Source organism: Sus scrofa, chromosome 4 (genome assembly GCF_054392235.1).
Source record: "Sus scrofa isolate SSC_HxYL_T2T_F1_AM1 chromosome 4, Sscrofa_HxYL_maternal_Yorkshire_Landrace_v2.0, whole genome shotgun sequence".
Lineage (NCBI taxonomy): Eukaryota > Metazoa > Chordata > Mammalia > Artiodactyla > Suidae > Sus > Sus scrofa.
Genome location: NC_139386.1, coordinates 50,286,787 through 50,358,875, shown reverse-complemented (window position 1 = coordinate 50,358,875; position 72,089 = coordinate 50,286,787).

The window sequence follows — 72,089 nt, the reverse complement described above, 5'->3', positions numbered from 1 at the left end:
CATTTTTATTATGATGTGTCTTGGTGTGGGTCTATTTGGGTTCAGTTTGTTTGGGGCCCTCTGTGCTTCTTGTATCTTGAACACAGTATCCTTTAGATTTGGGAACTTTCCAGTGATAATTTCTTCAAATATATTTTCCATCCCCTTATCTTTTTCTTCTCCTTCTGGAATTCCTATTATGTGTAGATTGGCTCACTTTATATTATCCCATAGGTCTCTTATATTGCTTTCCTGTTTTTTGATTTGGTTTTCTGTCTGCTGACCTGATTGGGTGGTTTCCATTATTCTATCTTCCATATCACTGATTCATCCTTCTGCATTATTCATTCTGGGTTTTCCTGCCCTTAGTTCCGTTTGCATCTCTGCCAATGAATGTTCTAGTTTTTCTTGGCTCCTCCTTATATTTTCTAGTTCCTTTCTGAGGGTATCTGCATTACTGTTCATATCTTCTCTTAATTCCTTCAGTCTTTTCACTATTTCTCTTTTGAACTACAGGTCTGTCTGACTGCAGAGAGCTGTTTCATAGTTGACTGTTTTAGGTGAGTTCTCCTGTTGGTTTGACTGGGGGTGGTTTCTCAGCTTCTTCATCTTGCTTGTTGTCTTCTTTCTCCTGAGGGAGTTGTACTCTCCGTTATCGGGTAGTGTTTGCCTTGTCACTGCCGTGGAATATTTCCTGAGGGCTGGCATTGTTGGTCAATCTTTTTTGAGGCAGGGTGGCTTTTCTGGAGTGTTGATGGGACTAACAGGGTGTCTTTGAAACAAAGGAGGACTTCCTGAGGGCAGACAGGACTGGGAGGTCCACCCCACGATGGTAGCAGATTTCACTTGGTCATGCAGAGCTTGCTCTGGTGTTTTTAGGCTGTGGGGTTCTTTCAGGGAGTTGGCGGTGTTGGGCAGCTGCTCTTCAGGGGTGCATCAACCCCTGGGGCCTGGAGAAGCTATCCGGGTCACTGAGAACCTAAGAGGCTCTTCCCTAGGGCAGCCCAACTCAGAAGGACAGCCTGAGAATGTAGGCGGATCTTTTCACAGTCTGGCCGAGCTTGTTGCAGCTTTTCTGGACTGCAGGGGCTCTTCCAGGGGGTGGTGGTGCTGAGCAGTTATTTCACGGGAGTGGGGCACCCCCTGGGAGCTTGGGCGGGTAGCAGGGCCCTTGGAGACTCAAGAGGCTCCTCCCCAGGGCAGCCCGACTCAGAAAGACCGTCTGAGATCTTTTCCCAACTCGGCCAGGCTTGTTGCAGCTTTTCTGGGCTGCAGGGGGTCCTGCCTGGAGCTGGCAGTCCTATGCAGCTGGTCCACTAGGTCTTAGCACCCCCTGGGGTCTTGGGCGGGTAGCAGGGCCCTTGGAGACCCAAGAGGCTCCTCCCCAGGGCACCCCTCTCAGAAAAACCGTCGGAGAATTAGGCCGATCTATTCACGTCCTGGCTAGGCTTGTTCTAGCTTTTCTGGGCTGCAGGCCTTTTCTAGGGTGCTGTTGGTGTTTGGTGCTGCTCTGTGGAAGTGTAGCCCCTCCAAAGGGCAAGCAGGTCTGTGCAGGGACAGCCCCTGCGGTGGTAGGCTTCAGGCAATTGTTGAGGCCAGCCCTCCTGGATGGCAGGCAGCCCCAGGTCTGTGAGAGCGTAGGGTGTGGCGGGGGTTGGGGGAGGGAATGCACTGGGAAGCACAGCTTTCTGCTAGCTAGCGGGCCTGTAAGCTTGCTGTGGCATGGGGGATATTCTATGGTGACCCACCCCTTCTTCTCTCCCCTCCCAAGCACGGGCGCAGACCAGGCTCTTCTCCCAGGTTCCCTCTGAGGCGGCTTTCCACTTCCCCACCCGTAGACTCTTGCTCCCTTCCTCTGCGACAGCTTTGTTTTCTAGTCTCCCAGGCAGTCTCTGCCCTGTCAAATGGTTTAGAGACCTACCAAGCAGTTTCCGCTCTTCCCCGCCCCCCTAGCCCGGGGACTAATCTCTGGAGCCGAGGTCTTGGTGCCCAGCCCCCACCCAGGTGTCCCCCGGCCCTTTCTTGGGGACTAACCTTCGGAGGCGAGGTCTCGGTGCCCAGCCCCCACTCAGGCGTCTCAATTTTTGGTGACTGTGCCCGTAGTTCAGATGGTCCATTGGGTTCTTGATCGGTTTTCCCGTACTCCGACTTACTGCTACACTCTTCTCTGAATCTGGGGATTCCTCCGGTTCATTTGATCTTTCACCCGGTAGGTGACTTTCCAGGGTGCGGGATCTCTTTCTCCTCCGCAGTTCCCTTTCGGGAGCACCCGTCCCGCTGGGATTCACCTTCTCTCACTCTCGTCTTTTCTCCCATTCTGCCCAATAATGTACGAACTTCTTGCCGTTATTGGAGTTTAGGTTCCTCTGCCAGCAATTGGTTGCTGTTCTGTGTGAGTCATTTCTTCTGTAGATGTGCTTTTTTTGTTGTGTTTGTGGGAGAGGGCGACCGTGTCCCCCTACTCCTCCGCCATCTTGTCCTCTCTCCAAAACTCTACTTAAAAGAGACACATTCACCTGCATGTTCATTGCAGCACTATTCCCAATATCCAGGACATGGAAACAACCCAAATGTCCATCGACAGATGATTGGATTGGAAAGATGTGGTATATATACACAAGGGAATACTACTCAGCCATAAGAAAGAATGACATAATGCCATTTATAGCAACATGGATGTAACTAGAGACACTCATACTAAATGAAATGAGTCAGAAAGACAAAGACAAATACCATATGATATCACTTATAACTGGAATCTAAAAGCCAGCACAAATGAACATCTCCTCAGAAATGAAAATCATGGACTTAGAAAACAGACTTTTGGTTGCCCGATGGGAGTGGGAGGGAGTGGGAGTGATTGGGAGCTTGGGCTTATCAGACACAACTTAGAATAGATTTACAAGGAGATCCTGCTGAGTAGCATTGAGAACCTTGTCTAGATACTCATGTTGCAACAGAAGAAATGGTGGGGAAAAAATGTAATGTATACATGTAAGGATAACTTGATCCCCTTGCTGTACAGTGGGAGAATAAAATTAAAATATATATATATGTAAAATAAAATAGAATAAATTAAAATGCTACCAGAAATGACTAGTATTCCTCAATGAATTGATAAACTTGAATAACACTAAATTAGAACACAGAAATCCAATCCATTTCTATAAACTAAAAACAAATGTTCTGAAAGGGAATTGAAGCAACTGCATTTAGCATCAAAAAGAAGAAAATACCTAGGAATAAAGCTATCTAAGGAGGCAAAAAGACCTATAATCTTTGACTGACAAGGGATTAATTCACTAAATACACAGACAACTCATACAACTCAATGTCAAAAAAATAATAGTAATAACCCTATCAAAAATTGGATAGTAGACCTAGATAGACATTTCTCTATAGATAATATACAAGTGGCCAAGAGGCACATGAAAGCATGCTCAACACTGCTAATTATTAGAGAAATGTAAATCAAATCTATAACGATGTTTCACGTCACCTCTGGTCAGAATGGCCATCATCAAAAATCTATAAATAATAAATGCTGGAGCAACTGTGGAGAAATATGAATCCTCCTACACTTTCGCTGGAAATGTAAATTGTTATAGCCACTAACGAGAACAGTATGGATGTTCCTTAAAAACTAAAACTAGACTTACAACGTTATCCTACAATCTCAATTGTAGGTATATATCCAGAGAAAATTACATTTCAAAAATATACGTACACCTCAATGTTCATTTAAGTACTCATTACAATAGCCAAGATATGGAAGTAGCACCCAAAATATCTATCAACAGAGGAAGAGGTAAAGATGTGCAATAACATATAATTCAGCCATTAAATAGAACAAAATAATGAGCCACTGCTTTATACCTAAAACTAACATTACATTCTAAATCAACTCTAATTCAGTGAAATTTTAAAAACTATTTTGAATATTGTTCAATTTTAAGGAAACCAGGACATAAAGGAATGCTTTAAATATTATGTTGTGGTGGTTAACAAAAGCACCTTGCTGTGCTGAAATGGAAAGAAAAGAGGAAAATAGAAAACAAGAAAGAGATTTTTTTCTGCTTTCAGCTTTTCTGACAAATAGTTCTAAGAAGAAAACATTTTGGTTCTCCAGTGTTTTGATGTAAGAACGTCTAATTCTTAAACTTCAGTGCATATACTATTCAAAAGGCTGCCTTTATGCATTAGCAGAGCACCTGCCATCATACCCTCAGTGAAATATTCCTCATTCTATTGCTTGACACCTAACACTAACTCTTGGTCTATCTTTTAGAATGGAGATATGATATATTTAGTGTTTTCACTTACCAATGCCTTGGAGTCAAAAGGTTTATAGTCTCTTTGGAGGATAGTTCAAGAAAGGGCACTGACCAGAATGGAAGTTTGTTAGACAAAGCATATTGGGGCAGTAAATAATATGGTAATGGACACAAGGAAAAGCTGCACATTTAGATAACCTGGTGGTCCCATGAAACCTCTGTCTGTTACCTGAAGTGTGGACTGTAGAAGAAATGAAAGGGAAATGCAGAAAGGAGAGTGGAAGCCTGAATAAAAATTTCACACCACAGTGCAAGGATTGGGAAAAAAGGTCAATGTGGGATATTCAGAACATGGAGTTGGGAAACATAAAGATCAGCAACTGAGATGCTGGTGCTGAAGTTTCTGACCTGTATTGTGCCATTAGTGCATCATAGCTTCTGGAACATGCACTTAGGGCAATTATTATCAAATAGTTAAATTCCCCTTACATGCTGAAAGAAAAATTTACCTCAACTCTATACACAAAGTCCAGTCTTAGTACCAAGGATTTGAGTTTCATATCTTCTAAATGTACCAACTCAGAGGGGAAAAGTAAGCACATTGCATTTATTTACTGAGACTTAGGATTTAATATACAATGAGCAAGAATATCTATGAGGAAAAAATTAGTTGTCCACATATAACACTTTTAAAAACAAGCTTTGCAAATTGTTTTAAATTTATTCATGACAAAAAATTTCCGCCAAGCTTCTTTTGCCCAGATTGACAAGTGCAGCAGCATTTGCTATTCCCTCTCTTTTGGTAGAAACGTTTTGGAAATTAAAATAGCACTAAAGGAGTTCCTGATATGGCTCAGTGGTTAATGAATCTGACTAGGAACCATGAATTTGTGGGTTCAATCCCTGGCTTCACTCAGTGGGTTAAGGATCCAGCATTCCCATGAGCTGTGGTGTAGGTCACAGATGCGGCTTGGATCCTGCATTGCTGTGGCTCTGGCATAGTCCGGAAACTACAGCTCCAATTAGACTCCTAACCTGGAAACCTCCATATGCTGCAGGTTCAGCCCTAGAAAAGACAAAAAGACAATAAATAAATAAATAAATAACACTAAAGTTTAGGTTCAGTAGACGAGTTTATTGATTGCTTCTAACTTACCTGAGAAATGGAGGCATATTCTTTTGTAATCAGTTTACACAAACGATTCTCAATAAGCTTGTCTCTAAGATTTTAGGATATCAGTCTATTTGGTCCACAAATGCAAAAATCTTCTGTTAAAATAATAATTATTATTACAAAATAATAATAAATATAATTTTTATGATAATTTATACAATGTTTTACTTCAAATTAAATATTTGACATTACTCTTATCCACTAATCATATATGTAGAAGTAAAATTAATTATATTTTACTTTATATTGTAATATAATTGTATATTAAGTAAGTAATTATATAATAAAATTTTCACATAATTTATATAATTATATACTATAAATGATATAATCTATTATATAAGCTATTTTATATATGCCCATGTAAATATACATATATGTAGAGGGAGAGATAATGAGAACAAGAGAGAGAGCTAGTTTTTTAAACAATCCCCTACCCATTCTACCTTCCAATAAACATTATGAAGAGATCTTCCAAAAAAGATAAAGTAAGATTTAGTGATACACTAAGTCAAATGTGTTAGCATCCTGCCATCCTGAGGTTATAAGTAGTACTACAGCTTTATCTTATTTGGAATTTTCATACAAGTACCCCAAAGTATGAGAAATGCAATTAGGAACAAGGATAAAGTAACATAAGAAGGTCAATAAAAATAGCAGAATATGACAATATGGAATTTATTTCCTCCCATAAACACATTAAAAACACATCTACTTATGGAACAATTCTTACTGAAAATTAACTGGAAACAGGCAGAATACTCATGTACAACTTAGGTTAAAGAAAGATTTATATCCATCAAAAATCAATTGGTAGGAAGGATAGGAAGGGAAGAAAAATGATCAGGGTAGGACCTATGCCCCTGGAGGGGACTCAGAAGAAAAGGGAGATCACACAGGCAGAGACCTACCCTGGGGAGTGAGTGGCCAGAGCTCAGATTGGGCACCCCAGTCCTATGGTTCTACACAGGGGACATGAGCACCCTTGACAAGTTGAAAGATGGCTAGGACTAACAGAAGGGGCAATAAAAGCATGGATTCTACTCACATGAGTAGACACATGCAGGCTTTCCCCCTAGGCAGGGCAGAAAGGGAAGTAAGAGGACTGATTTAGGTTTCCAGAATTCCTTCAGCATTCATGCCAGCCTGAGCCAAGTGAATGTTTCAGATCAGCTTACTTCACTTTATAGTGTGGGATCTTAGGCTTCCACAACTGAAGAGAAAATTCAGTTATGCAATGCAGAGGTAAATTTGTCCCAGGACAGATTCTAGATGGGGTGCTTGTGGCAAGGGTTAGCACTTAGCCCTCAGAAGCAGCATAGAGTTCTGGTAGTGGCTACTGCACCACTGCTCTTGCCCTTATATACAGCAAGAGTCCATGCAGGACTCACATCTCCTGTGATATAGCTCTACTAAGTAGGGGGCAGAGTAGGCTAGGGACAGTTATTGGCTATGAAGGATAAATGGGACTTACACTTGAGGCTGCATCTGAGAAGAAGGAAATGATTGTGGGCAACTGCAGAGGGAGTGCATTAGAGACAGATGGGACCCCTGTTTGTGACCAACAGGAACTGAGAATCTGCATGATTGACACTTGCTTCAATAATAGTCCACTATGTGGCAAGGGTTAAGTGCTGGGAGTGGGGAAAGTATATACTTAATGGGAATAGAGGCAGCCTAAGCCCAATCCTCAGGGCTTCTGCTACAATAACTTGGCATCAGACTTTGTACAGATAGGGTGGTGAAGGCCTAGTAGAGGACACATTCCACTTCACACTTAGCTCCAACTCATGCTACTCCATCTTCAGCTTCACCACCCCTATGGGGCCTATACCATTTCAAACCCAGCTCTCTGCAAAAGATATTTAGCACATTCAGTATGTACAGGGATACTCCCACATAAGAAATCACCACTTAAAGAATGCAATAGGTAATTTTTTCAGCTAAATCCACAGAGGCAGAGGAATTTAAGCAAAATGGAAAGACAGAAAAACTATGCTCAACTGAAAAGGGAAAACTCTTGAAAAAGTAAATGATGAGACAAAATTTCAAAGAATTAGTAAGAAAGTTAGCTGAATTAAGCAAAAGCATAGATGAATACACTGAAGACTTTAACAGGAATCAGAAAATATATAAAAAAGGATCCAATCAGAAGTGAAGAGTTCAATAAACAAAATTTAAAAACACTAGAGGGGATTAACAACAGACTAAATGATAAGGAATACATACATGACTTGGGAGATAGAATAATAGAAATCACCCTATCAGAATAGCTAAAAGAAAACCTAAATAGCTAAAAGAAAGAAAATTTTAAAAATTAAAAAAATGAAAACTCTTTAAGAGATCTCTGAAATAACATTAGGTGCACCAACATTTTCATTACAGGGGTTCCAGAAGGAAAAGAAAGTAAAGGGGATTGAAATGTACATGAAGAATTTATAGTTGAAAAGTTCCCAAACCTAAAGAAACAAATATAAAGTAATAGGAAGCACAGACAATTCCAAACAAGATGAACTCAAATAGACACGAAGATATTTCATAATTTAATGCAAAATTAAAGTATTAAAGAGAGAATTTCAAAGGCAGCAAGAGAAAAACATATACATGGATATCTCCATTAGGCTATCAGTTAATTTCTCTGCAGAAATTTTGCAGCCCATAAGGGAGTGGCAAGATATGTTCCAAGTTCTGAAAGGAAAAAACCTGCAATTTAGGATACTATACCCAGCAAGACTACTATTTAGAATCAAAGGAAAGATAAAGAAATTATCAGAAAAGGAAAGACTAAAAGTGTTTATCAGTATGGAACTGACCCTAAAATAAATGTTAAAAGGTCTTCTCTAAGTGTGGAGAAAAGAAAAAAGGAATCTATAGTAAAGGGAAATCCCACTAGGAAAGGAAAATATATAGTAAAGACTGAAAATCAACCACAAACTTAGATAGTACAAAGATTGAAAGACAAAAAAATTGCAAACAAACTACAGCTATTATAAACAGTTAAAGGATAGTAAAATATAGCATTGAAAATACAAAATGTGGTAAAGATAAGTAAAAATGTAGCTCTTTTAGAATGTGTTTGAACTTAAAAATTTCCAGTTTAAAACAATTAGATATGGTTATATATCAATGCAAATGAATCCTATAGTAATAGCAAATAAAAATACAATAGATATGCAACAACTAGAGAGAAAGGCACACAAACATATCACTAAAGAAAGTTATTAAGTCACAAATAAAGAGATTATAAAATTAAAATAAAGTACAAAAACAAGCAGAAAACAAATAAGAAAATAACAATAAGTATGTAACTAACAATACTCATTTTAAATGCCAATGGAATAAATGCTCCAGTTGAAAGAGATAGGTTGGTGATTGGATTAAAAACAAGTACCATCTATATTGTTCCTGTAGTAGACTCACTTTAGAGCTAAAGATATAGGAAGAGCTAAAGATATAGGAAGACTGAAAGTGAGGGGATGGGAAGTGATATTAAAGCAAAAGGATACAAAAGGATAGTGGGAGTAGAAGTACTTCTATCAGACAAAATAAACTTTGAAATAAATGCCAGGAGTTCCCACTGTGGTTCAGCAGGTTAAGAACCTGACTAGTATTCATGAGAATGCAGGTTTTATCCCAGGAATTCCTCAATGAGTTAAGGATCTGGCATTGCCACAAGCTGGGCATAGGTCACTAATGTGGCTTGGATCCCACGTTACTGTTCCTGTGGCACTGGCCAGCAGCTGAAGCTGCAATTGAACCATTAGCCTGGGAACTTCCATATGCTGAGTGTGGCCCTAAAAAATAATAAAGAAAAAAATTCCACAATGAAAGACAAATAAGGCATCATATAATGATAAAGGAATCAATACAAAAGGAGTATACTACACTCATTAACATATGTGCACCCAATATGGGAACGCCTAAACATAGCAAATTAAGAGACATAAAGGAAGAATTGACAACAATACAAAAACATTAGGGGACTTTAATATCCTACTGACATCAATGTACAGATCATCCAGACAGAAAATCTATAAGGCAATAGTGATCTTAAATGACAAAATAATAGAACAACATCATACTCAATGTTGAAAAGCTGAAAGGGTTTTATATAAATTCAATAAAAAGACAATGATTCCTATATGTATCACTTATATTTAGCATACTATTAGATGTCCTAGCATGGAATACGTGGAAAAGAAATAAAAGTTATCCAATTTGTAAGGAGAGAATTAAAACTCAGTATTGGCAGATGGCATGATATTTCATATAGAAAAACCTGAAGTCTACATTAAAAAAATAAAATTAAAAAACAAATTGAGTCAAGTTAAAGGATAGAAGATTAATATACAAAAATTTATTACTTTTCTACACATTAACAATGAATTATGAGAAAGAGAAATTTAAAGATTAAAATTACATCAGTAAGAATAAAATATCTAGGAAAAAACTTATATAAGGAAGTGAAAGACCTATACTCTGAAAACTAAAACATTGATGAAGGGAACTGAAGGTGATAAAAATAAATGGAAAGATATCTTGCACTCTTGAATTGGAAGAATTAATATTGCTAAAATGATCATACTATGCAAAGCAATATAAGACTTAAAGCAATTCCTATGAAAATATTCATGACATTTTTCACGGAACTAGAACAAATAATCCTAAAATTTATATGGAGCCACAAAAAGCTTCAAATTGACAAAGCAATCTTGAGAAAAATGAAAAAAAATGGTGTAGGTGTCACACTCCCTCATTTCAGACTGCACCACATAGCTACAGTAATTGAATAGCATGGTACTGACACAAAAACGACACAAAGATCACTGAAACAACAGAGAGCTAAGAAATTAACTCACACATATGGTCAATTAATTGATTGCAAATGAGGCAAGACTATACAATGGGAGTTCTTGTTGTAGCTCAGTAGATCTCACACAGTGGGTTAAGGATATGGTGATGCCACAAGTTGCAGCATGAGTGACCTCACAGATGTGGCTTGGATTTGGTGTTGGCATGGCTGTGGTGTAGGCCTGCAACTGTGGCTCTGATATGACTCCTAGCTCAGGAAATTCCATATGCCACAGAGTGGCCATAAAAAGAAAAATAGGTATATATATATATATATATATATATATATATATATATATATATATATATATATATACATATACACAATGGAGAAAAGACAGTCACTTCAATAAGTGGTGCTTGAAAAACTGGACAGTTACACTTAAAAGAATGAGCTTAAAACATTTCCTCATGTCATATACAAAAGTCTTTCAGAATGGATTAAAAAATCTAAGACCTGAAACCATAAAAATCCTAGAAGAAAACATATGCTCTTTGACAAAATCATAGAAACATTTCCTTCCTTCCTTCCTTCCTTCCTTCCTTCCTTCCTTCCTTCCTTCCTTCCTTCCTTCCTTCTTTCCTTTCTTCCTTCCTTCCTTTCTTTCTTTCTTTCTTTCTTTCTTTCTTTCTTTCTTTCTTTCTTTCTTTCTTTCTTTCTTTCTTTCTTTCTTTTCAGGGCCACACCCATGGCAATATGGAGGTTCCCAGGCTAGGGGTCCAATAGGAGCTGCAGCTGCTGGCCTATACCACAGCTGCAGCCATGCAGGATCTGAGCTGCATCTGCAACCTACACCACAGCTCATGGCAATGCCAGATCCTTAACCCACTGAGCAAGGCCAGGGATCAAACCAACCACCTCAAGGTTCCTAGTCAGGTTCATTTCTTCTGTGCCATGAAGGGAACTCCAGAAACATTTTCTTTAATGTTTAAGAAAGTTCAGTCTTAAATGAACTTTAATGCAAGTTTGGTCTCTGTAATGTAAAAGAAATAAAAGAAAAAAGTCTTTCTAATGCAAAAGAAAAGCAAAAACAAACAAATGGGAAATAATTAAACTTTAAAGTGTTGCACAGCAAAGGGAATGATTAACAAAACAGAAAGACAACCTTCTGAAAGGGAGAAAATATTTTCAAATGATATGACCAAAAAGGGGTTAATCAATAGACAAAAGGATAAAGATTTGATACACACACACACACAATGGAATATTAGTCAAAAAAAGAATGAAATTCTGCCATTTGCAGCAAATTTAAAAGACCTAGAGAATATTATGCTTGATGAAACAAGTAAGAGAAAAACAAACACTGTGTGATATCACTTATATTTTGGAGAAGGAAGGGGGAGAGGAAGGATTGCAGTATGGGATCAAGAGCTAAAAACTACTATGTGTAAAATAGTTAAGCAACAAGGATATACAGTACACCATAGGGAATTATATCCATTATTTGTAATAAGTTTAACTGCAGTATCATTTATAAAAATAGGGAATCACTATGCTTATACCTTTAGCTAATATAATATTGAAAATCAATTATATTTCAATTTTAAATGAAGCATAAGCCAAGACTTTTAAGGCATCTGGTGCAAAATGGATCAGACAATATTTTAAAAAAGAATAGTATGCTCTTTAAAAATCTTTTATTTTAAGAATAGTTTATATTATCAACTGAATAAAATTATGTACAGAATATTTTCTCACATCACTCTTTAATTAATCAGTTATTCGTTTTGTAAGTTTATATTATGTGGCCCTAAACACTGCCAAAAGGAAGCCAAGTGAATAGCCATAGTAATGGGACTTTTTTTCACTGCTGGACTATTCAGTTCCCTCCGAGGTAGGAAGAACAATAATTTTAAAAAATCAGGGGGAGGCAGAGAAATATTAAGGAGGAGTAAGAGGGCATGATCACCTTCTCCCACAAACACATCAAAAAAACACATCTATTTTTTTCTACTGTATAGCATGGTGACCCACTTACATATAAATGTATACATTTTTTTTCTCACATTAAATATTCCATCATAAGTGACTAGATAGTTCTCAGGGCTACCTCACACCTGTCAAAAATGACAAGTATCAAAAAACAACAAATAACTAGTGTTGGCAAGAATTTGGATAAAAGGGAACACTTAAACTGTTGGGAGTGTAAATTGGTGCAGCCACTGTGGAAAACAGTATGGAGGTTCTTCAAAAAATTAAAAATAGAACTACCATAGGATCTAGAAATTCCACCTTTGAGTATTTTTCCAAAGAAAACAAAAGCACTAATTTTAAAAGATGCTTATGCCCTTGTGTTCACTGCACTGCAGCATTGTTGACAATAGCCAAGATTTGGAAACACACTGTCTATTGATAGATGAGTGGATAAAAAAAATATGGTATGAGCCATACCATTCTGAATGTGCCTGATCTCATCTGATCTTGGAAGAAATTATGGTGTGTATTTATATACAATGGAATATTATTCAGACATAAAAAGGAATAAACTCTTACCATTTTTTATAACACAGATGGACCTAGAGAGTATTAAGATAAGTGAAATAAGTTAGATAGAGGAAGACAAATACTGTATAATTTCACTTATATATGGAATCTAAAAAAAAGGACAAGTATAACAAAAGAGAAATAGATTCACAGATACAGAAAACAAACAGGTTTTTTTGGGGGGGAAAGATGGGCTTATGAGTAAAATAGATGAGGAATATTAAGAGGTACAAACTTCAAGGTTATAAAATAAATGAGTCATAGGGATGCCCTGTACAACATGGGAAATATAGTCAGCAACAATGCAATAACTGTATGATGACAATTAGTATCATGGTGACCATTTTGTAATGTATAGAAATATTGTCTCACTATGCTGTGCACCTGGGGCTAACCTAGTGTTGTAGGTTAGTTATACTTCAAATAAATAAATAAATAAATCTTGGATAAAAAAAAACCCCACATCTAAATGTAAAATGACTCAAACATAACATCAACTTAATGCTGGTAAAAGAACTTGAACCTCCCAAAATGGCAAGAAACTCTTGACATAATGGGTAGAACAAAAGAAAAAGAGAGAGAGAGAGGAAAGGAATCATGATGGGACTAGCATTCCTGAGAGGGAACTGTGAAAGAGAAAAGGAACTCATATCCTGGGAAGCCACCAAACTGATGGAAAGATCAGCCGAGTTGGAGGGACCTCAAAGTCGCTGAGAAAAGCAAAGCAGCTGAACTGAGAATGGCAAAGCAGAGTGAGAGCCACACAGATCATCTGAACCTCTGGCCTGGACACCACAGCCTTAGATGCTCAGGTGGGGGTTGGGTGCTAAGACTTAGGCTCCAGAGGTCTGTCCCCAGGATAGGACTGGGGTTGACTGTGTGGAGTCAGCCTAGGGGGCTAAGGGGCAATGTGCCATGGGTGGGGGAGCAGTACACCATGGGCTGGGGAAGGGAATGCCATGGCAGAAGGAACCCAAGAGAAGTTCTGGGCCCACAGGAGAGGCAAGGAGCCATTGTTGGGGAGGTGAGAGGAGGAGGGGCAGACTGCCGTAGGAAACTCCCTGTGCCCAAGCATGCACCCATGCTTGTGGGCTCCCAGAGAGCAGGGTGGCTCTGGAACAGGCCACTAGTGGCAAGAAGCCATATGCTATCTATGGGGGACTGGGTGTCTCTGTTGCTGGCTGCAGGCAGCAAGAAGCCTCTCACTAATTTACAGGAGATTGGGCACTTCTTGTGCAGGCTACCAATGGCCAAGCACCTCTTGTGTGGGCTAAGGGCATCAGGGGGCTAAGTGCAATGGGGTGCCTATAAAGCACATATGCTCTCACTGTCACTCCCCTGGGAACACACCTGTCCTGCAGCTGCCACTGCCAAATTCTCTGGGTGGCACCCAGACATTTGCTCACTGTCCCTTCCTAAGACCCTACAACAAGGAGCAGATGGTGCAACACCTCCTGTGTGGGCTAAGGGGGGCAGGGTGCTTATTGTGCAGTCTGCAGGTAGTGGGGGCAAACCACCATAGTTATCCCTGCCACCAGATATATGAACAAAAATCACTTGCAGCCCCAACCACTTCAGAGTGCACCACAGAGAAAGACACTGTGACAGAACACAACCAGTTGTTGCTCTTGCTCCCCTGGAAACACACCCACCTGGCTGCTGTCCAGTGCCCAGATGATTGATTGATCACTGTCCCTTCCCAGGAACCTGCTTAGGAGCAGCTTGTGTAGCACATTCTGTGTGGGCCAAGTAGGACAAGATACTTCTTGCATGATATACAGGAGGTGGGGCAAAACACCACATTTATCTCTGCCTCCAGAGGTGGGAGGGGACCACCATCACTAGGAGTCTGTAAGCAGGCACCACTTGCAGCCCCAATTACCTCAAGGGCACCATGGAGAAGGGCTTTGTGACCAAATATCACCTGTTGGTGTTCCTGCACCCCTTGGAACACACTGGTCCTGCTGATGCCACTGCCAAATGCTCTGGGAAGTACCCACAAGCCTGATGTCTGTCATTTCTGAGGATCCTGCAACTAGGAGCAGACTGTGCAGCACCTCCTACATGGGCTAAGTGAGATGGGTTGCTTCATGCATGGACTACAGGTGGCAGGGACAAACCACCACACTTATAACTGGCTACAGAGATGGGCATGGCCTGCTATCATTAAGGGTCCCTGAACAGGCATCACATGCTGTTCTAATCACCTCAGAAGAGGGCATTGCAATCAAACACAAGCTGTTGTTGTTCTCATTCCCATGGGAACTCACTCACCCTGCTGTTGCTGTCACTCCCCTGGGAATTCATGCACCCTGTTGCTGCTACTGCCAAATGCTCTTGTCACCTTGTAGATCAACCTAGTCCTCATCACCACTTCCCAGGGCCCTGTAACTAGGAGTATCCTGTGCCACATTCCTGCAGGTCCCTGCTGCTGTTGAAACTCCAGTGACAAGGCATTATCTGCTGGCCCTACCCATTGTCTTCATCTCCCTGAAAACACACAGAGCAACTTGGGGATATGAGCCTGATCACACTGAAGAAAGAGACAGCAAATATTTAAACTCCTACACCAAAAATAAATAGTAACCTCCCAAAAAATACAAAGGGGTGCTCTGTCATGGAAGTAGCCTTACAAGAATACAATCTGACTTCCCCAATCTCACAGAAAAATAAAAACATAAGCAAGATGAAGGAGCTCATAAACCACTCCCAGTTAAAGGAAGAGGAGAATTCACCTAAAGCAGTCAGCAATGAAATGACCTCTGGAGTCTGACAGACATTGAGTTCAAAAGGGATATAGTGAAAATACTCAAGGAATTAAGGTTGAATATCAGAGAATTAAGAGAAGATATGAACAGTATGCAGATTCCCTAGAAAGAAACTAGAACATTTAAGGAGGAGCCAAGAAAAGATAGAAAATTCACTTGCAGAGATACAAACTGAGCTAAAGGCAATAAAGAACAAAATGAAAAGTGCAGAGGAATGAATTAGTGATGTGGAAGTTAGAATAATGGAAATCACCCAATCAGGACAGGCAACAGAAAACCAAATGAAAAAACATGGAAACAATATGACAGATCTATGGGATAACATAAAGCAGGCCAATCTATGCATAATAGGAATTCCAGAAGGAAAAGAAAAATAAAAGGGGATTGAAAATATATTTGAAGAAATTATGTCTGAAAACTTTCCAAATCTAAAGGAAACTGATATCAAGATACAGGATGCACAGAGAGTCCCAAACAATTGAACCCAATCAGGCCCAGACCAAGACATATTATAATAAAAATGGCAAAAATTATAAGATAAAGATAGGATCCTAAAGGTAGCAAGAGAAATACAAAATGTTAATTATAAAGGAACCCAGCAGATTTATCTACATAAACACTACAGGCTGGAAGGGAGTGGCAAGATGTATTTAAAGTGCTGAAAGGAAGAGATAGTATGAGAGAGAATGCAGGCTCTTTCCCAGCTCTGGGAAGAGGCCATAAATCCAAAATAACCTGAAGGATTAAGATGGCAGAATAGAAGGACTGGATCTCAACTCTCCCATAAGAACAACCAAATTAAAACAAAATGCTGAGCAATTTTCAACCAAATGGACCAGAAACTTTCAAAAAGATAGCCTATTCCAGAAGACAAACAGGTGGCCACATCAAGAGGTAGGAGGGAAAATTACATGATATAAGCAACACCATACCTCAAGGGTGAGAAGCCGCACAGAAAGAAAAGTAACTGTATCACAGAGACTCAACTATTGGAGTGAGAGTTCTGAGCCCCACATCATATCCACAAGCCTTGGGATCTAGCATTGTGAGAAAGAGCCCCCAGAGCATCTGGCATTGAAGGACAGTGGGGCTTGTGCACAGGACTGAGGGAAACAGAGACCCCATTCTTGAATGGTGTGAACAGACTTTAACATGCACTGGGTCCCAAGGCAAAGCAAAATCTCCATAAGAACCTGGGTCGGACCTGACAGTAGACTTTGGAGCTTCTCCTGGGAAAACAGTGCGTGACTGTGGCATATGGCGGGGGAAGAACATTGCAGGCAAAGCTCTTTGGAATATGCATCAGCATGGGTTTCTCTGGAGGTGGCCATTTTGGGAAAATCTGACCAAACATATCAGCACTGAGAAGCCCCAGGCCAAACAATACCCAGGTGGGATCGCAGCACCATCCATCAGTAAACAGTCTGCCTAAAGACTCCCCAAGCACACAGCCACCTCTAATATCATCCAGAGACAAAAACCCATCAGAGGTATAGGAATCAGCCCCACTGAGCAGTGGGCAGGTATAAGTTCCTCCCATCAGGAAGTCTACAACAAGGCCCCATACCAACTTCAGCCACAAAGGGAGCAAACACAAGAAGTAAGAGAGATTACAACTCTATTGTCTGCAAAAAGGACACCACATATAAGACCTATAAAAATGAAAAGACAGAGAATTATAATTCAGATAAGTGAAAAAAAACAGAAAAGCAACTAAGTGATTAGGAGAATCTCAGCCTCCAGGTAAAAGAATTTAGACTGATGATGCTGAAGATGATGCAAGATATTGGAAATAAACTGGAGGCAAAGACTGATAATTTACAGGAAACACTGAGCAAAGAAATACAAGATTTAAAACAAGCAAGCAGAGATGCAAAATAAAATAACTGAAGTAAAAAATTCGCTAGAAGCAACAAAAAATAGAATACAGGATCCAGAAGAATGAATAAACAAAGTAGAGGACACACTAGTGGAAATCATGGATGTGGAACAGATAAGAGAAAAAAGAATGAAAAGAAATGAAGAGAGTCTCAAAGAATTCTGGGAAAAGGTTAAATGCAACAACATCTGTACTATAGGGGTGACAGGAGAAGAGAGAGAGAAAGGGGCAGAAAAAATATTCAAATAGATAATAGCCAAAAAATTCCCTGACATGGGAAAGGGACCACTCACTCAAATCCAGGAAGTCCAATGAGTACCACATAAAATAAACCCAAGCAGGAACATCCCAAGACACATATTAACTGAACTGACCAAAATTAAAGACAAAGAGAAAATATTGAAAGCATCTAGGGAAAAGAAACAAATAACATACAAGGGAACACCAATAAGGTTATAGGCAGATTTTTCAGCAGAAACTCTGAAAGCCAAAAGGGAAGGGAGTGGCAAATATAATTAGATAGATAATCAATAATGACACAGAGGCCCTGAATAAATCATTAGATCAGATGGACCTAGTAGATATTTAAAGGACATTCCATTCAAAGGCAACAGAATATACATTCTTCTCAATCACACATGGAACATTTTCTAAGACTGAACACACCCTGAGCTACAAAGTCAAGAGTCAGTAACTTTAAGAAAATTGAAATCATATCAAACATCTTTTCCAACCACAAACAATACGACTGGAAATAACAAGGAAAAAAAACTACACAAAACAAAAACACATGGAGACTAAACAACATTGTATTAAACAAACAATTGTTCACTAAAGAAATCAAAGAGGAAATTAAAAAATAGCTAGAAGCAAGTGACAAAAAAGATACAACATTCCAAATCCTATGGGATGCAGTAAAAGCAATTTTAAGAGGAAGTTTATAGCAATACAAGCCTGCCTCAGGAAACAAGAAAATGCTCAAATAAACAACCTAAATTTACATCTAAAACAGCTAGAGAAAGAAGAATAGACAAGATATAAAATTAGTAGAAGTAAAGAAATTATAAAGATCAGAGCAGGAATCAATGAAATAGAAACAAAGAAAGTCATAGAAAAGATGAATGGAACTAAAACTGGTTCTTTGTAAAGATCAACAAAATTGATAAGTGCTTAGGCATACTTATCAAAAAAAGAGAGAGAAGACTCAAATCAATAAAATTAGAAATGAAAAAGGAGATGGTAAAATGGACATCACCAAAATACAAAGGATCATAAGAGAGTACTATAATCAACCATATGCCAATAAAACAGACAACCTAGAAGAAATGAACAAATTCTTAGAAAAGTACAATCTTACAAGACTAAACCAAAATGAAAACAAAAAGATGAACAAGATCAATCACAAGTACTGAAATTGAAACTGTGATTAAAAACTTCTAATAAACAAAAATCCAAGACCAGATGGCTTCACAGGTGAATTCAATCAAACATTTGCATAAGAAATAACACCTATCCTTCTGAAACAATTCAAAAAAATTTCATAGGAAGGAACACTCCCAAACTCATTCTAAGAACCCACAACCACCATGGTACCAAAACCAGACAAAGATACCACCCACAAAAAGACAATTACATGGCAATTTCACTGATAAACATAGATGCAAAACTCCTCAACAAAATACTAACAAACTCAATCCAACAATACATTAAAATATTTGTACATCATGATCAAGTGGGATTTATCCCAGGGATGCAAGGATGTTACAATATCCAAAATCAATCAGTGTGAAAACACATTAATAAACTGAAGAATAAAAACCATATGATCATCTCAATAGACACAGAAAAAGCCTTTGACAAAAACCAACACACACTCCTCATAAAAAACCATCAGAAAGTGGACATAGATGGAACCTACCTCATCATAATGAAGGCCATATATGACAAACCCACAGCTAACATCATTCTCAGTGGTGAAAAACTGAAAAATTCCCTCTGGGTTGAGGAACAAGACAAGGATGTCCTCTCTAGCCACTACTATTCAACATAGTTTTGGAAGTCCTAGCCACAGCAATCAGAGAAGTAAAAGAAATAAAAGGAAACCAATTTGCACTATTTGCAGATGACATGATACTATACCTTGAGAATCCTAAAGACTCTACCAGAAAATTCTTAGAGCTCAAACATGAATTTGGCAAAGTCACAGGATACAAAATTAATACACAGAAATTGACAGCATCCCTATATACTAACAATGAAAGTTCAGAAAGAGAAATTAGGGAAGCAATCCTGTTTACCATTGCATCCAAAAAAATAAAAGATATAAGAATAAACCTACCTAAAGAGACAAAATGACTGTAATCTGAAAATGCTAAAATTCTGATGAAAGAAATCAAACCCACACAAACAGATGGAAAGACATATCATGTTCTTGGATTGAAAGAGTCCATATTATCAAAATGACTATACTACCCAAGGTACCTACAGATTAAGTGCAATCCCTATCAAATTACCAATGACATTTTTCACTGAACTAGAACAAAATATTTTAAAATTTGTTTGGAAGCACAAAAGACCCAGAATAGCCAAAGATATCCTGAAAAAGAAAAATGAGAGGTGGAGGAATCAAGATCTGTGGCTTCAGACTACAATATAAAGCTATTGTCATCAAAACCATATGGTCAAGGAACAAGAACAGAAATATACACCAATGTTGCAGGATAGAAATCCTAGAATTAAACCCAAGCACCTACAGTCAATCTATGACAGGAGTTCCCGTCATGGTGCAGTGGTTAACGAATCTGACTAGGAACCATGAGGTTGTGGGTTCGATCCCTGCCCTTGCTCAGTGGGTTAATGATCTGGTGTTGCCATGAGCTGTGGTGTAGGTCGCAGACATGGCTCAGATCCCGTGTTGCTGTGGCTCTGGCATAGGCTGGCAGCTACAACTCCAATTGGACCTCTAGCCTGGGAACCTCCATATGCCGTGGGAGCGGCCCAAGAAATGGCAAAAAAAAAAAAAAAAAAGACAATCTATGACAAAGGAGGCAAGAATATACAGTGGAGAAAAGACAGACCCTTCAATAAATGGTGCTGGGCAAACTGGACAGCCACATGTAAAAGAATGAAATTAGAACACTCCATAACACCATACGCAAAAATAAACTGAAAATGTTTTAAATACCTACATCTAAACCCAGATACTATAAAGCTCTTTGAGGAAAACAGGGCACTCTCTGACATAAATTTCAGCAACATCTTCTCAGGTCCACCTCCTAGAGTAGTGACAATAAAAACAGAAATAAAAAATGGGACTTAATTAAACTGAAAATTTTCTGCACAGTAAGAGAAGTGCTAAGCAAAGCAAAAAGACAACACACAGAATGGGAGAAAATATTTCAAATGAAGTGATTGACAAAGGATTAGTCTACAAAATATATAAACACCATCTGCAGCTCAATACCAAAAAAAAAAGAACCATCAAAAAATGGGCAGAAGATCTAAACACACAATTCTTCAAAGAAGACATACCAAGGAGTTCCTATCGTGGCTTAGTGGTTAATGAATCTGACTGGGAACTGTGAAGTTGCAGGTTCAATCCCTGGCCTTGCTCAGTGGGTTAAGGATACAGCATTGCCATGAGCTATGGTGTAGGTTGCAGACACAGCTCGGATCCCTTGTTGCTGTGGCTGTGGCTGGCAGCTATAGCTCTGATTAGACCCCTAGCCTGGGAATCTTCACGTGCCACAAGATCAGCCCTAGAAAAGGCAAAAAGACAAAAAAAAAAAAAAAGAAGACATACCAATGACCAAAAAACACATGAAAAGATGTTCAACATCATTCATTATTAGAGAAATGCAAATCAAAACCACTATGAGGTACTACATTACACCAGCCAGAATGGCCATTATCAAAAAGTCTACAAACAATAAATGTTGGAGAGGGTGTGGAGAGAAAGGAACACTATTACACTGTCAATGGAATTGTAACTTGGTACAACCACAGTATGGAGTTTCCTCAGAAAACTAAAAATAGAATTACTACTTGATACAACAATCCCACTCCTGGGCATCTATCCAGAGAAAACCAAGACTGGAAAAGATACATGTATTCCAAAGTTCATTGCAGCACTATTTTCAACAGCCAAGACATGGAAACAACCTAAATGTCCATTTACCAGTGGATCAAGAAGTGGTACAGATAGACAATGGAATATTACTCAGCCATTAAAAGGAAATGAATACTGGCATTTTCAGCAACATGAATGGACCTAGAAACTTTCATGTTAAGTGAAGTCAGTCAGTGAGACACCAACATCTTATGCTATCACTTACATGTGGAATCTAAAAAGAGGACACAATAAACTTCTTTGAAGAATAGATACTGCCCCACAGATTTTGAAAAATTTATATCTCTAAAAGAGACGGTCTGTGGTTGGTGGAGGATGCACTAGGGTTTGGGGATGGAAATGCTAATAAAACTGGGTTGTGAAGATCATTGTACAACTATAAATGTAATAAAATTCATTTTAAAAAGACTAGAAATAAATACCTAAGTTTGACAAATGATATTAATAAAAGCCCACAGCTAACATCATATTCAATGACAGAAGAATGAAATTTTTCCCCTTTAAGATTTGGATCAAAGTAAGAGTATTTGCTTTTACTACTTCTATTCAACATTGTATGGAAAGTCACTGATAGTACAGTCAGGGAAGAAAAAGAAATGACATGAAACAAATGAATGAAATACTACCATTTGCATCAACATGGATGGAACTAGAGACTCTCATACTGAGTGAAGTAAGTCAGAAAGAGAAAGACAAATGCCATAAGATATCACTTATATCTGGAATCTAATATATGGCAAAATGAACCTTTCCACAGAAAATAAAATCATGGACTTAGAGAACAGACTTGTGGTTGCCAAGGGGGGAGGGTAATGGGGTGGTTTGGGAGTTTGGGTTAATAGATACAAACTCTTGCCTTGGGAATGGATTAGCAGTGAGATCCTGCTGTGTAGAACTGGGAGCTATGTCTAGTCACTTATGATGGAGCATGATAATTTGTGAGAATAAAATGTGTACATGTATGTGTAACTGGGTCCCCACACTGTACAGTATAAAAAAAATTGTATTGGGGAAATAACTATTAAAAATAATAATAAAAAATTAAATAAAAGAAAAAAATAGGACAACCACAAATCAAAACCAAACATGATATTCAAAAAAACTGAAAAGGAAAGTATTCAAGCATAAACTAAATGGAACTATCCAACCAAAAAAAGAAAGAGAAACATATAATCAACTGGAAATCAAGGTTTAAAATGGTAATAAATACATATCTATCAATAATCACGTTAAATATCAATTGACTGAAAACTCGAATAAAAATAAAAAAAGAGTGGAAGATTAGATAAAAATGCAAAACCTCCAGTCTGCTGTCTATAAGAGATTCACCTTAGGGCAAAGGACAGAGATAGATAGAAAGTGAGGGCATGGGAAAAGTTATTTCTTGCCAATGGACAAGACAGGAAAGCAGGAGTTGCGATACTCAAATCAGACAAAATTGACTTTATATGAAAGCCATAAAGAAAGACAATGATGGTTAAAGGATACATTCAAGAAGAGGATATCACAATTATCCAATATTTGTCCTTAAAATAAGAGAACCCAGATACCTACAACAGATACTAACAGACATAAAAGAGGAAATTGACAGGAATACAATCAAAGTAGGAGATTTTAACACCCCACTTACATCAATGGACAAATCCTCTAGACAGAAAATCAGCAAGGCAACTGAGATCCTAAATGACACAATAGAAAATTAGACTTAATGGAAATTTTCAGGATATTACATCCAAAAATCAGAATGTATGTTCTTCTCAAGTACACATGTAATATTCTCAAGGATTGATTATATACTGGGGCACAAAAGTGACCTCAACAAATTTGAGTATAGAAATTATTTCAAGTATCTTCTCAATGACAATGGCATGAAACTAGAAATCAACCACAGGAAAAGAAAGGAGAAAAAACTAACTACTTGGAGACTAAACAACATGTTACTAAGAAACCAATGGGTCAATGAGGAAATCAAGAAGGAAATTAAAAAATACCTTGAGACCAACAATTCAAAATCTATGGGATACTGCAACAGAATTGCTCAGAGGGAAATTCATAGCAATACAGACTTTCCTCAAACAAGAAGAAAAGTCTCAAATTGACAACTTAACCCAAATCCTGAATGAGTTAGAAAAAGAAGAAACAAAACCTAAAGTCAGCAGAGGGAAGAAAATCATAAAGATCAGAGAGGAAATCAGTCAAATAGAGATTAAAAAACACTACAATAAATCAATAAAACCAAGAGCTGGTTCTTTGTAAAAGCAATTAAAAAACCTCTGGCCAGTCTCACCAAGAAGATGAGAGAAAAAAACCCAAATAAAATAAGAAATGAAAAAGGAGAATTCACAATGGATACTACAGATATATAAAAAACCATGAGAAAATACTGTGAAAAAAAAGTATACCAACAAATTTGACAACCTAGAAGAAATAGACAACTTTCTATAGACAGCTTGCCAAAACTGAATCAAAAAGAAATAGATCAACTGAACAGACCAATCACCAGAAATGAAGTTGAATATGACATAAAAACACTACCTAAAAATAAAAGTCTAGGACCAGATGGCTTAAAGCAAATTGTATCAAACATAAAAAGAAGAATTATACCCATCCTCCTTAAAGTTTTTCAAAAGGTTGAAAAAGAAGGAACACTCTCAAAGACATTCAATGACACCATCATTGCCCTAATTCCAACTCCAGGAAAAGATACCACAAAAAAGAAAACTATCAGCCAATATTTTTGATGAATATAGATGCAAAAATTCTCAACACAATTTTAGCCAACTGAATCCAAAAACATATAAAAACTATCACAAAACATGAACAGCTCAGAGTTCCCGTCATGGAGCAGTTGTTAATGAATCTGACTAGGAACCTTGAGGTTGCAGGTTCTACCCCTGGCCTTGCTCAGTGGGTTAAGGATCTGGTGTTACCGTGAGCTTTGGTATAGGTCGCAGACATGGCATGGATCCTGAGTTGCTGTGGCTCTAGTATAGACTGGTGGCTACAGCTCCAATTGGACCCCTAGCCTAGGAACCTCTATGTGCCATGGAAGCAGCCCTAGAAATGGCAAAAAGACCAAAAAAAAAAAAAAAAAAAAAAAAAAGACCAGCTGGGATTCATCTCAGACTCACAATGATGGTTGAACATATACAAATCAATCAACATCATACACCACATTAACAAAAGAAAAGTCAAAAATCCATAATCTTCACAATAGATGCAGAAAAAGCATTTGACAAAGCCCAACATCCATTCATGATCAAAACTGTCACCAAAGTGTGTATAGAGGGAACATACCTTTACATAGTCAAAGCCATTTGTAACAAACACACAGCAAATATAATATTCAATGGGGAATAACTGAAAGCCTTCCCACTAAAGTCTGGAACAAGACAGGGATGCCCACTCTCACCACTGTTATTCAACATAGTACTGGAAGTCCTAGCCACAGCCATCAGACACAGAAAAGAAATAAAAGGCGTCCATAGAGGAAGAGAAGAGGTAAAACTGGCACTGTATGCAGATGACATGATACTGTATATAGAAAACCCTAAGGACCCAACTCAAAAACGACTTGAACTGATCAACAATTTCAGCAGAGTAGCAGGATATAAGGTTAACATTCAGAAATCAGTTGCATTTCTGTATACTAACAATGAAATATTAGAAAAAGAATACAAAAATAACATACCTTTTAAAATTACACCCCAAAAACTCAAATACCTGGGAATACACCTGCCCAAGGAGGGAAAAGATGTCTATGCTGAGAACTATAAAATGTTAATCAAGGAAATTAAGGAACATGTAAAGAAATGGAAAGATATCCCATGTGCCTGGGTTGGAAAAAATGAATATTGTAAAAATGGCCATACTACCCAAAGCAATCTACAGATCCAATGAAATTCCTATCAAATTACCTATGACATTTTTCACAGAACTAGAACAAACAATCCAAACATTTATATGGAACCACAAAAGACCCAGAATTGGCAAGGCAATCCTGAGGGACAAAAACCAAGCAGGAGGCATAACTCTCCCAGACTTCAGGCAACATTACAAAGCCATAGTCATCAAGAGAGTGTGGGATGGGTACCAAAACAGACAGACCAATAGAACAGAGTAGAGAACCCAGAAATAAATCCAGCTACCTACAGTCAATCAATCTTTGACGAGGGAGGCAAGAACATAAAATGGAAAAAAGACAGTCTTTTCAGCAAGAATTGCTGGGAAACCTGGACAGCTGCATGCAAATCAATGACACTAGAACACACCCTCACGCCATGCACAAAAATAAACTCAAAATGGCTGAAAGACTTAAATATACGACAGGACACCATCAAACTCCCAGAAGAGAACATAGGCAAAACACTCTCGGACATCAACATCATGAATATTTCCTCACGTCAGTCTCCCAAAGCAACAGAAAGAAAAGCAAAAGTAAACCAATGGGACCTAATCAAACTGGCAAGCTTTTGCACAGCAAAGGAAACCAAAAAGACAACTTACAGGATGGGAGAAAATACTTCCAAAGGATGCAACTGACAAGGGCCTAATCTCTAAAATATACAAGCAACTTATACAACTCAACAGCAAAAAGGCCAACCACCCAATGGAAAAATGGGCAAAAGACCTGAACAGACATTTCTCCAAGGAAGGTATACAGATGGCCAACAAGCACATGAAAAAATGTTCAACATCCCTGATTATTAGAGAAATGCACATCAAAATTACCATGAGATACCACCTCACACCAGTCAGATTGGCCATCATCAATAAGTCCACAAAGGACAAGTGCCAGAGGGGGTATGGAGAATAGGGAACCCTCCTGCACTCTTGGTGGGAATGTAAGTTGTTACAACAGTATGGAAAACAGTATGAAGATAACCTCAGAAATCTATACATAGAACTGCCATATGATCCAGCAATCCCACTCTTGGGCATATATCTGGACAAAACTTTCCTTAAAGAAGACACATGCACCCACATGTTTGTTGCAGCCCTATTCACAAGAGCCAACATGTGGAAACAACCTATATGTTCATCGACAGATGATTGAATTAGGAAGAAGTGGTATATATACACAATGGAATACTACTCAGCCATAAAACGATCAAACTAATGCCATTTGCATCGACGTGCTTGGAACTAGAGACTCATACTGAGTGAAGTAAGTGAGAAAGCAAAAGGCAAATGCTGTATATCACATATCTGGAATCTAATATAAGGCACAAATGAACCTTTCCACAGAAAACAAATTCATGGACTTGGAGAGTAGACTTGTGGTTGCCAAGGGGGAGGGGGAGAGTGTGGGATGGATGGAGTGCTTGGTGTTAACAGATAGAGACTATTGACTTTGGAATGGATTAGCAATGAGATCCTGCTCTATAGCCCTGGGAACTATGTCTGGTCAGTTATGGTGGAGAATGATAATGTGAGAAAAATTAATGTATACAGGTATGTGTAGCTGGGTCACCATGTGGTACAGTAGAGAAAAAATATTGTAATTGCAAGTGAAACATTTTTAGTAAATTAAAAATTCATACGTTGAAACCTAAAAAAATAAGTAAACTTGAGTCCAATTAATGGGAAAGTCACCTATTATAGAAGGATCATCCCCAGGACCCTATCCAACAACTGGTTTATGCCCTCATTTTCAAAAGAGAAATCATTGGGCAAAGCAATGCCTAAATTTCATCAGAATGACACCCCACTAAATGCTCAGGTCTTGGGACACAGGAATCAGTGCCCTCCCTGGCCCCATCAACCAATGAGGGCATCTGTGGCTCAGACAGGAAAGGAATCCAATCCCTCCCATAAGCCACTCCCTACTGCTCATTGTTGGACTAACCCTGCACCACTGTAGCAGTGTTAACCTATGAACAAGGAATTCAAGCAATCCCTACTGGGATTTATGGCCGTCTTTCTCCCAGTGCTGTAGGCCTCATTAGAGGGAGAAGTGGTATAACTATGAAAGGTTTACAGGTTTCTCTTGGGTGATAGATGCAGATTATCAAGGAAAAATTAAAGTAATGGCAAAATCCGTTACCATACACACTTAACAACCAGGAATGAGAATTGCTCAATTGTTGCTATTACCGTGTCTTAAGGTAGGAAAAAGTTGTTAAAAGGAGAGGGGAACACTAGGATTTGGAAGTTCACCTCTCAAATTTTTTAGACTCAAGAGGTCACAACTAAATGACCATTAAGGTCAATGGAGAAATGATTAAGGGATTAACATATACTAGGGCTGATGTTTCAGTCATTAGTTATAATGATTGGCCCCCTAAATGGAATTTTGTTACTCCAGAGGCTAAGCTAAGAGGGTTAGGAACCCCAGCTACAGTTCATCAAAGTAAAGATATGCTTTCCTGTGTTGGACCAGAGGGGAAGACAAGTCATTTCAAACCTTACATAGTTGATATTCCCATCACTCTATGGGGAATGGATTTTCTTGCAGCTATGAAATTAAAATCCACTACTGAGAATTTTTATATTTCGGACACCCATGACTCTTCCCCTGGTTGGAAATTAATGAAAAACATAGGACATCAAGAAAAGTCAGGTCTTGGCAAAAATTGTCAAGGTATAACAGAGCCTATAAATTTGCCAGTTAAACATGATAGATATGGTGTAGTGTTTGATAAGGATTTTTGATAGGGCCCATTGAAGATTCCCTGATGGCCCATGCAGATCCTTTATGATGGATTAATGATGATCCAGTCTGGATAGATCAATGGGCCCTAACTCAGGATAAATTAGCTTGAGTTAGTACAGCAACAATTACAAGCAGGACATATTTAGGAAACTAATAGCCCTTGAAATACTCTTATTTGTACTATTCCTAAAAAATCAGGTAAATGGAGATTACATCATTTAAGAGAAATTAATTAAAAAATGTATGCTGTGGGTGTTTTACAACCTGGCTTGCCTTCTCCTACTACAAGATTCCCTTGGATTGGACCCTGATTATTATTGACTTAAAGGATTGTTTTTTCATTATACCATTATTTCTTCAAGATAAGTGTAGATTTGCTTTCTCTATTCCTGTTTTAAATAACAAAGCATCTATGAACCAATATCAGTGGAAGGTATTGCCATAGTGTATGAAAAATAGCCCTACAATGCTCCAAAATTGTGTAGATTGATCTTTAGCTCCTGTCAGACTTCAATACTCTGAAGCCTATATTATCCATTATATGGATGATATTATACTTTCTGCTTCAGTAGAACAAGTTTTTAGTATCTTGTTGGACATAGAAAAACATCTTAATGAAAAAGGGTTCATTATAGCCCCAGATAAAATTCAAAAAACCCCTCCATTCCAATATTTAGGAACCTTGATAGAAGGTCTCACTATTTGGCCACAGAAAATGCAATTATACAGTGACAAATTAAAACAAATGATTTCCAAAAAATATTGATATATATTAATGTTATGACATTATTTAGAAATAACTATAAATTATCACATCTTTTTAAAATGTCAAAGGGCAATCCCAATCTTGCCTCACAATGAAGAACATTGTCTTCTGCTGCCCTCCAAGAATTACAGATAGTTGAAGAAAAAATAAATGAAGTACAATTATAGTGCATTGATTATGATAACCCTATTATGCTAACTGTGTTGCCTACAATAAATGCACCTACAGTGGTCCTAATTCAAATAATGCCACAATTTGGCATTGTAAAATAGATATATCTTCCTAATCAAGTTGTAAAAACAGCAATACTTTCTGTAGATCTCATAGCTAAAATTGTTATTCAGGCCAATGTTGTCTTAGGCAGTTAATTAGAGTAGATCCAAATGTTGTTTACATGTCCCTCTAAACAAATTTATGAGAAAAACTCTATTCCAGATCTTGTTGCCATGGCAGGCTACTCTAGCAGGATATACAGGGAGAAAGAGAATGGGAGGGTTGTATAGCTAATACACTTCAAAGTTTCATTACTCAAAATAATATAATAAATTGGGGACATTAAGGAGAATTGAGATCTGCTAATAATCAAACTCTTAGGGTACGTGTGCATGATAAATGCTTTAAAGTGGTCCCTAATTCAACAATATATTGGCATACGATGGGATTAATAGGCTCTCAATTAACACTTGGAAAGGGGCCTTTACAAGATACTCACTGGAAATTAGCAGCAGCCTTACAAAGAATATTCCTGTGGAATGTTAATTATACAAGAGACTAGAAAATAAAGTCTTTACTATGCATACAACTTTTAACCTATCAAGCTGAGTTCAAACTGTGTCTTTGCTCCTTATATGCTTAGGCTGGAGATGAAATACAAGTTTCTTTCTATTCTACTTCTCAGATATGTCATATCCAATGCACAAATTGTCATTTACATCATTGTACTAATAAATATTATAGGAGTGAGTCCATTATAATTATGTATCAACCCACTGCTATTTCAGTACCTGTAAATCTTAAAAATCAATGGGAACAATATCTGACCATACATATTACATACTATATTCCAAAAGATTCTCTATAGAGAGAAATGAATGATTGGTTTGATTATTGGAGCTATATTTACTGTCATTGGAGTAATTACTTTGGTAGCTACTTCAGCTATAGCCCTGTCTCAGGAAGTTCAAACATACTTTTGTCAATAATCTTGTCCAAAATTCATCACAGCTGTGGTGTGATCAGCATTCAATAGATTTTGTTTTCTGAGATGAGTTGGATAGTTTAAGGGATGAAATTTTTTGGAAGGGCAAGGAATTGGAAAGCATTCACATGCAGGTGGAGCTTCCTTGTCATTTTAATAAGACCACTTACTCTATAACTCCTCTTAAACATAATAGGAGTAATTATAATTGGGAAAAAAAATTAAGGCTCATGTTTTGGGATCCTAGGGATTACATAATGCTACATTAGATATTCCAGCACTTCAAAAGGATATTCAACAATTCAGTTCTATGTGGTAGGACACATCTAAAGATCAGATTATAGAAAGCATCTTGTCTGGATTTTAAGCTTTTGATCGCTGATCATCATTTTCTATGTGTAGATACTCATGTTGCAACAGAAGAAAAGGTGGGGGAAAAACTGTAATTGTAATGTATACATGTAAGGATAACCTGACCCCCTTGCTGTACAGTGGGACAATAAAAGAAAATCATAATATTGCTTTTATTATTTTTCCTGTCCTAGCTTATTCATATTTTTTCTTTTTTGTGCTGTCTACAGAATCAGATTTAACTATAGATGCCAAATGAAAGCTCTGCAATCAAAATTTATTATGACTATTCTTAAACAAAACTAAATAATAATGGGGGGATTTTGAAGACTACTGAACTTTTGGCCCTTGCAGAAAGAATACTTGGTTTATGTGCAAAAGTACAGTAAGGTAAAGAATGCTTGTAATGGCAAAGCCAGATAAGCATACATGCTGATGCAAGTTCTAAAGAACAGAATCTCCTGTGTAGGTAATACAAGGAAGCTTTACATTAACCATAAGGTCCTGTAAGATGCTGCACTATATCCTAGATATATGCACCAGTAGTTTTATTGCAAACCGCTTCTTTTGATCTTACAAAGAAATGGTCTTAGTATTGCCCTCTCCAGTTCCTGCCTATTCAGTTAAATCATGTCATCTGCTCTAATAAAAGTTATGTGGGCTAAAGCCTAGGGGCCTTTGTTCTATGGAACAGAGTGCCTCTTTGTTCCCCACTTTTTAACTTTAAAGATTCTTGTGTGTTTTGTTATACCATGTTGTTCCTCTTCCAGGATTCCCTGTGGCCCTGCAGGACAGGATGCAGCAAGATCTGGTTCCAGATCCATTTTGAATTCTAGGGTCAGAGCCAATGCATCACTTGGGCTAGAGCCAGCTGTAGCACTATCTATAGGACCAGCTGTAGAAATAGAACCTACATTATCACCAGCTTCCATTCCAGATGCAGAGCTAGAAGCAGCTCCATTGCCACATCTAGCAGCTTCAGCACTATCAACTACTGTCAAAGATAGAGTCAGTTAAAGCATAAACTCCTGTGCCAGCTCTAGTGTTGTAATGAACACCCAACTAATTTCATATTTATAGCTAGTGCCAGGTTCAGAGCTGGAATAAGTGCCAGGTTTCTTGAACCATCCCCACAATTTGAACTGGTACATGTATAGCTACAGCTGAACATCAGAGAAACTTCAGAGTTAAGGATAACTCCAGGACTACCACTATCACTGACAACAGACATAGAGGCAGTTCTATCACTAACTGCCATGCCAACTCTGGTAACATTTCTAAAATCAGATCCAATGCTAGACCTCCACACAGAGAAAACTGTAGAACCAATTCAAGTACTAGAAATGGCTCATCTCCAATGCCAACTTTTGAGTTACAGCCAATGCCAGCTTCATAAGTAAAGCATTTTATTCTCTCACATTTTCCCTTATTCCTTTTTTTTTTTTTGCTTTTTCTTTTGCAGTTTTAAAAATATACTTTATGGGTACATGTATTTTGTTATAAAATTCACATAAAATAAAATTTACCTTTTAAAACATTTTAAATTGTATAATTCATTGTCATTAAGAACATTCACAATGCGTTACAATTTTTACTACTATCTAGTTTCAGAGCACTTCATCACCTCAAACAGAGACACTATACCCATTAAGCAGTCATTCTTCATTCCCATACTCCCCCATCCCTGATAATCAATAATCTCTTTTCTATCTCTATGGTTTTACCTACTTTAAATTTTTCAAATAAGTGGAATCATAAAATATGTGGTCTCTATTTTTAGTCCCTTTCAATGAGCATACTGAATTTTATTTTTAAGGTTCATCTATACTATATTACTTATACATCTTATTCCTTTTTATGGCTGAATAATATTTCATTGTATATATATATATTATTTATCCATTTATATCTTCAATTTTTTTGGGTATGAGTAGAGTTGGTCGATCAATGGTAAGGCTTTGTTTAACTTTCTGAGGAAATGCCAAACTGTTTTTCATGGAGGCTGCAACAATGAACATCTCATCCCACTCCAGCAACCTATGAGGCTTCAAATCATACAGTTATTTCTTTAACTGGACTTATATTGTTGAGTATTAAGTGGTATCTCATTGTAATTTTGATTTTCATTTAACAAGTATTTGTGTTGGTCATATTATCACATAATTATTGATCATTTATTATCTCTTTGAGGATAAATATTTAGTCAAGTCCTCTGTCCTTTTTCAGGGTTTTTTTTGTTGTTGAGCTGTACATATTTCATTTTATGTAGTTTGAATACAGCACCCTTATCAGAATTATTATTTACAAATATTTTCTACACTCTTTTGGTCATCTTTTCACTTCTTGTATGTGTTGTTGTGCAAAAGTTTTTAGTTTTAATGAAATCCAATTTGTTTTGTATTTTGCTGCTTTTGCTTTTGGTGTAATATTTAGGAAAAATTTGCTAAATCCAGGGACATAAAATTTCACCCTTTTTTTTTCTAAGGATTTTTAAGATTTTAACTCTTAAATTTAGGTCTTTTATACACTTTTGTTAGTGACTTTGAGGTCCCTCCATCTTGGCTGACTGTTCTCCCCATCAGTTAAGTGGCTTCCCAGTGTGTGGGTTCCTTTCTTTTTTAACAGCTCCCTCTCAGGTGTGCTAGCTCTATTTTAATTCCTTTTCTCTTTCTCTCTCTTTTTTCCTTTTGTTTTACCCAGTTATGTGGAGGGTGTCTTGCCTTTTTTGGAGGTTTAAGTTCTTCTACTCCCTTTCACCAGATGTTCTCTGTGAATCATTCTATATGGATATTTTTTTTTTTTAATTTGCTTATGGGAGAAGTTGAACACCATGCTTTATTCCTCTGCCATCTTGATCCTTCTTGCTTGCTGTGAATACTTAAATGTATATCACTTAAAGGAAGGAAATTCACAATCTCTTACCAAAAGCAGAATTCTAAGTAAATTTATTCTCTTAGGGAGGAACCAAATCTAGTTTTGTACCACCCTACTTAAAAAAAATTTTATTATAGTTGATTTACAAAGTTCTGGCAATTTCTGCTACACACCAAAATGACATATATATTTTTTTCTCACATTATCCTCCTTCATGCTCCACATCTCAAGTGACTAAATATATTTCCCTGTGCTGTACAGCAGGAAGCCATGGCCTATCCATTCCAAATGCAATAGTTTGCATATATTAACCCCAACTCACAGTACATCCCACTCTCTTCCCCTCTCCCTTTGCAAGCACAAGTCTGTTCTCCATATCCATATTGGGTTTTTTCCCCTGTAGATAGGTTGATTTGTGCCATATATTATATTCCAGATATAAGTGATAGCATATGGTATTTGCCTTTCTCTTTCTAACTTACTTCACTTAGAGTGATGGTCTCTAATTCCATCCATGTTGCTGAAAATGACATTATTTGATTTTATTTTATTGCTGATTAGTATTCCATTGTGTATATATACCACAGCTTCTTAATCCATTCATCGTTGATGGATGTTTAGGTTGTTTCCATGTCTTGGCTATTGTGAATAGTGCTGCTATGAACATAGAGGTGCATGGATATTTTTCAATGAAAGTTTTGTCTGGATATATGTCCATGAGTGGGATTTCTGGGTCATATGGTAGTTCCATATTTAGTTTTACGAGGAATCTCCATAATGTTTTCCATACTGGTTGTACCACTTTACATTCCCACCAACAGTTTAGGAGGATTCCCTTTTCTCCACACTCTCTCCAGCATTTGTTATTTGTTTACTTGTTAATGAAAGACATTCTGACCAGTGCAAGGTAATACCTCATAATACTTTTAATTTGCATTTCTCTAATAAATAATGACATTAAGCAGTTTTTCATGGACTCTTTGCCATCTGTGTACCTTCTTTGGAGAAATATGTGTTCAGGACACCTGCCCATTTTTCAATTGAGTTGTTTTTGTTTTTGTTTTTTTGCTGTTGAGTTTTATAAGTGATAAAAGAAACATAGAATCACCTGAAAAACAAGGTTTAAAATGGCAATAAATACATATTTATCAATAGTTACCTTAAATGTCAATGGACCAAATGCTCCAATCAAGACATAGAGTGGCAATCTGGATTAAAAAAAAAGCCTACAATATGCTGCCTGTGAGAGACTCACATTACAACAAAGGACACATTATAAATTGAGAGCGAGGGGAATGGATAAAGATATTTTATGCAAATGGAAATGACAGAAAAATGGGATTTGCAATACTCATATCCAGAAAATAAACTTTAAAACAAAGTCCATAAAGAAAGATAAAGGAGGACATTATTTAAAGATAAAATAAATTCAAGAAGGGGATATTACACTCATCAATATATATGCCCCTAATATAGGACCACCCAAATACATACAACAAATAGTAACAGACATAAAATTAGAAATTGATGGGAATTCAGTAATGGTAGGACATCACATCACTCACATCAATGGACAGATCCTGTAGACAAAATTCAAGAAGACAACAGTGATCAAAACAAGCCTACTTTTAATAACAATATCCATTTACCTAATTACACTTCATCTAATCTCAGCCTCACAGACATAAAACTTCTTTTTTTACTAAGAACATACCTGACATCTTCCTAAAATACGGAGAAATATTTCCTTCATTTTAGTAGTTTTAATTACATATTTAGATTAGAATCCTTAATTATCAATAGCCTTAATTTTTTAGTGAGAACCAAGAGGTAATTGTTATCCAAATTTTGAAAGAGTATTTTAGATAGACATTTTACATCAAAATTTATTTGTTATCCTAAAATATGATAAAAATGATAAATATGGATTTCCAACTGAAATATACTGCATTTATTTTTAAATAGCCACCATAGTGATTAATACCAAATGAGTAAATATTTGTTAGAATATATATATGTATATTTAATTGATTATAAGAATTATATTTGACATTTTTGTCTCATTAAAAAAACTTAACTGGTTTTGCCATGGATTTGATCAAAAAGCAAAATTAGAATTGAGGAAATCAATGTTATTAATCTAAACTAAGACCTGGATAATTTCAATTCAAATGCCTGGGCTGTGGATTTTCTGTTCTCTCATCAGTTAAATAATTTTAAAACATTAAAATAATATTTGTGTAGGAGATTCCCACCATGTGTTGTAATAACCCAGTGGGAAAGATTTCTGATTGCTGCCAGAATCCTAAAAAGGTGCCAGAAGCCTTAGTGAAGTGTGTGCAGGAAAAGACAAAAGAGACTGGTTTAGAGTCTGCTGATCAATCCTTGTGGGGAAATAATATATTTGATCATATTTCTGGTGGAAGAACAAGGTTATATTTGAAGAATCCATCCTAGTGAGTTAAGCAACTTGGGGAGGTGCCAAAATAAAAGCTTTGGCAAGGTTTGTTTTCCTAGGAAATCAGAGCAAAGATCTGTGAAGAAAAGGTGGAAAAATATATGAAAATGGCAGTATTTAGATCCCTGTGTAATTTTGTAATCAGCTGGAGAAATAGCACTGAATTGAGATACTATTTGTATTGAGCAATTTCTCCAAAAATTTGTAACTGGATTTTTTAAAAAATCATATTACATAGATATATTTTCTTAAGAAGTGCTTACTTTGAAATAATTTCTTCTGCAAGTACATAATATTAAAGCATGTTAATTTTAAATATTTATACATTTACACGGAAGATACTCAAATATGGGCTGGCCTCTGAAAACCTTTCACTTATTTTTTTGTTTTGCTTTTATGGAATTATATGAAGTAATATTAGAAGGAAATGGTGTACATAGGAAAAGAGAAATATTTACTATTGATATAAACATTATTAAATTATATAATTTCACACTCAGAGTATGTGTGATTATAAAACATTCCTCAGTTTTCTGAGATAGAATTATTTTTCTCTAGTATGAAGAAATTTATGGTTATTTAAGCACTGATTATAATAAAGGAATTGTATAAATCAAAGTAGATTAGCAATATGTGGGATAACAAGGTGTGAAAACACTAATAGAAGTATCATTATAAGTAACATTAACTCCAATCTCCAATAACAAAGCTAATTTGGAAAGGGGATTATCATTTTGACAATATATTCCTGTTTAAAAAGTTGTGACAAATGCAAACATAACATTTCCAATTCTGAAAATTGTAATATCTTAACCTATGTAGAATTATGAAACATATCCTAAAGATTTTAGTTAAGAGGCATAATACTCCAAAGTAAAATGCAATTATATTATTTTATCAGATCATGTATTTCATGGCCTGCATTTGTGCCAGTTGAAAATATAAGTATTAGTTTGAAACATAAAAATAATGATAGCCATGCGAAAATTACTTCAGAAGTGAAGGAATTGTAGTCATGTGACCAGTACACTGTGATTTGAGAGAGATGAAGACACAGACTGCCGCTGTTGATTGTGTAACATCAGAAAGTAATGATTCCATCAAAATGATGATCATTGTCATCATTCTTCACAAAGGATCCTGAAGGGGAAAAAACTCAGAGTGACACTTGTCATCTACAATTGATTTAACAAGGACAATACCAACAAAGAACTTATATTCATACTGTTCCTTAAAAATACATGTCTCTAGAGGAACACACGAACAGAACTAGGTTGATAAATTTTCAAATAGCCTTTATGTACTACTTCGGAGAGTTTGTATTTTTGCTGTTTTTTTAAGGATTAAACAAAACATTACACTTTCAATGTACAGATATAAGTTACAGATAATTCCAAATTAATATACAGATTTAAGTTCTGCATAGCATTTCATATTATAGATGTATCAACATTTTTCACCTTTTTCTGTATTACTCAATGAATCTTATTACATTTATAATTTTATAAAGATCATCACAACCAAATTTTATAGCATTTCCATCCCAAACATCCAGCACATCCTCCAAATCCCAAATCAGTTTCATTTGGAAACCATGTGTTTTTCAAAGTGTGTGAGTCAGTATCTGTTCTGCTAAAAAGTTGTTTGCATCACTTTTTTTAGATTTCACGTGTAAGTGATAGCGTTTGAGGTTGGTGTTTCACTGTATCACTGACTTCACTAAGAGTGATGGTTTCTAGGTCAATCCATGTTGCTTCAAATGCCATAATTTCCTTCCTTTTAATGGGTAAGTAATATTTCACCGTATATATGTACACCATCTTCTTGATTCACACCTCTGTTGATGGACATTTAGGTTGCTTCCATGTTTGGCTATTGTATAGAGTGCTGCAATGAATATTGGAGCATATGAGTCCTTTAGAGTCATGGTTTTCTCTGGGTATATGTCCAGGAGGGGGATTGCTGGATCAAATGGTAATTCTATTATTAGTTTTCTGAGGAATCTCCATACTTTTTTCCACAGTAGTTGCACCAATTTACATTCCCAACAGTGTAATAGGGTTCCCTTGTCTCCACACCCTCTCCAGCATTTATTCTTGTAGACTTTTTGATGATGGCCATTCTGATCAGTTTAAGGTGGTACCTCATAGTGGTTTTGATTTGCATTTCTCTCATAACAAGTCATGTTGAAGATCTTTTCATGTGTTTTTTGGTTATTGGTATGTCTTCTTTGGAGAATTGTCTGTTTAGATCTTCTGCCCATTTTTGATGGCATCATTTGTGTTTTTGGTATTGAACTGCAGGAGGTGTTTATAAATCTTAGACATTAATCCCATATTAGTAGCTCCATTTGCAAATGCTTTCTCCCATTCTGTGGGGTGTCTGTTTGTTTCATTTAGGGTTTCCTTTGCTGTGCAGAAATTTTTCAGTTTAATTAAATCCCATTTGTTTATTTTTATTGTCATTACTCAAGGAGGTGGATCTGAGAAGATGTTGCTGTGGTTTACATCAGAAAGGGTTTGACCTAGGTTTTCCTCTAAGAGTTTTATAGTATCTGGTATTATATTTACGTCCTAAACACATTTTGAATTTATTTTTGTGTATGGTGTTAGGAAGCATTCGAATTTCATTCTTTTACATGTGGCTGTCCAGTTTGCCCAGCACCACTTATTGAAGGCCCTGTCTTTTCTCCATTTTGTATTCTTGCCTCCTTCACCATAGATTAGTTGACTGTAGATGTCATTGATGCTTTTCTGCTTGATAACTTCCTCCTTGTTTCTCCTCTTTAGGCTAAATTTTTCAGTTGTTGGAATTGCATGATTAAGTCACAAATTCATCCTCTCTTAGGGGAAATTTATATTATTTCACTTTTTAAATTACAATTTATAGTAATAGATGGACATCCTTACAGATGTATCATTCTTTGTGATAGCAGGGATTCTGTGATATGATATTGCTTGGTGAGCGAAAAAACATATGCATTTGAGATTTTAATAGCTATTTAAACAGCACTCCAAAAATATAACTAGGGATTTAGAGAGTACTAGATTCCTCATCTCTTGCAAATACCAGATAGAATCTTATACATTTTTTCTCAGCCTAATAAGAAGTGTGGTGTTTTGATTTTTTTATTAGTGAGTGTGAACATCTTTCCCTATGTTAATTGTTCATTCTATTCTTCAATATATTGCTTGCTCATAGTATTTGTTCAAATGTTTACTCATCTTTTTTTTTATCCTGGTTATTGACTTGTAGGAGCTTAGTATTTTGTTCCATAGTGTTTTTTTCTTAGCTATGGTTTATGTAATTTGCCTTTGAGCTGCCTTTCACTATATGGAAAATTTAGCTTTATATAATGAAATTGGAATATCAACAAATATTCTCTGTGTGGCTTCTGAGTTTTAGATGATATTTAGAAGTTTTTATCCCTTCAAGATTATAAAAGTATTCACTCATATTTTCTGATAAAGTAAAATGCATATAATATTTAGTATGTATAAGCATATGATATTTATATATACTAAATATTATGTACTATAATGTTGAATTTAGATGCTTAATACTATTTTATTCATAGGATTATTTCACTTAAAAATAAGAATTCTATTTTATTTGCAAATATATTTAATCCTGTATTTAATTTTAGAATTTATTTTTATAAATGGATTAGGTAGGGATCTTTCATTTATTTAGACAACTGAGCTGCTGTTTTGAAGTGTCTCATTTTATTATATATGATCTTTCTTATGCATCATTGCGTTAAGTATCCAGCACTGTCTATTTTGGCTTGTCTGTTCTATGCTGTTGATGTATTTATCTATTCTAGTACCAATACCAAATTTTTAAATATCTATTACATTGTGCTCCATTTTTATATCCAGTAGGAAGCTCCTTTTTTTAAAAAAAATTCTTTTAAAATGGTGAGGTTATATGATAACACAACTATTCATGTAGAGTTGTGGCTATTTCTGTTAACCTGTACTATCCTAGTAAAGTCATTTATAATAAAATCATAACTGAAAAAAATGTTGACTATGTTGAAGTTTTAAATCAATAACATCATTTGATGTAGTGAATTCAGTAATATATTATGTATTACTATTAATCCAAGATTTGTATAATGTTATTTGAAAAAGTTTTAGAGTTTATTCCTAGATATTTTATAATCAGCATTGTTAGTATGTTTGTTGTTATAACTCATTTTATTATATGGATAGTATTGCCAAATTGGAAATTATTATCATTCATAGTATCTTTTGGGGGGCTATCTTATCTCATATAACTATTTCTAATCAAGTGATTTCAGTTCCCTGTCCTATAAGACGATGAGGAGAAAATAATCAGTGAGTTCAGCTGCTACAGAAGGATGCTGAGGTTTTGGCAGCCCAGTATGCATTTCCAAAATTTGCTCAGAATAGGCTATATTAGTATGTGACCTATTAATGTTCCATAAAAGGGAAATGAAATGGGTTCCCAGTACTATGGAAACCCTCAAGACTAGGTAGTCTTGATGGCATACATTTTAAAACAAATTAACTTCTAATTGAAAATAAATTTAGATTCTCAAAGGGGCAGTGACACCTCAATTTAAAGTTCTGAAGAAAACTGTTATAAATTATTGTAATAAAAAGCATTTATTTGAAATGTTTGCATGATGATTCAGCACTTTACTAAAGTGAAAGTTTTAAGAAATTGATCACTGATTTGAATCCATTAGCATATGTTTTTTATATGAGATTACCTTGAAAGTGATATGTGAATGTAACAAATACTCCTTTATTAATGGCCCCACCTGTGGCATATGGAATTTCCTGGGCTAAAGGTCAAATCAGGTCAGCCAGCCTATGGCAACAAGGGATCTGAGCCACATATGTGACCTACACTGCAGCTTGCTGCAGTGCTGGATACTTAACCCAATAAGCAAGGCCAAAGATCAAACCTGCATTTTCATGGATACATTGTCAGATTCTTAACCCACTGAGCCATAACAGGAACTCCTAACAAATACTCTTGTAGCAGTAATAACTATTAAACTTTTATAGAGCTTTGCATTTTACATTGCTCTTCTATAGATATGAGGTGATTTAATGCTCATAAAAATCCTGAGATGTAAAATGAGGCTTTAGTGTTATCCTTACTTTCCCAATGTGATTAAATAAAATGTCCACATTTATATAATTCTTAAGTGGTATAGTAAGAGTTTAGACACAGATCTTCTGAGGGTTATGCCAATATGCATTGTGATCCAAAAGGCTTCCCCCCAAAATATCCTTCATGTTGTAAAATGTGATATAAAATATCCTGATTGTCTTGTATCTGATCTTTGGCTTTTGTTGCACAATAAAACATGCAATCTGTGTGACCCCCTATATGACATTTACATTGTATTGGATGAGTACACCAAAATGATCCATCATTAAGTCTGAATGCTGCCTTTCTGCCATGGCCAATAAGATTTCATGAAATCCCTCTACTTTTTTTGTTTTATTTTTGATATCCATTGACTTAGTGCTAAGCAACTGTGTTCTAGACAATAATAAAATGCAACATAATTCCAAAAGAAATTTTTCAGTTTTTATAATCCTAAACTCAAGGAACTCTCTACTCTGCCATTAGTATGGCTATTCACAAGTATTTGACATTTTTGTGAGTTTTAGACTTCAGAATATTTTTAAAGGAATTTCTGGACATTTTATAACAATCTTTTGAAAAATTGTGAGGTTGCAGTATTTCTTTAGTATTATTTTTCCTATGGTCATTCATGCACTATGGTATATTAATCTATGACAAAGGAGGCAATAATATATAATGGAGAAAAGACAGTCATTTCAATAAGTGTTGTTGGGAAAACTGGACAGATACACATAAAAGAATGAAGTTAGAACAATCTCTAACACTGTACACAAAGGCAAACTCAAGATGGATTAAAGACTCAAAGACCATATACTGCTAAACTCTTAGGGGAAACATAGACAGAACACTCTCTGACATAAACCAGAGCAATATCTTTCAGATTCATCTAGAGTAATGAAAATAAGAACAAAAATGAGCAGATGGGACCTAATAAAACTTAAAGGCTTTTTGCACAGCAAAGTAAACCATAAATAAAACAAAAAGACAATCAACATAATGGGAAAAAATATTTGCAAATAAAGCTACCAACAAGAGCGATTCTTCAAAATATACAAATATCTCATATAGCACCATGTTAAAAAAAATAAACAGCCCAATTAAAAAATGGGCAGAAGTTCTGAACGGACATTTCTCCAAAGAAGACATATAAATGGCCCCAAAACACATGAAAACACCAAGTTCAACATCACTAATTATTAGAGAAATGCAAATAAATGCTACAATGAGCTATACCTCACATTAGTCAAAATGCCCAGCATAAAAAATCAGCAAAAAATAATTTCTGGAGAGGGTGTGGAGGGAATACTCCTACACTGTTTGTTGGAATGTAAATTGGTATAATCAGAGTCCCCATCATGGCTCAGTGGTTAACAAATCTCACTAGGAACCATGAGGTTGTGGGTTTCATCCCTGGCCTTGCTCATTGAGTCAAGGATCCAGCATTGGTGTGAGCTGTGGTGTAGGTTGCAGACATAGCTTGGATCCTGCATTGCTATGGCTCTGGCATAAGCCAGCAGCTACAGCTCCGATTAGATCCCTAGCCTGGGAATCTCCAATATGCATGGGTGCAGCCCTATAAAGACAAGAAAAAAAAAGAGACAAAAAAATTGGTATAACCACTATAGAGAACAGGATAGAAGTTTTTTTAAAAAACCTAACTGTAGAACTATGATATGTACAAGCAATCCCACTCCTGGGCATATATCTGGAGAATACCATAATTTGAAAAGATACATTCACCACTGTATTCATTGCAGTACTATTTACAATAGCCAAGACATGGAAGAAACCTAAATGTCTGTTGACAGAGGATTGAATAAAGAAGATGATGTACATATATGTGATGGAATATTATTAAGCCATTAAAAAGATTGAAAAAATACCATTTGCAGGAACATGTATGGACCTAAATATTTTCGTCTGAATATCTAATCTGAACAATGAGATAGACAAATATCATACAATACCAGCAATATATGGAATATAATTTTAAAAGATATAAATTTTATTTACAAAGGAGAAACAGACCCATAGATTACAAAATCAAGCGAGGATAAATTAGGAGTTTGAGATTAACATGTATACACTGCTATATTTAAAATAGGTAACCAACATAGATCTACTGTATAACCCAGGTAACTCTACTCAATATTCTTTAACAACTTAAATGGGAAAAACCTGAAAAAGAATGAATATATAGCACTACATTGTAAACAAATATACTCCAAAAACATAAAAATTTTAAAGGAATAATATTTAATATTTAAAAAAGCAAAATGTATCTCTTTAACAAGAAAGTTAAAACATCATTTTGATTGTTGTTATGATTATTACAATGGAAGTGGTTTAAAAATAATAAAATCAGAATCTGTCAACAACCTTGTTTTAAATCATTTCATCATAGTGCTTTCCAGGACACTGAGGACTTCATGAGGGTTTTTTTTTTCTGTTCTATCTATTTATCCATTAAATGGTTATTTATTCTTTATTTGGTTACCTATTTTATAATATTAGAAATAACTCAGAAGCCTGACATCAATTAAAAAAATCTTCTCACTTCTGGAGAATAAATATGTAGTCCTCCTAAAATTCCTAAAGGAACTGGATATGTTTCTTCTTCCATGATAATAATCCTATCATATTATGAAAATAATGTCACATCTTACTGCTGGTGGTGGTTACTGCACACAGATGTAATCCTACTCTTTCACTTAGCCTAGTAACATAGGAGTTTAGTATTTTAAGACATTTGGTAAGATTCAGTAGGTTAGAGAAGTTTGCAAACAATTTTAGGGTATTGAGTTACAGTTTCAATGAAAAGGACATGAATGTATTTACCTAAATATCACCATTGGAAAAAGTCTTCACGGTGTTTATCATACTTAGAACCTCATTTATTAGGTTTTCAACACCAAAGATTTTCTACATACAAATAGATGGTAAAAAGCTTACTAATGATAGAAAGCTCACTAATTATCAATTAAATTATAGTTAGGTAAGCTAAGGTGATGTCATATTGCTGTAAGGTTGTCTTCTAATCCAACAACAAATACATGGAGCAGATTACCCTTCACAGACTTCAGAAAGGATCAATCCTAACAACACACTGATATTAGATTTCTGAGAAGATATTTCTGTTATTTTACCAGCCTAGTTTGTGGTCCTTTGTTATGACAGCCCTAGAAAACTAATAGATGGTGCTCCACAGAAAAATCCTCAATAATTTAAGGTTAAATATAGGTTTCTATGTCTTAATAGAATTGATGTAAAAATATACTGTTTAATAATACTTCATATTTTATAAAACTATTTTTAGGATATCAATCAACATGCGGGTGAACGAATAACTTTTAAGTAGAGTTTTGTCCAGTTATATGCCCAAGAGTGGGACTGCGGGGTCATAAGGAAGTTCTATGTATAGATTTCTAAGGTATCTCCAAACTGTTCTCCATAGTGGCTATACCAGTTTACATTCCCACCAGCAGTGCAGGAGGGTTCCCTTTTCTCCACAGCCCCTCCAGCACTTGTTATTTGTGGACTTATTACCGAGGGCCATTCTGAATGGTGTGAGGTGGTATCTCATGGTAGTTTGATTTGCATTTCTCTTATGATCAGCAATGTTGAGCATTTCTTCGTGTGTTTGCTGGCCATCTGTATCTCTTCCTTGGAGAAATGACTATTCAGGTCTTTTGCCCATTTTTCTATTGCATTGTTGACTTTTATGCTTTGCTTTGTATAAGTTGTTTATATATTCTAGAGATTAAGCCCTTGTCAGTTGCATCATTTGAAACTATTTTCTACCATTCCGTAAGTTGTCTTTTTGTTTTCTTTTGAGTTTCCTTTGCTGTGCAAAAGCTTTTCAGTTTGATGAGGGCCCATGGGTTTATTTTTGCTCTTATTTCTATTGCTTTCGGAGACTGATGTGAGGAAATATTCATGATGTTGATGTCGATGTCCGAGAGTGTTTTGCCTATGTTCTCTTCTGGGAGTTTGATGGTGTCCTGTCATATATTTAAGTCTTTCAGCCATTTTGAGTTTATTTTTGTGCATGGTGTGAGGGTGTGTTCTAGTTTCATTGCTTTGCATGCAGCTGTCCAGGTTTCTCAGCAATGCTTGCTGAATGGACTTTCTCTTTCCCATTTTATGTTCTTGCCTCCCTTGTCAAAGATTACTTGACCACAGGTGTCAGGGTTTATTTCCAGGTTCTCTCTTCTGTTCCATTGGTCTGTCTGTCTGTTTTGATACCAGTCCCACACTGTTTTGATGACTGTGGCTTTGTAGTATTTCTTGAAGTCTGGGAGAGTTATGCCTCCTGCTTGGTTTTTGTTTCTCAGGATTGCTTTGGCGATTCTGGGTCTTTTGTTGTTCCTTATAAATGTTTGGATTGTGTGTTCTAGTTCTGTGAAAAATGTCATGGGTAATTTGATAGGGATTGCATTGAATCTGTAGGTTGCTTTCGGGAGTATGGCCATTTTTACAAAACTGATTTTTTCAATCCATGAACATGGAATATCTTTCCATTTCTTCACACACATCTTTGATTTCTTTGATTAAAGTTTTATAGTTCTCGGCATATAGGTCCTTTACCTCCTTGGTGAGGGGTATTCCGAGGTATTTGATTTTGTGAGGTGCAATTTTAAAAGGTATTGTATTTTTGTATTCCTTTTCTCATATTTCATTGCTGGTATACAGAAATGCAACTGACTTCTGAATGTTAATCCTATATCCTGCTACTTTGCTAAATTTATTAATCAGTTCAAGGAGCTTTTGGGTTGAGTCCTTAGGGTTTTCTATGTATGGTATCATGTCATCTGCATACAGTGACAGTTTTATCTCCTCTCTTCCTATATGGATGCCTTTTATTTCTTTTGTTTGTCTAATTGCTGTGGCTAGGACTTCCAAAACGATGTTGAAGAGCAGTGGTGAGAGTGGGCATGCCTGTCTTGTTCCAGATTTGAGTGAGATGGCTTTCAGTTTTTCCCCATTGAGGATTATATTTGCTGTGGGTTTATCATAAATGGCTTTGATTATGCTCAGGAATGTTCCCTCTACACCCACTTTGGCGAGGGCCTTGATCATGAAGGGATGTTGGACTTTGTCAAATACTTTTTCTGTGTCTATTGAGATGATCATATGATTTCTGACTTTTCTTTAGTTAATGTGGTGTATGATGCTGATTGATTTGCGTATGTTGAACCATCCTTGTGAACCTGGGATGAACCCTACCTGGTCGTGGTGTGTGATTTTTTTTGGTATGTTGTTGGATTTGGTTGGCTAAGATTTTGTTGAGAATTTTTGCATCTATATGCATCAAAGGTATTGGCCGATAGTTTTCTTTTTTGGTGGTATCTCTGTCCGCTTTTGGAATTAGGGTGATGGTGGCATCATAGAATGTCTTTGGGAGTATGCCTTCTTCTTCAACTTTTTGAAAGAGTTTAAGGAGGATGGGCACTAGTTCCCCTTTATATGTTCGATAGAATTCGCCTGTGATGCCATCTGGTCCTGGACTTTTATTTGTAGGGAGTGATTTCATGACCTCTTCAATTTCATTTCTAGTGATCGGTCTGTTCAGTTGGTCTGTTTCTTCTTGATTCAGGTTTGGCAGGCTCTAAGATTCTAGAAAATTGCCCACTTCTTCCAGATTGTCAAATTGGTTGGCATATAGTTGTTCATAGTATTCTCTTATGGTTTTTTGTATTTCTGCTGTATCCGTTGTGATTTCTCCTTTTTCATTTATAATTTTGGTTATTTGGGTTCTTCCTCTCCTCTTTTTAGTGAGTTTGGCCAGGGGGTTGTCAATTTTGTTCACCTTTTCAAAGAACCAGCTCTTGGTTTTATTAATTTTCTCTATTGTTTTTTTGAATCTCTATTTTATTGATTTCCTCTCTGATCCTTATGATTTCCTTCCTTCTGCTGACTTTAGGTCTTTTTTCTTCTTCTTTTTCTAATTCGTTTAGGTGGAGGGTTAAGTTGTCAATTTGGGATCGTTCTTCTTTTTTGAGAAAGGCCTGTATCGCTATAAATTTCCCTCTGAGCACTGCTTTTGCAGCATCCTATAGATTTTGAGAGGTTGTGTCTTCATTATCATTTGTTCCCAGGTATTTTTTAATTTCCTTCTTGATTTCCTCATTGATCCATTGTTTTTTTTAGTAGCATGTTGTTTAGTCTCTATGGAGTAGGTTTTTTCTCTTTCCTTTTCCCATGGTTAATTTCTAACTTCATGGCATTGTGGTCAGAGAAGATACCTGAGATAATTTCTATGCTCCTACATTTGTTGAGGTTAGCTTTGTGTCCCAATATGTGGTTGATTCTTGAGAATGTTCCATGTGCACTTGAGAAGAATGTGTATTCTGATTTTTTTGGATGTAGTGTCCTGAAGATATCAATTAAGTCTAAGTGTTTCTATTGTTTCCTTTAGGATCTCTGTTGCTTTATTGGTTTTCTGTCTAGAGGATCTGTCCTTTGATGTGAGGGGGGTATTAAGGTCTCCTACTATGATTGTATTCTCATCAATAGCTCCCTTTATGTCTGTTAATATTTGTTGTATGTATCTGGGTGCTCCTGTATTGGGGGCATATATGTTGACGATAGTAACATCCTCTCCTTGGATGGATCCCTTAATCATTAAGTAGTGTCCTTCTTTGTCTTTCTTTTTGTCTTTTGTTTTACAGTCTATTTTGTCTGATATGAGTATTGCAACTCCAGCTTTCCTGTCATGTCTATGGGCATGAAATATTTTTCCCCACCCCTTCACTTTCAATCTATATGTATCCTTTGTCCTAAGGTGAGTTTCTTGTAGGCAGCATATTGATGGTTTTTGCCTTTTTATCCACTCAGCCACTCTGTGTCTTTTGATTGGGGCATTCAGTCCATTGACATTTAAGGTGATAATTGATAGATGATTATTTATTGCCATTTTGAACGTCGTGTTCCAGTTGATTCTATGGGTCTCCATTCTTCCTTTCTTTTTTTTCTTTTTTTTTTTTTTTTGGTTGGATGATCTCTGGTTATTATCTGCTTGAGTGTTTTTTTTTTCTTTCATTTTTTTGCGAATGCAATGTTTGGCTTTTGGCTTGTGGTTGCCCTGTTTTTTAAGTATGCTAACCCCTTCCCATAATTGTGTGTTTTAGCCTGATGGTCCTATAAGTTCAAACACTTCATTATTATATTAAAATTAAGAAGAGAAACATACAAACAAACAAACAAAAAGGGTCTATTTATTTCCTAGCTTTCCTTGCCCACATTTTATTATTTTGATAACTCTTTTTTTTTCTTTTTAACTTTATTTTGTTTGAAACATGTTCATGATTAAATCTGTATGCTGGCTTATTTGAGTGACTGCTCTCTGATTGCGGTTTCCTCAGTCCTTGTTCTTCCTCTTTTTTTTTTTTTCTTTTTCTTCCCTTTCCTTCCTTCCTTTCTTTTTGGTTTAGAGAAGCCCTTTCAGTATTTCTTTTAGCCTGGGTTTGGTATAGTTGTATTCTTTTAGCTTTTGTTTGATGGAAAAAATTTTTATTTCCCCTTCTATTTTAAATGATATTCTTGCTGGATAGAGCATTCTAGGTTGCCTATTTTTGCTTTTAGCACTTTAAATATCTCTTGCCATTCCCTCCTGGCCTGTAGTGTTTCTGTAGAGAAATCAGCTGATAATCTTATGGGGGTTCCCTTGTAGGTAACTTTCTGTTTTTCTCTTGCTGCCTTTAGGATCCTCTCTTTATCACTAACTTTTGCCATTTTTATTATGATGTGTCTTGGTGTGGGTCTATTTGGGTTCAGTTTGTTTGGGGCCCTCTGTGCTTCTTGTATCTTGAACCCAGTATCCTTTAGATTTGGGAACTTTCCAGTGATAATTTCTTCAAATATATTTTCCATCCCCTTATCTTTTTCTTCTCCTTCTGGAATTCCTATTATGTGTAGATTGGCTCACTTTATATTATCCCATAGGTCTCTTATATTGCTTTCCTGTTTTTTGATTTGGTTTTCTGTCTGCTGACCTGATTGGGTGGTTTCCATTATTCTATCTTCCATATCACTGATTCGTCCTTCTGCATTATTCATTCTGGGTTTTCCTGCCCTTAGTTCCGTTTGCATCTCTGCCAATGCATGTTCTAGTTTTTCTTGGCTCCTCCTTATATTTTCTAGTTCCTTTCTGAGGGTGTCTGCATTACTGTTCATATCTTCTCTTAATTCCTTCAGTCTTTTCACTATTTCTCTTTTGAACTCCAGGTCTGTCAGACTGCAGAGATCTGTTTCATTGTTGACTGTTTTAGGTGAGTTCTCCTGTTGGTTTGAGTGGGGGTGGTTTCTCAGCTCCTTCATCTTGCTTGTTGTTTTCTTTTTCCTGGTGGCGTTGTATTCTCCATGACCGGGCAGTGTTTGCCTTGTCACTGCCATGAAATGTTTCCTGAGGGCTGGCATTGTTGGTCAATCTTTTTTGAGGCAGTGTGGCTTTTCTGGAGTGTTGATGGGTCTAACAGGGTGTCTTTGAAGCAAAGGAGGACTTCCTGAGACCAGACAGGACTGGGAGGTCCACACCACCATGGTAGCAGATTTCATTCGACCAGGCAGAACGTGTTCTTGTGTTTTAATGCTGTGGGGTTCTTTCAGGGGGTTGGTGGTGATGGGCAGCTGTTCCTCAGGAGTGCAGCACCCCCTGGGGGCTGGAGCAGCTCTCCGGGTCACTGCAAACCCAAGAGGCTCTTCCCCAGGGCAGCCCAACTTGGAAGGACTCACTGAGAATTAGGCAGATCTTTTCACGTCCTGGCCAGGCTTGGTCTAGCTTTTCTGGGCTGCAGGCCTTTTTCTGGGTGCTGGCAATGTTTGTTGTTGCTCTTCAGTGGTGTAGCCCCTCCAAAGGACAAGCAGGCCAGGTCAGGGACAGGCTTCTGGCAATTGTTGACCAGATAGCAGGCAGCCCCAGGTCTGGTGAGTGCATAGGGGGTGTTGTTCATGGTGGGAGGGGATGCACTGGGAAGCACAGCTTTCTGATGGCTAACAGGGCTGGTAAGATTGCTGTGGCATGGGGAGTATTCTATGGGGACCCACCCATTCTTCTCTCCCCTCCCCAACATGGACACAGGCCTGGCTCTTCTCCCAGGTTCCCTCTGATGTTTCTTTCCACTTCCGTGCCCTTAGCGTATTGCTCCCTCCCCCGTGACACTCTGCTTTCTACTCCCGCAGGCAGTCTCTGCCCTGTTCAAACTTGACAGACATGTTTCTAAACCTCCCAAGCAATCTCTGATCCACCCCACCCCCCATCCCTTTCCTTGGGACTCACCTCTGGAGCCGAGGTCTTGGCACCCAGCTCCCACCCAGGCATCTCAATTTTTGGTGACTGTGCCCATAGTTCAGATGATCTGTTCGGTTCTCGATCTGCTTTTCAGAATTCTGACTTACTGCTACACTCTTCTCTGCATCTGGAGATTCCTCTGGTTTGGTTGATCTTTCCATCAAGTAGGTGACTCTCCAGGGTGCAGGATCACTTTCTCCTCCACAGTTCCCTTTCGGGAGTGCCCATCCAGCTCAGATTCCCCTTCTCTCATCCTCCTCTTTTCTCTTGTTTTACCTAGTAATGTCACAAAATTCTTGCCATTATTGGAGTTTAGGTTCTTCTGCCAGTGATTGGTTGCTGTTATGTGTGAGTCATTTATCCTGTAGATGTGTTTTTATGTGTCTGTGTTTGTGGGAGAGGACGAACATGTCCCCCTACTCTTCCACCATTTTGTCTCTCTCTTCACAATAAAATTTTCTAATAGAAAATTTGAATCAAAGGGAATTTTGGTTGTAGTTGAAACCATAAGTTAAAGATAACTGCTTTATAGTTCTTATACAATTGCGTGCTGTTTTTAACATGATAATTATTAAAAAATTCTGCTTAACTTTAGAGAGGAATTTGCATGCCCTGGGTTGATAGTGAGAGTCCTTTTCCAAATCTCAGTGAAAATCTAGATATACTATGGAGTAAAAGGAAGATGAGAGTATTGAAGGGTGGATAGAGAATTGGGGAAAAACATATTGTATAGTTTCATATTTTAATGCAGATTAAATGAAAATCAAGGTAAAATTGTTATGTTAGCTTAGAAACTTTAAATAAATTAAATGTTTGTGGTAAATCTGCTCTTGATAACTCCTAACACTCTCAGCATGCTATGGGTGTCTATTCATTTTCTTCTATGCTTAGAGGAATGTCTATGAAAGGGTTTGAGATGCTTAGAGAGGGGAGATGTAGACAATGTGAGCAAAGGCAGAAAAAACAAGAGGATTGGTTTCTCCCTGGAGGGACAGAAACTGCAATAAGACTGAGATTTCCTTCCATTGCACAATGATCACAAATGATACAAACTTTAAGAAACTGAAGTATAGTACAGGAAAATCTTCTTAATTGTAATAATTTATATGGGTAAAAAGAATGGATATATTCAGATGTATGACTGATTCACTTTGCTGTACAACTGAAACTAATACAACATGTAAGTCAATTATACATCAATAAATTTAAATTTTAAAAAAGATACTGGGAGTTCCTATTGTGGCTCAGCAGGTTATGAACACGATTAGTATCCATGAGGATTCAGGTTCAATCCCTGGCCTTACTTAGTGTATTAAGGATCTGATGTTGCCTTGAGCTGTGGTGTAGATGGCAGATAAGTCTTGGATCCTGAGTGGCTGTGGCTGTGGCATAGGTTGGTAGCTGCAGATCCAACATGACAGCTAGCCTGGGATATGGGAACCTAAGAAGATTCTGTTCCTCCAAGATACACATCATTGTTTTGTCCATGGCTTACACTCAAGGTCCTTCATTATTTTAAAAGACTTTTTCTATGTTAATATTAAGAGCAACATTTTCAATCTCTTGGGGGTTTTACATGATTATTTTTGTTATTGTTTATTTATAAGCATTTCTTGAGCAGAAGCTACATTTTTAACATTGTGATATTCTTTGGGATGGAGAGAGTTAGTGGGACATCAAGAGACATATTTAGAACCCCCAAGGATCATCTTTAACTGGAATTAGTTTATCTATGTATCAGCATTGAAACTGTTTTCTAACAGATGGAAATCCTCAAATGGTAAGGTCAAATAAAGAAGATTGCAGCAGGCCTGGTTGGTCCATTTGGGAACCTAGTGTTTCCAGTGAAGCAGGATTCAGGTGACTGTAAAAACCAGGCAGAGGACTTGGGCCATTAGGTACGAGGTAAAACTGTGTGCAGCAGAGCTGGACAGTCACAAATTAGGGAGGTCAAAGATAGACGTGGTGTGTTGTACAATGCATTCATGAGCTGTTTTCCAGAGAAGTGTGCATCTGAGGGTATATCACCCCATGCAAATCAGTTTTCCAATCAAAAGAATTTTTGAGATCAAATCATTTTGTAAAAGGCAAATGGAATAATTTTTAATGTAAAATGCTCCAATCATAATTAAAGCTGATAAATGTGAAAAATCTATGATTATATTCAAATGTCAAGGCAGAAAAAATACAAAAATTATTTAGTCAACAGAAGCAGTGGTGCAAAAATGTCATGAGGAACATAAATGTTGAATTCATAAAGAATCATCTGACGAATCATCTGATAGACGTTTTAGGGGCATGGTAGCAGTATGATTTCAATAAAAAAAAAACTGATAAACCTAGGGGGATCCTGCTATCTTTTTTATAGGACATCTAGATGGTAAGCCTGAGGATGTCTTAACAGGGAGTTTGGAGATTTTATAAGGATGTTTTCCTTCATGAATTCTAAGGGATGAGGGATGTGTATGCAATTAATGCAGATGTTAAGATTAAATTTACTCCCTAGGATTGTGTAAATTTCATTAAACATTTTGGTGTACAAACTATGCTCTGAGCATTGGGATAACTCTTGAAAAATCTACATATACTACTTTAAAAGTATGTTAATGGGAAAAGAAGGTGTGGGAAGAGAGGCACTGTGACAGTGGGACTAAGAAAGATGAATATGCTCTGAACATACTAAAAAATAAAAAGGGTTTCCTAAAACCTGGCCAAATTTAATTATGCTTAAAAGAGACAATTTAGAAATAATGACTAATCATGTTCTAGAAATCAAAATTTGCTTTTACATTTTCAACACAGATAAAAGTGAAAGGTAATATTAGAATTTGAGTTCATCTTTCTTATTAAGTCAAGAACATAATGTTTTCAACAATTGTTTAAGGAAAAAAGGAATTATCTTCACTAGCTGAGGGATTATTGTGACAATTACTTTTCTGTATTACCAGACTGTTCACTTTACTTTGATTAGAAAGTGCTCTTTTGAAAGGTGAGTTTTCTCTATTCATTTTTTTGTTTCCAGGAAAGCAATAATTGATTGAAAGGTAATGGGTAATGGATAATGAACATATTACTCTGCTCTTTCACTGTAGCCTGGTGTCATCAATAAGCACCAAGAGTTATGACTCTGGGGGGCCTCTTAAAGATAAGTCTCTTTTCAGCTCATGACCCACATAAAAGCAAAAAAAAAAAAAAAAAAAAAAAAAACCACCTAATATAGCTATTATCCTCACTAAGGAATTCATTTTTAATGTAAAAATTTATTCTAAAATTAGACTTCACCAACTTTACCCTGGAGACCAGAGGTTGGGTTATAATAGCAACAATTTAACTTTTGTTATTTCTGGCTATTCAAAAAGAGAGGCCACCTTTGTTGAGCAATTTTTCATATTAAAAAAAAAGGAAATTTAAATGATATTTTGACACATTTCAGACATCTTAAAATAAATAACATATGCTTATAATGATAATTATGATGACAAGAATGTTATCAGCCTTATATTACTGAATCCTTGCTATGAGCAAGATGCTAGAAAAGGCAATCTACAAGAGTTATGATTTTTAATATTCAGTTAGCCTTGTGAGGTTTGTTCTGTAGTTTTAATTTACAAATAGGAGGCAAGAAATTTGGGATTAAGTACCTTACTCAAAGTCACACAGCTGAGCATCAGAGCAAGGGCAAAACTCAGGCCCATGTGCACTTGATCATTATATTTCATTGTTTCTTCTTACATAATCCTTTACAAGCTAAGGGAAAATGAAGTAAATATATAGTGATAAATATAGAAAAGTTATTTAGAAACAGGCAAAGAGAAGATAAAGATAAGATGTGACAGGAAGAAAATGGCTTGGGAAAGAATAAAAAAAGAAGTCACAGAGAGGCAGAAAAGAAACTGAGGCTATAATCCCTGGGAAGTGTGTATATATTACAGGGTGTTGTTTTCAAATTCTAACCCATCTCACAAGTATCTTCCTGAAGTATATTATTTAACCTCTGGAATTTGTTTCCTTGTGAGTAGGAATAAGTTGTCTAATTTAAGAACTTAGAGTTTAAGCTCTGGTGGCCATCTGGGACCTCAAACCCAAGCTGTTTGTAGCAAGTTTTATCATCTTTCTTGGTGTTTCAGTTTTCCCATTTTTAAATGGGGATTAAATTTGTACTTAGCCCACAGGGTCATTGTGAAGATTAAAGGGTCACAGGTAAAATTCCCAGAACACAATTAGTGTGTTCTCAGTAAATATTTACATTATTGTCTTAAAAAATCAATGTCTCATCAGTATTCAGCATAGCTCAATACCTGAAATGGCAGGGACAATTACCAGCAGATCCATGATTAATGTGGGGCCAAGAGTAGTTCCAATAACAGTGTATTTTGTGAAACTGCATTAAAAGGTGACACAACAGAGCACACTCACATAAAAGAACAGAAGAATACTCAGGGTCTCCTCTCCTAGTGGGAGCACTCAAGTACAACATATCTCACAGCACAGATCAGAAACACAGCTTAGACATAGATATGGGCATTCCTACTTGAATGACTAGAGAACAGACACTGTCCATGACAACTACAGAGAAAAGATGAGGTCCCACTCAATATCCAGTATAGGTTCAGGTAACAACATAATCACACCTCCTCTCAAGGGGATAAAAGCCAGCATATACTGAGGAATGTGGTGGCATACATTCATATCAAAAACTGCCCAGACAGGCAGTTCTCATCATGGATCAGTGTTAACAAACCTAACTAGAATCCATGAGGATGTGGGTTTGATCCCTGGCCTCACTCAGTGGGTTAAGGATCCAGTGTTACCATGAGCTGTGGTGTCAGTTGCAGATGTGGCTTGGATCCCATATTGCTGTGGCTGTGTATAGGCCAGCAGCTTCAGCTCCAATTCAGTCCCTACCCTGGGAACTTCCATATGCCACAGGTACAGCCCTGATAAAAGCAAAAAAAAGCAAAAAACAAGGAAACTAAATCAGTCTGGACAGGCTGCCTACATTTCACCTGAGCTCACAGCCACCTCTGAAAACACAACTTTGGCAAGACCTTGACTACCAGAGGGATAAGACACAGCTCCATAAACCAGTGGGTAGTCACCAGTCCCTTGACCAGGAATCCTGAACCACCTCTAGACAAACCTTACCCACCATGGAAGCAGAGAATAGAAACAAGAGGAATTACAATCCTGCAACCTGTAGAAGGAACGCAAGAGCAGAAAATTAGGAGAAAAATGAGAAGACAGAAAAATGTTTTAGATAAAGAAACAAGATAAAAAAAGTAAAATGAAGGGAAAATAGGCAAACCACCTGAAAAATAATTTAGAGTAAAGATAGTAAGGATGATCCAAAATCTCAGAAAAAGAATGAGGCACAGATCAACAAGTGTAAGAATAGTTTAAAAAGAGCTATAAATTTAAAGAACAAACAAAAATGGGAGGACAAGATGGCGGAGGAGTAGGGGGACATGCTCGCCCTCTCCCACAAACACAACAAAAAAACACATCTACAGAATAAATGACTCGCACAGAACAGCAACCAACCGCTGGCAGAGGAACCTAAACTACAATAACAGCAAGAAGTTCATGACATTACTGGGCAGAACGGGAGAAAAGAGGAGAGTGAGAGAAAGTGAATCCGAGTGGGACGGGTGCTCCCAAAAGGGAACTGAGGAGGAGAAAGGGATCCCGCACCCTGGAAAGTCACCTACATGGGGGAAAGATCAAACGAACTGAAGGAATCTCCAGATGCAGAGAAGAGTGTAGCAGTAAGTTGGAGTACAGAAAAGCTGATCAAGAACCAAACGGACCATCTGAACTACGGGCACAGTCACCAAAAATTGAGACTCCTGGGTGGGGGTTGGGCACTGAGACCTTGCCTCTGAAGGTTAGTCCCCGAGAAAGGGCCCGGGGACGCCTGGGTGGGGGCTGGGCACCAAGACCTCAGCTCCAGAGATTAGTCACCGGGCTGGGGGGGTGGGGCGGAGTGGAAACTGCTTGGGAGTTCTAGAAATCATTTGACGGGGCAGAGACTACCTGGGAGACTAGAAAACAAAGCTGTTACAAAGGAAGGGAGCAATACTCCAGGGGGGGGGAAGTGGAAAGCCGCCTCAGAGGGAACCTGGGAGAAGAGCCTGGTCTGCGCCCATGCTGGGGAGGGGAGAGAAGAAGGGGTGGGTCACCATAGAATATCCCCCATGCCACAGCAAGCTTACAGGCCTGCTAGCTAGCAGAAAGCTGTGCTTCCCAGTGCATTCCCTCCCCCCACCCCCACCACCCCCTATGCTCTCACGGGACCTGGGGATGCCTGCCATCCAGGAGGGCTGGCCTCAACAATTGCCTGAAGCCTACCACCGCAGGGGCTGTCCCTGCACAGACCTGCTTGCCCTTTGGAGGTGCTACACTTCCGCAGAGCAGCACCAAACACCACCGGCTACCGAGAAAAGGCCTGCAGCCTAGAAAAGCTAGAACAAGCCTAGCCAGGCCATGAATAGATCTGCCTAATTCTTGGACAGTTTTTCTGAGTTGGGCTTCCCTGAAGAGGAGCCTCTTGGATTTCTGGCAGCCCTGCTATGCTCCCAAGCCCCCAGGGGGTGCCCTAGTGGATCAGCTGCATAGGACTGCCAGCTCCAGGCAGGACCCCCTGCAGCCCAGAAAAGCTGCAACAAGCATGGCTGAGTCAGGAAAAGATCTCAGACAGTCTTTCTGAGTCAGGCTGCCCTGGGGAGGAGCCTCTTGGGTTTCCAGCGGCCCTGCTACCCGCCCAAGCCCCCAGGGGGTGCCCCACTCCCGTGAAATAACTGCCCAGCACCACCAGCCCCCTGGAAGAGACCCTGCAGCCCAGAAAAGCTGCAACAAGCTCAGCTAGACTGTGAAAAGATCCACCTACATTCTCAGGCCGTCCTTCTGAGTTAGGCTGCCCTAGGGAAGAGCCTCTTAGGTTCTCAGTGACCCGGATAGCTGCTCCAGCCCCCAGGGGGTGCTGCACTCCTGAGGAACAGCTGCCCAACACCGCCAAACCCCTGAAAGAACCCCCACAGCCTAAAAAAACCAGAGCAAGCTCTGCATGACAAAGTGAAATCTGCTACCATCGTGGGGTGGACCTCCCAGTCCTGTCTGCCCTCAGGAAGTCCTCCTTTGCTTCAAAGACACCCTGTTAGACCCACCAACACTCCAGAAAAGCCACACTGCCTCAAAAAAGACTGACCAACAACGCCAGCCCTCAGGAAACATTTCATGGCAGTGACAAGGCAAACACTGCCCGGTCATGGAGAATACAACGCCACCAGGAAAAAGAAAACAACAAGCAAGATGAAGGAGCTGAGAAACCACCCCCACTCAAACCAACAGGAGAACTCACCTAAAACAGTCAACAATGAAACAGATCTCTGCAGTCTGACAGACCTGGAGTTCAAAAGAGAAATAGTGAAAAGACTGAAGGAATTAAGAGAAGATATGAACAGTAATGCAGACACCCTCAGAAAGGAACTAGAAAATATAAGGAGGAGCCAAGAAAAACTAGAACATTCATTGGCAGAGATGCAAATTGAACTAGGGGCAGTAAAAACCAGAATGAATAATGCAGAAGGACGAATCAGTGATATGGAAGATAGAATAATGGAAATCACTCAATCTGGTCAACAGACGGAAAACCGAATCAAAAAACTGGAAAGCAATATAAGAGACATATGGGATAATATAAGTGAGCCAATCTACACATAATAGGAATTCCAGAAGGAGTAGAAAAAGATAAGGGGATGGAAAATATATTTGAAGAAATTATCACTGGAAAGTTCCCAAATCTAAAGGATACTGGGTTCAAGATACAAGAAGCACAGAGGGCCCCAAACAAGTTGAACCCAAACAGACCCACACCAAGACACATCATAATAAAAATGGCAAAAGTTAGTGATAAAGAGAGGATCCTAAAGGCAGCAAGAGAAAAGCAGAAAGTTACCTACAAGGGAACCCCCATAAGATTATCAGCTGATTTCTCTACAGAAAAACTACAGGCCAGGGGGGAATAGCAAAAGATATTTAAAGTGCTAAACGGAAAAAATAGGCAACCTAGAATACTCTATCCAGCAAGAATATCATTTAAAATAGAAGGGGAAATAAAAATTTTTTTCCAACAAACAAAAACTTAAAGAATACAACATCACAAAGCCCAAGTTAAAGGAAATATTGAAAGGGCTTCTCTATACCAAAAAGAAAGGAAGGAAAGGGAAGAAAAAAGAAAAGAAAAGAAAAAAAAAAGAAGAAGAAGAAGAAGAGGAAGAACTAGGACTGAGGAAAACGCAATCAGAGATCAGTCACTCAAATAAGCCAGCATACAGATTTAATCATGAACATGCTTCAAACAAAATAAAGTTAAAAAGAAAAAAATAAAAAAGAGTCATCAAAACCATAAAATGTGGGCAAGGGATGTTAGGAAGTAAATAACCCTTTTGGTTGTTTGTTTGTATGTTTCTCTTCTTAATTTTAATATAATAATGAAGTGTTTGAACTTACAGGACCATCAGGCTAAAACACACAATTATGGGAAGGGGTTAGCATACTTAAAAAACAGGGCAACCACAAGCCAAAACCAAATATTGCATTTGCAAAAAAATGGAAAAAAAAAACACTCAAGCAAATAATAACCAGAGATCATCCAACCAAAAAAAAAAAAAAAAAAGAAAGGAAGAAGAGAGAACATAGAAACAACTGGAACGCGAGGTTCAAATGGCAATAAATAATCATCTATCAATTATCACCTTAACTGTCAATGGACTGAATGCCCCAATCAAAAGACACAGAGTGGCTGAGTGGATAAAAAGGCAAAAACCATCAATATGCTGCCTACAAGAAACTCACCTTAGGACAAAGGATACATATAGATTGAAAGTGAAGGGGTGGGGAAAAATATTTCATGCCCATAGACATGACAGGAAAGCTGGAGTTGCAATACTCATATCAGACAAAATAGACTTTAAAACAAAAGACATAAAGAAAGACAAAGAAGGACACTACTTAATGATTAAGGGATCCATCCAAGGAGAGGATGTTACTATCGTCAACATATATGCCCCCAATACAGGAGCACCCAGATACATACAACAAATATTAACAGACATAAAGGGAGCTATTGATGAGAATACAATCATAGTAGGAGACCTTAATACCCCCCTCACATCAATGGACTGATCCTCTAGACAGAAAACCAATAAAGCAACAGAGATCCTAAAGGAAACAATAGAAACACTTAGACTTAATTGATATCTTCAGGACACTACATCCAAAAAAAGCAGAATAAATATTCTTCTCAAATGCTCATGGAACATTCTCAAGAATCAACCACATATTGGGACACAAAGCTAACCTCAACAAATGTAGGAGCATAGAAATTATCTCAGGTATCTTCTCTGACCACAACGCCATGAAGTTAGAAATTAACCGTGGGAAAAGGAAAGAGAAAACACCTACTACAGGGAGACTAAACAACATGCTACTAAACACCCAATGGATCAATGAGGAAATCAAGAAGGAAATTAAAAAATACCTGGGAACAAATGATAATGAAGACACAACCTCTCAAAATCTATAGGATGCTGCAAAAGCAGTGCTCAGAGGGAAATTTATAGCGATACAGGCCTTTCTCAAAAAAGAAGAAAGATCCCAAATTGACAACTTAACCCTCCACCTAAACGAATTAGAAAAAGAAGAAGAAAAAAGACCTAAAGTCAGCAGAAGGAAGGAAATCATAAGGATCAGAGAGGAAATCAATAAAATAGAGACTCAAAAATCAATATAGAAAATTAATAAAACCAAGAGCTGGTTCTTTGAAAAGGTGAACAAAATTGACAACCCCCTGGCCAGACTCACTAAAAAGAGGAGAGGAAGAACCCAAATAACCAAAATTATAAATGAAAAAGGAGAAATCACAACGGATACAGCAGAAATACAAAAAACCATAAGAGAATACTATGAACAACTATACGGCAACAAGTTTGACAATCTGGAAAAAATGGACAATTTTATAGAATCTTACAGCCTGCCAAACCTGAATCAAGAAGAAACAGACCAACTGAACAGACCGATCACTAGTAATGAAATGGAAGAGGTCATAAAAACACTCCCTACAAATAAAAGTTCAGGACCAGATGGCTTCACAGGTAAATTTTATCAAACATATAAAGAGGAATTGGTGCCCATCCTCCTTAAACTCTTTCAAAAAGTTGAAGAAGAAGGCATACTCCCAAAGACATTCTATGATGCCACCATCACCCTAATTCCAAAACCACACAGGGATACCACCAAAAAAGAAAACTATCGGCCAATACCTTTGATGCATATAGATGCAAAAATTCTCAACAAAATCTTAGCCAACCGAATCCAACAACATAGCAAAAAATTATACACCGTGACCAGGTAGGGTTCATCCCAGGTTCACATGGAAATCAATCAGCATCATACACCACATTAACATACGCAAATCAATCAGCGTCATACACCACATTAACAAAAGAAAAGTCAGAAATCATATGATCATCTCAATAGACACAGAAAAAGCATTTGACAAAGTCCAACATCCCTTCATGATCAAGGCCCTCGCCAAAGTGGGTGTAGAGGGAACATTCCTGAGCATAATCAAAGCCATTTATGATAAACCCACAGCAAATATAATCCTCAATGGGGAAAAACTGAAAGCCTTCTCACTCAAATCTGGAACAAGACAGGCATGCCCACTCTCACCACTGCTCTTCAACATCGTTTTGGAAGTCCTAGCCACAGCAATTAGACAAACAAAAGAAATAAAAGGCATCCATATAGGGAGAGAGGAGATAAAACTGTCACTGTATGCAGATGACATGATACCATACCTAGAAAACCCTAAGGACTCAACCCAAAAGCTCCTTGAACTGATGAATAAATTCAGCAAAGTAGCAGGATATAGGATAAACATTCAGAAGTCAGTTGCATTTCTGTATACCAGCAATGAAACATTAGAAAGGGAATACAAAAATACAATACCTTTTAAAATTGCACCTCACAAAATCAAATACCTGGGAATACCCCTCACCAAGGAGGTAAAGGACCTATATGCCGAGAACTATAAAACTTTAATCAAAGAAATCAAAGATGTGTGTGAAGAAATGGAAAGATATTCCATGTTCATGGATTGAAAAAATCAGTTTTGTAAAAATGGCCATACTCCCGAAAGCAACCTACAGATTCAATGCAATCCCTATCAAATTACCCATGACATTTTTCACAGAACTAGAACACACAATCCAAACATTTATAAGGAACAACAAAAGACCCAGAATCACCAAAGCAATCCTGAGAAACAAAAACCAAGCAGGAGGCATAACTCTCCCAGACTTCAAAAAATACTACAAAGCCCCAGCCATCAAACAGACAGACAGACCAATGGAACAGAAGAGAGAACCTGGAAATAAACCCTGACACCTGTGGTCAAGTAATCTTTGACAAGGGAGGCAAGAACATAAAATGGGAAAGAGAAAGTCCATTCAGCAAGCATTGCTGAGAAACCTGGACAGCTGCATGCAAAGCAATGAAACTAGAACACACCCTCACACCATGCACAAAAATAAACTCAAAATGGCTGAAAGACTTAAATATATGACAGGACACCATCAAACTCCCAGAAGAGAACATAGGCAAAACACTCTCGGACATCGACATCAACATCATGAATATTTCCTCACATCAGTCTCCGAAAGCAATAGAAATAAGAGCAAAAATAAACCCATGGGCCCTCATCAAACTGAAAAGCTTTTGCACAGCAAAGGAAACTCAAAAGAAAACAAAAAGACAACTTACAGAATGGTAGAAAATAGTTTCAAATGATGCAACCGACAAGGGCTTAATCTCTAGAATATATAAACAACTTATACCACCCAACAGCAAAAAATCCAATCAATCAATGGAAAAATGGGCCAAAGTCCTGAATAGACATTTCTCCAAAGAAGATATACAGATGGCCAGCAAACACACGAAGAAATGCTCAACATTGCTGATCATAAGAGAAATGCAAATCAAAACTACCATGAGATATCACCTCACACCAGTCAGAATGGCCATCATTAATAAATCCACAAATAACAAGTGCTGGAGGGGCTGTGGAGAAAAGGAAACCCTCCTGAACTGCTGGTGGGAATGTAAACTGGTACAGCCCGTATGGAGAACAGTTTGGAGATACCTTAGAATTCTATACATAGAACTTCCATATGACCCCGCAATCCCACTCTTAGGCATCTATCCGGACAAAACGCTACTTAAAAGAAACACGTGCACCCGCATGTTCATTGCAGCACTCTTCACAATAGCCAGGATATGGAAACAACCCAAATGTCCATCGACAGATGATTGGATTGGGAAGAAGTGGTATATATACACAAGGGAATACTACTCAGCCATAAAAATGAATGACATAATGCCATGTGCAGCAACACGGATGGAACTAGAGAATCTCATACTGAGTGACATGAGCCAGAAAGACAAAGACAAATGCCATATGATATCACTTATAACTGGAATCTAATATCCAGCACAAATGAACATCTCCTCAGAAAATAAAATCATGGACTTGGAGAAGAGACTTGTGGCTGCCTGATGGGAGGGGGAGGGAGTGGGAGGGATTGTGAGCTTGGGCTTATCAGACACAACTTAGAATAGATTTACAAGGAGATCCTGCTGAATGGCATTGAGAACTTTGTCTAGATACTCATGTTGCAACAGAAGAAAGGGTGGGGGAAAAATGTAATTGTAATGTATACATGTAAGGATAACCTGACCCCCTTGCTGTACAGAGGGAAAATAAAAAAAATTATTAAAAAAGAAACAAAAATGAATAATACAATAACTAAAATGAAAAATATTTCAGAAGGAATCAGTGGCATAATATTTGAGACAGAATAATAAATAAGTGAGGTGGAAGATAGAGAGGTGGAAACCACTGCTTTGGAAAAGAATAGGGGGAAAAAGAATTAAAAGAAATGGGGACAGTCCAAGCAATCTCTGCAACAAGACTAAATATAAGATATCTCATTTTAGGGGTCCCAAAAGGAAGATAGAGGAAGGGCCTGAGAAAATGTTTAAAGATATTATGGATGAAAACTTTCCTAACATGTGAGACAAAACACTCACTCAAGTCCAGGAATCATGGAGGGTTTTATACAGGATATATGCAGAGTAACATGCTGAGACACATACTAATCAAACTGAAAAATTAAAGAAAATTAAAAAATAATAAATGTAAAAAAGATAAAGCAAGAAATACCATACAAGAGAACCCCATAGCTAATCAGGAGATTTTCTAGCAGAAATTCTATAGGCCAAAAGGGAGAGGCATAATATATTTAAAATTATGAAAGGGAAACACCTAAAACAAAAATGCTCTATGCAGGAAAATTATTGCTAATATTTGATAGAGAAAGCTTTTTCTGTTTTGTCATTATAAAAAGATGTTTATTCTTTCCATTAGAGGTGGTTTACAGTATTCAGTCAAATTTCTATGGTACAGCATGGTGACCCAGTTACACATACCTGTATACATTAATTTTTCTCACATTATCATTCTCCACCATAACTGACCAGACATAGTTCCCAGGGCTATAGAGCAGGATCTCATTGCTAATCCATTCCAAAGTCAATAGTCTCTATCTGTTAACACCAAGCACTCCATCCATCCCACACTCTCCCCCTCCCCCTTGGCAACCACAAGTCTACTCTCCAAGTCCATGAATTTGTTTTCTGTGGAAAGGTTCATTTGTGCCTTATATTAGATTCCAGATATGTGATATACAGCATTTGCCTTTTGCTTTCTCACTTACTTCACTCAGTATGAGTCTCTAGTTCCAAGCACGTCGATGCAAATGGCATTAGTTTGATCGTTTTATGGCTGAGTAGTATTCCATTGTGTATATATACCACTTCTTCCTAATTCAATCATCTGTCGATGAACATATAGGTTGTTTCCACATGTTGGCTCTTGTGAATAGGGCTGCAACAAACATGTGGGTGCATGTGTCTTCTTTAAGGAAAGTTTTGTCCAGATATATGCCCAAGAGTGGGATTGCTGGATCATATGGCAGTTCTATGTATAGATTTCTGAGGTTATCTTCATACTGTTTTCCATACTGTTGTAACAACTTACATTCCCACCAAGAGTGCAGGAGGGTTCCCTATTCTCCATACCCCCTCTGGCACTTGTCCTTTGTGGACTTATTGATGATGGCCAATCTGACTGGTGTGAGGTGGTATCTCATGGTAATTTTGATGTGCATTTCTCTAATAATCAGGGATGTTGAACATTTTTTCATGTGCTTGTTGGCCATCTGTATACCTTCCTTGGAGAAATGTCTGTTCAGGTCTTTTGCCCATTTTTCCATTGGGTGGTTGGCCTTTTTGCTGTTGAGTTGTATAAGTTGCTTGTATATTTTAGAGATTAGGCCCTTGTCAGTTGCATCCTTTGGAAGTATTTTCTCCCATCCTGTAAGTTGTCTTTTTGGTTTCCTTTGCTGTGCAAAAGCTTGCCAGTTTGATTAGGTCCCATTGGTTTACTTTTGCTTTTCTTTCTGTTGCTTTGGGAGACTGACGTGAGGAAATATTCATGATGTTGATGTCCGAGAGTGTTTTGCCTATGTTCTCTTCTGGGAGTTTGATGGTGTCCTGTCGTATATTTAAGTCTTTCAGCCATTTTGAGTTTATTTTTGTGCATGGCGTGAGGGTGTGTTCTAGTGTCATTGATTTGCATGCAGCTGTCCAGGTTTCCCAGCAATTCTTGCTGAAAAGACTGTCTTTTTTCCATTTTATGTTCTTGCCTCCCTCGTCAAAGATTGATTGACTGTAGGTAGCTGGATTTATTTCTGGGTTCTCTACTCTGTTCTATTGGTCTGTCTGTTTTGGTACCCATCCCACACTCTCTTGATGACTATGGCTTTGTAATGTTGCCTGAAGTCTGGGAGAGTTATGCCTCCTGCTTGGTTTTTGTCCCTCAGGATTGCCTTGCCAATTCTGGGTCTTTTGTGGTTCCATATAAATGTTTGGATTGTTTGTTCTAGTTCTGTGAAAAATGTCATAGGTAATTTGATAGGAATTTCATTGGATCTGTAGATTGCTTTGGGTAGTATGGCCATTTTTACAATATTCATTTTTTCCAACCCAGGCACATGGGATATCTTTCCATTTCTTTACATGTTCCTTAATTTCCTTGATTAACATTTTATAGTTCTCAGCATAGACATCTTTTCCCTCCTTGGGCAGGTGTATTCCCAGGTATTTGAGTTTTTGGGGTGTAATTTTAAAAGGTATGTTATTTTTGTATTCTTTTTCTAATATTTCATTGTTAGTATACAGAAATGCAACTGATTTCTGAATGTTAACCTTATATCCTGCTACTCTGCTGAAATTGTTGATCAGTTCAAGTCGTTTTTGAGTTGGGTCCTTAGGGTTTTCTATATACAGTATCATGTCATCTGCATACAGTGCCAGTTTTACCTCTTCTCTTCCTCTATGGACGCCTTTTATTTCTTTTCTGTGTCTGATGGCTGTGGCTAGGACTTCCAGTACTATGTTGAATAACAGTGGTGAGAGTGGGCATCCCTGTCTTGTTCCAGACTTTAGTGGGAAGGCTTTCAGTTATTCCCCATTGAATATTATATTTGCTGTGTGTTTGTTACAAATGGCTTTGACTATGTAAAGGTATGTTCCCTCTATACACACTTTGGTGACAGTTTTGATCATGAATGGATGTTGGGCTTTGTCAAATGCTTTTTCTGCATCTATTGTGAAGATTATGGATTTTTGACTTTTCTTTTGTTAATGTGGTGTATGATGTTGATTGATTTGTATATGTTCAACCATCATTGTGAGACTGAGATGAATCCCAGCTTGTCTTTTTTTATATGTTTCAGGATTCGGTTGCTTAAAATTTTCTTGATAAAATTTGCATCTCTTTTTCTCAATGTTATTGGCCAATAGTTTTCTTTTTTGGTTGTATCATTGTTTGATTTTGGAATTAGGGTGATGGTGGCATCATAGAATATCTTTGGGTGTGTTCCTTCTTGTACAAATTTTGGCAAAGTGTAAAGAGGATTGGTATATTTTTTCTTTGAATGTTTGGTAGAATTTGCCTGTGAAGCCATCTGGTCATGGACTTTTATTTGTAGGGAGTGTTTTTATGACATATTCTATTTCATTTCTAGTGATTGGTCTGTTCAGTTGATCTATTTCTTCTTCATTCATTTTTAGCAGGCTGTAAGTCTCTAGAAAGTTGTCCATTTCTTTTAGGTTGACTAATTTTTTGACATACACTTGTTGATAGTATCCTCTTATGGTTTTTTTGTATTTCTGTAGTATCCATTGTTACTTTTCCTTTTTCATTTCTTATTTTGTTTATTTGGGTTTTTTCTCTCCTCTTTTTGGTGAGTCTAGATAGAGTTGGTCATTTTTTTTTCCTTTTCAAAGAACCAGCTTTTTGCTTTATTGATTTTACCTATTGTTTTTTGAATCTCTATTTTATTGATTTCCTCTCTGATTTTATGATTTCCTTCCTTCTGCTGACTTTAGGTTTTGCTTGTGCTTCTTTTTCTAATTCATGTAAGTGTTGGGTTAAGTTGTCGATTTCAGATTTTTTTTTCTTTTTTGAGGAAGGCTTGTATTTGTATGAACATCCCTCCAAGCACTGCTTTTGCAGCCTCCCATAGGTTTTGAGTGGTTGTGCCTTCATTATCATTTGTTTCCAGGTATTTTTTAATTTTCTTCTTGATTTCCTCATTGACCCATTGGGTTTTTAGTAGCATGTTGTTTAGTCTCCCTGTAGTAGGTTTTTTCTCTTTCCTTTTCCCATGGTTGATTTCTAATTTCATGACGTTGTGGTCAGAGAAGATACCTGAGATAATTTCTATGCTGCTAAATTTGTTGAGGTTAGCTTTGTGTTCCAATACGTGGTCGATTCTTGAGAATGTTCCATGTGCACTTGAGAAGAATGTGTACTCTGGGTTTTTTTGGATGTAATGTCCTGAAAATGTTCATTAAGTCTAACTGTTCTATTGTGTCTTTTAGGATCTCTGTTGCTTTATGATTTTCTGTCTTGAGGATCTGTCCATTGATGTGATTGGGGTGTTAATGTCTCATACTATGATTGTATTCCTATCAATTTCTCCTTTTATGTCTGATAATATTTGTTGGAGGTATCTGGGTGCTCCTATGTTAGGGGCATGTATATTGAGGTATATATAGGGGCGTCTTCTTAGGTGGACCAATAGTGTCCTTCTTTGTCTTTCTTTATGGCCATTGTTTTAACCTCTATTTTGTCTGATATGAGAATTGCAACTCCTGATTTCCTGTCTTGCCCATTGGCATGAAATATATTTTCCCATGCCCTCACTTTCAATCCATATGTGTCCTTTGCCCTAAGATGAGTTTCTTGTAGACAGCATATTGAAGGTTTTTGCTTTTTTTTATCCAATCTGCCACTTTGTGTCTTTTGATTTGAGCATTCAGTCCATTGACATTTAAGGTGATTACTGATAGATATGTATTTATTGCCATTTTAAACCTTTCTTTCCAATCGATTCTATGTTTCTTTTTTCTTCCTTTCTTTTTTTGGTTTCCACTTATTTTATGGTTGAGTACTTTTCAATTTTTGTGAATACAATGTTTGGTTTTGATTTGTGGTTGCCCTGTTTTTTAAGAATGTTAATCTCTTCCAATGTCTGCTTGCTTTAGCCTGATAGTCACATAGGCTCAAACACATCATTAAAATAAAAAAAGCATCTATATTTTCTTTCTTTTCTTCCCTATATTGTATGACTTTGATGACATTTTAAAAAAATCTTCATCTTTCTATATGCTGGCTTATTTAAGTGACTGCTTTCCAATTGTGGTTTCCTCCATCCTAATCCTCCTCCTCCTCCTCCTCCGCCTTCTATTGTAAATGATACACTTATCTCTGCCACTTGTTTATTTGTGATTTCCAAAGGGTGAGGGTTTTGGCTTTGGTTTTGCCTTGTTTGTTGGTTTATTAGAGCCAGTACTGTTTGCTCGAGCTTAAATGGGAAATGCTTTCACTAGAGGGCAACCTGAGTGTTCTTTGAGAAAAAAAAAATTTGAGCTTTTTAAAAAAATTACTAAAGTGATTTTTATTTTATCCATCATGTTTTGTTTACAGTGTTCTGTTAATTTTCTACTGTACAGCAAAGTGACCCACTCACACACACATATATATATATATATACATTCTTTTTCTCACATTATCCTCCATTGTAAGTGACTAGATATATAGTTCCCAGTGCTATAGAGCAGGATCTCATTGCTTATCCATGCCAAACGCAATAGCTTGTATTTATTAACCCCAGATTCCCAGTCTATCCCATTCTATCCACCTCCCCTTGGCAACCATAAGTCTATTCTCCAAATCCATAGATTTCTTTTCTTTTCATTTGTGCCATAATTTACATTCAAGATATGTGATATCATATGGTATTTGTCTTTCTCTTTCTGACTTACTTCACTTAGTATGAGAGTCTCTGATTCCATGCATGTTTCTGTAAATGGCATGATTTTGTTCCTTTTTATGGATGAGTAATATTCCATTATGTATATATACCACAACTTCTTAATTAAACATTTAACATCTTCTTAACATTTAGGTTGTTTCCATGTCTTGGCTATTGTAAAAAGTGCTGCAGTAAACATATGGGTGCATGTGTTTTTTCAAGGAAGGTTTTGTCTGGATATATGCCCAAGTGCGGGATTTCTGGGTCATAAGGAAGTTCTATATTTAGTTATCTGAGATATCTCTATACTGTTTTTGTTAGTGGTTGTACCAATTTACATTCTCACCAACACTGTAGGAGGGTTACCTTTTCTCCACACCATCTCCAGCATTTGTCATCTTTGGAGTTATTAATGATAGCAATTCTGACTGGTGTGAGGTGGTATCTCATGGTAATTTTGATTTGCATTTCTCTAAAAATTAGTGATGTTAAGCATTTATTCATGTGGTTTTGGCCATTTGTATATTTACTTTGGAGAAATGTATATTCAGTCTTTTCTCCATGTTTTAATTGTTGTTGATTTTTCATTGTTGAGCTGTATAATTTGTTTGTATATTTTAGGTATCAAGCCTTTATCAGTTGCACTGTTTGAAACTACTTTCCCCCATTCCATAGGTTGTCTTTTTTTTTTAATGCTTTCCTTCACTGTGCAAAATCTTGTCAGTTTGATTAGGTCCCATTGGTTTATGTTTGTGTTTAATTCTATTGCCTTGGGAGACTGACCTAAGAAAACATTTGTAAAGTTGATATCAGAATGTTTTGCCTATGTCCTCTTTTAGGAGTTTGAAGATATCTTGTCTTATATTTAAGTCTTTAAGTCATTTTGAGTTGATTTTTGGTGCATGGTGTGTGGGTATGCTCCAGTTTCATTGAATAACATGGGGCTACTTAAGAGACTTTTTTCCATTTTAGATTCTTGCACACTTTGTTAAAGATTAAATGACTATAGGTGTCTGGGTTTATTTCTGGGTTCTCTATTCTGTTGCATTGGTCTGTATGTCTGTTTTGGTACCTTTTCCACATCATTTTGATTAATGTGGCTTTGCAATATTGCCTGAAGTCTGAGAGAGCTATGCCTCCTGCTTGGTTTTTGTTCCTCAAACTTGCTTTGGCAATTTTGGGTCTTTTGTGGTTCCCAAAAATTTTTGGATGGTTTGTTCTAGTTCTGTGAAAAATGTCATGGGTAATTTGATAGGGATTGCTTTGGATTTGTAGATTGCTTTGGGTAGCATGGCCATTTTTACAATATTAATTTTTTCCAACCCAGGAGCATGGAATATCTTTCCATTTCTTTACATGTTCTTTAGTTTCCTTGATTAATGTTTTATAGTTCTCAGCATATATGTCTTTCACCTCCTTGGTCAGGTTTACTCCCAGGTATTTGATTTTTTGGGGTGTAATTTTAAAAGGTATTGTATTTTTGTATTCCTTTTCTAATATTTTATTGTTAGTATACAGAAATGTGACTGATTTCTGAATGTTCATCTTATATCCTGCTACTTTGCTGAATTTGTTGATCAGTTCAAGTCATTTTTGGGTTGAGTCCTTGGGATTTTCTATAGATTGTATCATGTCATCTGCATACAGTGACAATTTTACCTCTTCTCTTCCATTTTGGATACACTTTATTTCTTTTGTTTGTCTGATGGCTATGGCTAGGACTTCCAGGACTATGTTAAATAACAGTGGTGAGAGTGGGCATCCCTGTTTTTTTCCAGATATTAGTGTGAAATCTTTCAAATTTTCTCCATTGAGTATTATATTTGCTGTGGGTTTGTCATAAATGGCTTTGATTATGTTAAGATATGTTCCTTCTATACCCACTTTGGTAACAGTTTTGATCATGAATGGATGTTGGACTTTGCCCAATGCTTTTTATGCATCTGTTGATACCATGTGGTTTTTGATTTTTCATTTGTTAATGTGGTATATGAGGATGATTCATTTGCATTATGTTGAACCATCATTGTGAACCTGTAATGAATCTCACTTGGTTGTGGTGTATGATCTTTTTTATATTTTGTTGGATTCTGGTGGCTAAAATTTTGTTGAGAATTTTTGTGTCTATATTCATCAAAATAATTGGCTTTTAATTTTCTTTTTAGTTTCTTTTATTTTGGTATTAGGACGATGGTGGCATCATAAAATATCTTTGGGTGTGTTCCTTCTTCTTCAAGCTTTTGGAAAGTTTCAGAAGAATGCGTATATGTTCTTCTTTGTATGTTTGATAGGATTCCCTCTGAAGCCATCTGTCCTTTTTTTTGTAAGGAGTATTTTTATTACATATTCATTTTTTTCTAGTGATAGTTTCATTCACTTGATCAATTTCTTCTTGGTTCAGTTTTGGAGGGCTGTTAGTCTCTCTAAAGTTTTCCATTTCTCCTAGGTTGTCAAATTTGTTGGTATATAATAGTTTATAGTATTCTCTTATGGTTTTTTGTGTTTTTGCAGTATCAGTGAGGTTTCTCCTTTTAATTTCTTATTTTGTTTATTTGGGCTTTTCTTCTCCTCTTCTTGGTGATTCTGGCCAGAGTTTTTCAATTTTTGTTTACCTTTACATAGAACCAGCTCTTAGTTTTATAGATTTTTTTCTATTTTTTTTTGTATCTCTTCTTTATTGATTTCTGCTCTCATCTTTATGATTTTATCTAACTTAACCCACCAACTAATTTTTTTAAAAAAGAAAAACCTGGTCAACCTTTAGCTTTAAACCTATGAATGATTAAAAAAGGATTTAACATCATGTAGTCAGAATATACTTTATACTCCAGAGAAAATTAGTTTGATATGGAACTCTTGAAATTCTCAAAATAGTTCTTTTTTCTCATGCAGTTGAAGAAAGTTTGTTTGATAAAATAATTTTTTTCAAGTCTGGTCCTATGAGGATGAAAATATGCCTAGGAGAAAACTTGAAGTTGACTCTTATCATATCCTTAAAATACACACATGGCCCACTTTGCCTGAGACTTTTTCCTTGGGTTAATTACTAGAACTCCAAGTTAAGAAAAAAAATCTAAGAGGCTTTTTTCAAACTCAAGTAAGTAAATTGAACTTATTCTAACTGTTCTTTTTGGTATTATATTTGCCAAGTGAGTTGCCACGACAAGCAGAGTCATGATTCCTTATCCTTCCTTTTCCATATGGCTTGTGTTAAAAAGAAAGAGTCTTTTTTGTAAAATTTTTGGACTTAAATCTTGATTTTGTCCTGAGAAATTAGTTTTGTGCATTTGTCTTTTATATAAGTGTGCCATCTAGGGGAAATT